The sequence below is a fragment of the Ziziphus jujuba genome, chromosome 6, assembly GCF_031755915.1.
Source record: "Ziziphus jujuba cultivar Dongzao chromosome 6, ASM3175591v1".
NCBI classification, from domain to species: domain Eukaryota; kingdom Viridiplantae; phylum Streptophyta; class Magnoliopsida; order Rosales; family Rhamnaceae; genus Ziziphus; species Ziziphus jujuba.
In genome coordinates, this window is record NC_083384.1 from 14369176 (window position 1) to 14440906 (window position 71731).

The following is a 71731-nucleotide window of genomic DNA, read 5'->3' on the forward strand; positions in this document are numbered from 1 at the left end:
TTTAATGCTCCTAAACAATTCTACATCACAAACAAAGTCAGTTACATTAGATATTGCCACATATATCTACGAATTAAATAGAGTAACCAAATTAATCGATCAACATACCTTAAACATTTTCCATCTATCATCCGAGCAATTATCTGATACAGGTTCAGGATGCCTCAACAAAGTCCCATGTAAACGCAACACTCCATTCAGCACTGAATTGCAATATCTATTAACTGTTTCCCCTGATCTATTGAATCTAGTGATAATTGTACGATTCTTTGTATGATGAGCAATTATATGCAAAAATATGCACACTTACTCTTCCAATATAACAGTACCATCTCTTTTAACATATCCATCTTGGCATAATAACTGACATAAAATACCAAATGTTCTCCTATCCATCCTAAGTTGACTAATACAGTTTACATCATTGTTTAACAAACTAGTTACAAAAGACGAACGCAACTCTGCAGTCCTATTTATTCGATTCCTAACACCTCTATCATTTCTCACTCGCATTGCTACATACATGTACATAAACTCGACAACTATAAAACATGTACAAAAATATTCTAATGCCTTATCATTTGGAAGCATCAACAATGCAGCTAATTTTCTTCGATCCATATTCACTAAAAAAAAAAAAAAAAAAAAAAAAACAAAAACAAACATAACATTTTAATGTACAAAAAAATTATAATGTACAAAAATGTTTCTTGAATGAAAATTAGTAAGACTTCTAATAATTATAGTAAAAGTAATAATCCCGATTACAACTAAATATTCAAATAAATATATTACATTAATCAACATGGCAGATGACATTAATCAAAGAACTAATAAATTTTTTTTAATTTTTGGCTAAAAAAAAAAAATCCCCAATTCAATGCCAAGTGTTATATAATTTATAAAACCACCCAATTACATGTCAGAGGGAGAATGATAAAACTCTATATTGGGTTTGCTTTGTTTGGGCTGTCTTGGACATGGTGGTCTAAGTGATGAGATGCCAAAAATCTGAGTTATTTGATTTGACTTAATATTCACATGTTGAAATGTTTCTTCATTCATTTGTATTACTTATTTATTTATTTTTCATTTCAGATGATGAATTTTGATTGCATTTGACAAAATATGTAAACCAAAAAACCAAGGAAATTTAAATCATCGATAACCCCTGGCAATAACATGTAAATTTGTTTTCCTTAATTGAAAATGCAAGTAAAGAGCAGCAAAGGTATGAAGTACACGTATCAACAAGAATTGAACTTGGATGCTTCTTTTTTATTTGTTTAGGTTTTAGATTGTTAGGGAGAAAGGGCTGATTTTCCATGATGATGAATCAAGATTCATGATGCTGATGAAACTAATGAGATGGGGCATGTATCACATCACGTGTGTAACACCCCGTCCCGAACCATGTCGGAATTTTGCACGTTGACCGAGGTTGACCGTTGACCGTTGACCGAAGGGGTCAAAAGTTGACTTTTTGATCCGGTTGGAATTCTGGGTTGACTGAGGTACCGTTACGAAGTACACGTTGGCACGAGTTCGTAGACTGGTAGCACGTTGAAAACGGAGCTACGGTTTGAAAGTTTTGAGTAAAACAAGTTGAGGTCCAAACTGTCCAAGGGGTGCCGGAGTTGACTTTTTATTCATGCAAGGTTGAGCGTTGACTCATGCATGGTTGTGAAGTGCTCATCGATACGAGTCCGTAGACTAGCGGTACGTCCGATTTGGACATGTGGTTTGAAAGTTATGGATCTGTAAAGTTTTTCAAATACCGTATTATTTTAATATTATTTTTTACACGCATAACGAGGTGCCACGTGTGACTCAATGAAGGTGGCCATGTGTCACCATGGTGAAATGCCACATGTCAACCATGTGAAAAATCAAATTATTTTATTATTTTTGAATAATAATATTATTATTAATATTATTTAATTATTTCTTTTTCTTTTCCTTTTTCTTTTTCTTTTTCTTTTTCTTTTTCTTTTCTTTTCCCCACGTGGGAAAACACCACCACTTCTTTCTTTTTCTTTTTCTTTTTCTTTTTCTTTTTTTCTTTTTTCCTTTCTTCTTCCCCGAAACACCAAGCACGCAACAGTTATTTTTCTTCCCTCCGGCCGTCCCTCTCTCTCTCCCGTGTTTTTGAATTCCGGCCACCTACACAGTACACGCGCCGGCCAGTGACGTGCGGAAGGAGGAGGCGAGCTCGGCCGCCAAGTTTCACGGCCAGCCGCCGCCGGACGCGCGCCGATCGGGCCGGAGAAGCCGCCGGCCGGCCAAGTTTCTCTCTCCTCTTTTCTTGTGTTTTCCGGCCAGCCCACTCCCAATTGAGCCTCCTATCCCCCTATTTTGGGTCCTCTGAATCCAAAACTGGCCTCCAATCCTAGAAATTCGAAGCGGTTTGCGAGATATGCGGAAGTGAACACCGGCCGAAACTTTCCGACCAAATTCCGGCCACCTCCGGCGGAATTGGGGTCAACGGAGACCGGATTGGTGATCCTCGTTCCACGAGCTTCGATTCGGTATATCATTCGACCATTTTGGTTAAAGTTTGTGTTTGACCCCCCGGGTACCGGGTATTATTTACCCGATTAAAATATTAATTTATTTGACTGTCTGTGAATTTTGTTCTAGGAGCACCGGTGAGTCGTAGAATTGATCCCGTAGTGGATCGTGGGTTAATTACGTGCTCCAGGTGAGTGACCTACCTTTAAAAATATTTTTGGGGTAATTAATTGTATTTATGTGGTATTAATTTGATATCTGTAAAATTGTACTCATGTGGTGTATTTTAAATATAATCGGAAAAAATATTATTTTATATATATATTTACTCATTGGTAATAAATGAAAATTTTGGGATCATTAGAAATTCCCGATTAGTATTTTATTATGGTTTAATTTATTATGCATGAGCAAGGTGTATTTTGGTAGTATTTGTACGTGGTTTTTAAAATTTATTTTCCGGGCATAATTGGGTTAAATAGTTTACGAAAATATTTGTTTAAATTTTATAAATTATGCCCGCGGTATTTTTATGGTTGCATCTCGTACTTTGAGAAAATTGTGGTGTGTTGGTTATCAATGTTTCGTACCGGGTTATTAAATAAAAATATATGGGATGGTGTTTTGTGAAAATTTGGTATACTTCCCACGGTGGTTTTTGGAAAAACGGTACGGTTGGTTATTTATGTTTATTTTTAGACGCACTCATACAGTATTGGTGTTCTGGTGTATGGTGTATGGACACGTGGTAGTGCGCGGTTATTATCTGGTTTAGCGCACGGTTATTACTTCACCCGTGAGTTGCCATTGGACCGTGGGCAGGCAAGGTTATTGTTGTGCACAGCCGCCCCCCCTCCTTGGCCGGGTGATGGTTTTTTTAGCAGTCGGTACTGTCGGGACGCCGAAGTGACCACTGCAGGTTTCTCTCTTTAATCTCCCGCCAGTCGGTGCTCGGGACGCTGGGTATCGGAGGGCATCACCGGTATATGGTGTGGTGCGTCAGGTGTAAATTGCAATTAAAGTTTAAAACCCCAAAGGTGTTCTAAAATTTATTTATTATAATTTATTACAGTTTAATTATATATTTGGGGTATTTATTTATTTAATTGTTGTTTGTTAAATTATTTAATCCCTTGATTTTCGGGAAGTACGTATATCGGGTTTTGTGAAAATGTTTTAAAAAGGGGAACTTTTCCAACGGAGTGACTAGTGAGGATTTTGAGAGAAAGTATTACTTCAATTGTTTATTTATTTATTTATTTAATTGTTCGGTATTGCTTAATTAAATTCCCTTATTTTTATATTATTATTATTAAAGGTGTTCAGTAGTTAGGGTCACTCACTGAGATGATTAGCATCTCACACTCTTAAATTCCGTTCCCCTAGGTTCAGGTTGGAGACGTTGATTGTCCGGGGCGAGCCCGACGTCTCAGTTCGTTGCCGAAGGTTCAAGAAGTTTTTCTTCCCTTTTTCCTCTCTATCTTGTATTACATTCTTATCCGTCATTTTATAGATTCCACATTTGTTGTATAATGCTCTGTATACTGTATTGTTGTTCTTATGCACTGGGTTGCTACTGTTGTTTTATTTTGAAGTGCTGCAATTTGTGGAACCAACTTGTAGTTTGTGGGAGGAATAAGGAGATGTTTTTAGAAGTGTGTTTTCAGTGCAGGTAATTTGTGGTAAGTAAATCCCTTAGGGGAGGCTCTGCCGGATTTTCTGTTGGAGGGTTCGGTAGGGTTTCCCTGGGATCAGGGCTATCTAGGGTTCCGGGGAAGGAATTCTGGACGGGTCCTGACAGTTGGTATCAGAGCTCTAGGTTCTAGTATTCCTAAGGGACTGTGCATTGTTGTGCATCCCATCTGTGTCTATTCTCTCGTTTTACCGTCTTAAAGCGTTCCTTCTGTTGTCTTGAAGCAAATTCGTTGTTCGAGTTTGAATAACTCTAATCTTCGGGGGTGTCAAAATATTTTTCCGATCGATTATCAAAATTAAATACTTTTCAAAGTGGTATTTGAAATTAAAGGTGTTTTATTCGAGTATTTTTCATTTATGTTTGTATGTGTATTTGTATGTATATTGTTTGTTATTATACTGCACCATATGGAGGCGGCGAACCATTGTGGTCCATGTAGAGCTAGCCCCATGATCATGTTGCCTACGAGTCCAGGGGATTGGACGGCCAAAATAGGCAACCACCCTGGTTTGTATTGGTAGCAGAGTGTCGGCGACAGTTGGAATCATGGATTACGTAGTATGTAGAAGGTGTCGTACGTACCTCCATTACAACCGTGCATATTTGTTTTATGTTATGGTTTTTTTTCCAAGATCGACTTCGGCGACGTAAGAAATTTCGAGGACGAAATTTTTGTAAGGGGGGAAGGTTGTAACACCCCGTCCCGAACCATGTCGGAATTTTGCACGTTGACCGAGGTTGACCGTTGATCGTTGACCGAAGGGGTCAAAAGTTGACTTTTTGATCCGGTTGGAATTCTGGGTTGACTGAGGTACCGTTACGAAGTACACGTTGGCACGAGTTCGTAGACTGGTAGCACGTTGAAAACGGAGCTACGGTTTGAAAGTTTTGAGTAAAACAAGTTGAGGTCCAAACTGTCCAAGGGGTGCCGGAGTTGACTTTTTATTCATGCAAGGTTGAGCGTTGACTCATGCATGGTTGTGAAGTGCTCATCGATACGAGTCCGTAGACTAGCGGTACGTCCGATTTGGACATGTGGTTTGAAAGTTATGGATCTGTAAAGTTTTTCAAATACCGTATTATTTTAATATTATTTTTTACACGCATAACGAGGTGCCACGTGTGACTCAATGAAGGTGGCCATGTGTCACCATGGTGAAATGCCACATGTCAACCATGTGAAAAATCAAATTATTTTATTATTTTTGAATAATAATATTATTATTAATATTATTTAATTATTTCTTTTTCTTTTCCTTTTTCTTTTTCTTTTTCTTTTTCTTTTTCTTTTCTTTTCCCCACGTGGGAAAACACCACCACTTCTTTCTTTTTCTTTTTCTTTTTCTTTTTCTTTTTTTCTTTTTTCCTTTCTTCTTCCCCGAAACACCAAGCACGCAACAGTTATTTTTCTTCCCTCCGGCCGTCCCTCTCTCTCTCCCGTGTTTTTGAATTCCGGCCACCTACACAGTACACGCGCCGGCCAGTGACGTGCGGAAGGAGGAGGCGAGCTCGGCCGCCAAGTTTCACGGCCAGCCGCCGCCGGACGCGCGCCGATCGGGCCGGAGAAGCCGCCGGCCGGCCAAGTTTCTCTCTCCTCTTTTCTTGTGTTTTCCGGCCAGCCCACTCCCAATTGAGCCTCCTATCCCCCTATTTTGGGTCCTTTGAATCCAAAATTGGCCTCCAATCCTAGAAATTCGAAGCGGTTTGCGAGATATGCGGAAGTGAACACCGGCCGAAACTTTCCGACCAAATTCCGGCCACCTCCGGCGGAATTGGGGTCAACGGAGACCGGATTGGTGATCCTCGTTCCACGAGCTTCGATTCGGTATATCATTCGACCATTTTGGTTAAAGTTTGTGTTTGACCCCCCGGGTACCGGGTATTATTTACCCGATTAAAATATTAATTTATTTGACTGTCTGTGAATTTTGTTCTAGGAGCACCGGTGAGTCGTAGAATTGATCCCGTAGTGGATCGTGGGTTAATTACGTGCTCCAGGTGAGTGACCTACCTTTAAAAATATTTTTGGGGTAATTAATTGTATTTATGTGGTATTAATTTGATATCTGTAAAATTGTACTCATGTGGTGTATTTTAAATATAATCGGAAAAAATATTATTTTATATATATATTTACTCATTGGTAATAAATGAAAATTTTGGGATCATTAGAAATTCCCGATTAGTATTTTATTATGGTTTAATTTATTATGCATGAGCAAGGTGTATTTTGGTAGTATTTGTACGTGGTTTTTAAAATTTATTTTCCGGGCATAATTGGGTTAAATAGTTTACGAAAATATTTGTTTAAATTTTATAAATTATGCCCGCGGTATTTTTATGGTTGCATCTCGTACTTTGAGAAAATTGTGGTGTGTTGGTTATCAATGTTTCGTACCGGGTTATTAAATAAAAATATATGGGATGGTGTTTTGTGAAAATTTGGTATACTTCCCACGGTGGTTTTTGGAAAAACGGTACGGTTGGTTATTTATGTTTATTTTTAGACGCACTCATACAGTATTGGTGTTCTGGTGTATGGTGTATGGACACGTGGTAGTGCGCGGTTATTATCTGGTTTAGCGCACGGTTATTACTTCACCCGTGAGTTGCCATTGGACCGTGGGCAGGCAAGGTTATTGTTGTGCACAGCCGCCCCCCCTCCTTGGCCGGGTGATGGTTTTTTTAGCAGTCGGTACTGTCGGGACGCCGAAGTGACCACTGCAGGTTTCTCTCTTTAATCTCCCGCCAGTCGGTGCTCGGGACGCTGGGTATCGGAGGGCATCACCGGTATATGGTGTGGTGCGTCAGGTGTAAATTGCAATTAAAGTTTAAAACCCCAAAGGTGTTCTAAAATTTATTTATTATAATTTATTACAGTTTAATTATATATTTGGGGTATTTATTTATTTAATTGTTGTTTGTTAAATTATTTAATCCCTTGATTTTCGGGAAGTACGTATATCGGGTTTTGTGAAAATGTTTTAAAAAGGGGAACTTTTCCAACGGAGTGACTAGTGAGGATTTTGAGAGAAAGTATTACTTCAATTGTTTATTTATTTATTTATTTAATTGTTCGGTATTGCTTAATTAAATTCCCTTATTTTTATATTATTATTATTAAAGGTGTTCAGTAGTTAGGGTCACTCACTGAGATGATTAGCATCTCACACTCTTAAATTCCGTTCCCCTAGGTTCAGGTTGGAGACGTTGATTGTTCGGGGCGAGCCCGACGTCTCAGTTCGTTGCCGAAGGTTCAAGAAGTTTTTCTTCCCTTTTTCCTCTCTATCTTGTATTACATTCTTATCCGTCATTTTATAGATTCCACATTTGTTGTATAATGCTCTGTATACTGTATTGTTGTTCTTATGCACTGGGTTGCTACTGTTGTTTTATTTTGAAGTGCTGCAATTTGTGGAACCAACTTGTAGTTTGTGGGAGGAATAAGGAGATGTTTTTAGAAGTGTGTTTTCAGTGCAGGTAATTTGTGGTAAGTAAATCCCTTAGGGGAGGTTCTGCCGGATTTTCTGTTGGAGGGTTCGGTAGGGTTTCCCTGGGATCAGGGCTATCTAGGGTTCCGGGGAAGGAATTCTAGACGGGTCCTGACAACGTGCCCTAGAGTCAAACCCAGCAAGTAAGCCAGCCCAAAGGCCCAACGCCTACCACTCCAAAGCATAAGACCAATATGAAAAACAAGGTATGTATGCTGGAGGGAAGCCAATCTGCTTGTATATTAAGCATCAGATGGTCAAGGTTGTTTACAAGTTCAATAATCAATTAGTGTTGGTTATACTTTGTTCCTATATAGCAAAAAAAGTGTCTCCCAACTCTCAAATCCTATATAGACAAAGCTTTACAAGCATTGTACAAATATCCATCAGAAAACAGAGCTAACAGAGTAATTGTGTTTCAAGAATGGTCTACACTTTTGTTGTTTTTTTCTTTTCTTTTTTTGTTTTTTGTTTTTGGGTCTTTGATGTACATATACGTAAAACAAAGACTATATCCCTAGAAAAAGGAACAAAGTAGATATTCTTAATACTCCACATTCAGCAACTAAATTGTTTCTCCCACAACATATTTTTTGCTTAGAATAGACCAAGGACCTATGATACCAGAAAAAAGTGAAAATCACCCGGTTACTCTTCCAATATATTTGAATGTTAATTACACGACATAAATGTCAAAGACATGTTTATCGTTTGTGTTCTCGGTGCAGTTCTCCTCTACTTTGAAAATCAAATTTTCATCCGAAAATCTAAATTAACCCAACCATGCAAGCAATATAGAGAAATCACGAGTGAAATGGTTTTTCAAAACTGAAATATCAGCTGCATGTATTAAATAACATCACTCGGCGCAGAGAGAAATAGAGAGATCACAAGTGAAATTGATTTTTCAAAATTGGTGTCTTTTGGAGATACCAGAAAACATCACAACATCACCGGTGCAACAACACACAACAACACAACCAAGAAAACCATACTTTCAGAACAAAGAATTCGAACAAAACCCAAAAATAAAAACAGAAAACATTAATTATTTTTTTCTCTTCAATCAATCTGTTCTTTTTTTTTTTCCTTGTATTATTTTTTTTTCTCACATCTCATCTATCTTCTGTGTTTTTTTCTTTTTCCTTTCATAATCTAATACACAGCTTTTTCTCCATCTACGCCACTTCTCCCTCTCTGTCTCTGGTAAGTCTTCTCCATCTTTTGTTTTTCTTTCCTTCAATTAATCTGTTATTTTCATATTCTTTTTTTTTCCTTGTATTAATTTTTTTTCTCAAATCTCATCTATATGCAATCTCTCTTCATCAATTTCATCCCATTTTTTTTTTCTATCTTCAAAAAAACCATCCGATTGATGGTTTTTGTGTTTTTTCTTTTTTTGTTCTCACTCTCATTTTAAATTTCCTTCTTTTGTATTTTCTTCCTTTCTTCATGGGCAGTCGCTAATCTGTATTTCTTTTCCTTTGCCCGACTGGGTTGGTTGCAACCACTATTTTTTTTTCATAACCATAAAAACATAATTAAAAAATGGAAACATTGCTTTATTATTATTTCAGTTGTATTTTATTGTTTCCTATTGTTTTTTGTATCTGTTGGGAAGAAGAAAACCATGTAATATGAGAGTGATAGCAATTTTTTGACATTGCATGTTGTTTGATAAATTGTCTATGACAATTCCATGCTTTGCCAAGTTCTGCCGTGTGTGAGAGTGGTTGTGTATACTTGGCTTTCTGCCATGTGTGTGTGTGTGTGTGTGTGAGAGAGAGAGAGAGAGAAGACTTCACGAGAAGGTACTTGCAATTGCAAAGCATTATGGCCCACTCACTTTAATTCTCATGTGAGCTGGTCATTCGTTTCTTTTAACTATGACATTTTTTTTTTTTTTAATGGAGACCAATTGCCGAAGAAAAGTTTTTGAGATTTAATGGAATGTATAAAAAAATATAATTCCATAATACTGAAGGAAAAAGAATGTTATTAACAATTTTTTTTTTATCTCTTTAAATTCCATGTAACTCTGTATATTTTTTAATAGCAATAATTTATTAAAGCAATAATTTATTAAATAAAAAATAATACAATACAGTATACTGTTGTATAAACACTGTATTATTTTATACAATCCAACACCAAACGCAGCATAGGTATAATATAATACATTTCAGTACAATCTAATATAATACAATTTATACCAATACAATCTAATACTGCATACCAAATGAGCCTTCTATGTATTCTTCTTGACTAAGGAAAAAGGCGGAACACACTTTTCGAGATAGAACACTCAGGTTAGAGAGAGAGTGACTTGTTCTTTAGTAAGAGTGTGTGTGGCTCTCTAGTTAAAAATAAAATTTTGTTATTGAGAAACCGGACGACTGGTTGTGTAAACAAAGGTCTGTTCTTTAGAAACTAGATGATTGGTTGTAACCTTCTCTCCTTTAATAAATTTGACCTCTCCTTTCTCTGGTCCGTGTATGCAGGTTGTTTTTTTGATGACCGAACCGCATTATATCTTGTATTCTTTATCTTATCTTTCTTATCTATTTTCTCATTTGTTTTTGGCAGGTTTGCATATATTTTCTAGCTTATATTTGATGGTGCTTGCTACTGAATTACTTTGATGTATTGCTGGTTTGTTGTTTAAGCAACTTAAAATTAGCTTTTATAAGTATCAGACACTTTGGAAATCCTCTAATATATATATATATATATATATATACATACTGTTTTTTTTTTTTTTTTTTTTTTGCTGAATAAACGTGTTATAAAACCAAAACCCAGCAAAGCATACAAGAGTGCTTGCAAAAGAGAGTTGGAATCACAGCCCCTCTCCTGGGAAACAAAAGAAGAGAAAATCCTAGGACAAGAGTCTAAGGATAAGGTGCCTGAAGTGTTATTTCTGATGCACCAGTTACAGACAAAATGAGCCAGGAAGTTATTCTTCCTGGGAGACCAAAGAAAACTGATTTCAGTGAAATATGTCCCCAGTGATGCCTTCCGTAGACCAGTGTGTGATATGTAAGTCTATGTTGTTTAACGCAAGGATGATATTTCTTGCATCCGATTGGCACCATATGCTGGACCACCCTTCCTCTTGGGCTAATAGCATGCCTTGAAGAATTCCGAAGGCTTCTGCATACTCAACCTTGTCTGAACTAAGAGGACTGCCCTAATTTTCAGCACTTCTCCCTGGTGATCTCTGGCCACTATGCTAACCGTGCTCTTTCCATTTCTAACTGAGGCATCAGTGTTGATTTTAATGAATGGGTGGGGAGGTTTGCTCCAACACAGTTCAGTGTAAATGGGAGGAGGGTTTGACATCTTGAGTAAGGACGCTTTGGCCTCTTTGAATCTGGTATTTAAGTGATCCATTGTGACTTCCAAAGAAAAGGTCTTGTTGTCATGAAGAGCACTACTGGCATATGTCCTCGTGTTATATGCCACTACTGGAAGGCTTAAATGTTGGAGCTTATCCAGAGTAGTGTAAAATTATACTCAATTAATAATTCTCAAAAAAATTAAATTCAATTAAATAGCTAGCCAAATGTAACAATTTTTTAGGTTGATTAAAAAACCTTTTCATATATATCTATATATATATATATATATTTGGTAATATATATATATATATATATATATATATAATTCTAATCCTATAAGTAAAAGGAAAGGTATACAGAAAAATAGCGCGCCAATGTCTTATATATATTATCATAGACAGAGCAATTTTCTTAAACCTAATTAAACTAAAGTTAGACTACTGAAATCGGCTCTGGTATAATCATAGGGCTTGATTTATTAAAAAGGCAGCGATATTTTTAGGGTGTGAATATAATTGATCTAGGCTACATGGAAACTATAAAGGAAGAAAGCTGCATTCCAGTAAGCTTGGTGGAGGATATACTTTCATGGCTGCCTCCAAAATCTCTCGTACGTTTCAGATGCGTCTCTAAGTCATGGAATACTCTAATCCATGACCCATTTTTTGTTTCCAAACATCTCCACAATGCCAACAAGAAGATGATGATCATGAACACCTCCTCTTCCACTCCATTGTGTTTGATCAGTTCCATCATCTTCAGTGGAGCAGTTGTAAAAAAACTCTCCGTCGACGACAGTATCAGTAACCCCATTCATTGTTCTATTAGTGATATGAAATTACCTTTCACTGAAGAAATCCAAAGGCTTTATCTCCGACTGGGGTCTCAATGCAATGGTCTCATTTGTTTCCATGAGTTTGTTTCTGGTACTGTTTATTTATGCAACCCAGCAATCAATGAGTCCAGGATTATTAGTCCTATTTCAAGCTTTCACAATATTTCTGAAATTAAAACAACTTCAGTAGGACTCGGCTATGATTCTGGAGCTAAAGATTACAAGATAATCAGGACTGCACGTATCCCTAGTCGTCCAGCTTTCATAGCAGCTGAATTATACACGTTGAGTAGTAATTCTTGGAAAGAGATCAAATTCGATTATGATAATGACAATGATAGGGAGAAAATTTTGTTCCTAATTGATCGGTTTAATTGTCGTGTATATTGTAAAGGAGTTTATTATTGGTTGGTATTTGTTCGCGAGGTTGGATCTGAACTGAACCAGGGGATCATTTTGTTTGATTTTCATGATGAGCAATTTAGTTTGATTCAACTGCCGCAAGAAAATGGCGTAGAAAAACTTTGGATAAGCATTCAAGTGTGGAATGAACGTGTTGCTGTGTTTTGCGATTGCTGTCCTAGTAGTAGTAGTAGTAGTAGCATTGAGATGTGGGTGATGACGGATGGTTGCTTGGGATGTGGTTGGACTAAACATGCCGTTATTGAGTGGTGGCTTCCAGAGTGTCCAAAAATATTGATGTTTTGGAAGAGTGATGAGCTCCTAGTGGAAATCTCAAGTGGAATGGCATCCTCACGAAAGTTGGTCTCCTACAATGTTCTTACAAGAAAGTTGAGGGAATTTTCCTTTGGAAGTACTGAACCACCATGTCTAAAGACTCTGGTTTCAGTCAAGGTTGGAGGATTTTCCTATGATGGATTTATTTCTTATGTGGAGAGTCTGGTTTCTGTCAAGGGTACTCAAGGAAACAACATCTCTAGGGAAGTTGTTTGTTGACGAATGAAGATTCTTAGGAAACAACATCTCAAATGGTACTCAGAGGATCCTATTGATTTGCTTCTTATGTACCCCAAGAAAATAACATATATAATCTATAATAAAAGTGGGGATTAGTCAAAGTTGTTTGACAATTGTCTTTTGGAGATAAAATGTCTTTTGTCCACACTTAAAGAGGGTAAATTGCACAAATTCTTTCTTTTAGTTTCGAAGTTTTTTCATATACATCTTTTATTTTTTAAACGTTAGGCATACTCCGCTTGTAGTTTTTATTTATTTTTCCATATATATGTACAAATAGTATATACTCCATTTACTTTTAGTCAAACTATGAAATAACAAAAATACCCACAATGTAAAATATTGTATTTCTAGAGTGGAAGTCTGTAAAATTCTTAAAATTTGCTTAGCATGTAACATGAAGTTCAGGAAAAAAAAAAATGGGAATTTCAGATCTAATTACCGAATAGTACTACTAGTAGCAGAATCTACTGCATAAGCATGGCATGTCACATGAATTGGAGCTAGCCTTAGTCCACAAATTTCCTAGAAAATTTCGTGTTTGTGTGAAATTTTCCAAATCCTATAATCAAAATTGATTTGTGGAAATTAAGTTTTGATGCTGGACTTTTGGCTGGTTCAGCTTGCGGGTTGGCCTGTAATGCCATGTTTAAGCAACATTAGAAAGAAAAACTGTAGATCCAATAGCTGATAATCCATTTCTACAAGTGGGTTACTAGAAAATCAGTAAATGGAACAGCTGGTAATCGGTTACAAAACCTGAGTAGTGTACCATAACATGACAGACATTGGAACTCGGATCCTCTGTTTGTCTTTTTGAATTGTTGTTTATGCTTGACTTTTAGCCATTGGTTTCTGACTATTAAAATTCACTTCATTTGCAAATATGCCCTTTTTTTATTTTTTTTTTATTTTTAGGCCATTGGATCAATCAAACCAAAAAAAAAAAAAAAAAAAAAATCCAAAAATCAGTTAGCATTCTAGGTTGTACTATATGTGATTATTAATTTATGAATTTATGTTTCAATCCCCTTGTACTGTGGTTGTGGGTGTCATCCAGTTTTATATATGTACTATATACTACAGGAGATAATGAAGCTTCTCATTTTTTGATATATGAACTCTAAGCTGAAGCATTCTGTCAGGGATGGCAGCCTAAAAATTTTGAGATACATTAATGCTTGACCTTGGAAGCAGGGAAAAAACAGTGGTTTGCATTGCATCCTCAAAAGCTTGTTTCTCTATCTCTTTTGTTGTTTCCATAAATATCTATATTAGGGAATGATGATATTGGCATGGTTCATGATGAGTAAGGCTTGTATATATGCATTAGGAATTAATTCACAAAAGCAATGCGAAAAGAAGTTCCTCAAAGATTGTTCAACATACCTATAATTGATGAAACAGAATCATAGGGAAGGTATATAATATTTTGTATAATCAGGACTAGGAATGTCTATCTGCTTGGGCACTTGGACACTTGTAGCATTGGTTGGTGAAGTTTGAATGCAAGCACAAGTGACATTACTCTAGTACAAGTGTTAGTTACATTTATCAACATTTGCACTGTGCAAGCAACTTTTTTTTTTCTTTTTTTAATTATCAAATTTGATAATAATTGGAAAATATTACAGAGAATAATTAAAGGTGTTGTTTGGTAACAATATATAGTAATAACATGGTTAGTTTCTAGTTTCTATTTTTATTTTTTTCTATCTAATTGTATATAATTTGCTTATATCGAATGTTAGCTAATGTTAATTATATAGCATATTAGATATATTAAACAATCGGAAACTTTAAGGAAGGGAAAAAGAAATAAAAAATAAAAAAACAAAAACCAACACAATTCAAAATTTTATGTTCAATTTGGTGTTTTTTTTTTTTTTTCAATTTTATAGTTAACTTAATTACCTAACAAAGTTTAAATACCACTAATCAACACTTGTTTTGATTCGTACTTATGTATATAGATATATATAACAATAGTGTTCAAAAACAACATTTGTACAATTTAATTTTTATTATTTATAATAATCGTTACCTGGAGGTCTTTTGAAGCAGAGAGTATACTAGGTTAGCATATATGCAAGAGGCTCTAACTTTGTTAGAAGGCAAAGCATTTCGTACAGCAATTTGTTTGGCTTCACTATTTTCTTCTTTCATATTTGTTTGATGTTTATCCAGTCCAATTACATTTTGGTCCTTGAAAAGCAGAAACTCCTAACCTCCTAATTTTAAAGAGTAATCTTAATCTATACATGTCTAATTATATACATACATATATATATATATATAAATATAATATAGTTTTTCTATTTTACATATAAACAACAATTAATTTTTAAATTTATTATCAACAATAAAATCTTTATTATACGAATATTTGCAAAAATAATCAGGACCGTCTGAATAGAGTTGAATGTGGATCTGCAAAAAATAGACGCTAAATGAGAAAAAAATATCAGATTTTCCCTCCAAATAAAAACAAATGCTACATAAAAAAAAAATTAAAAAAAAAAACATCGATTTTGCATTTACTCCTTATCAGTATACAATTCTATCCAAACGATTCTGGTCATACAATCTATCCAAACGATTCTGGTCATACAATCGCTCTATATATATATATATATATATATATATATATATATAATCACAATCTCATGTCAGACAACAAACCTCAAAATAAATTAACTAATTGAAAAGACCAGAGAACCTCACCTACAACCTTACAATTACATTGTTACTAGAGTAGAATGTGAAGTACGAGGTAGCTTGGGAAATATTATAGTAATTACACTTGGTTTGAGGATATTAAAATTTGAGGGTGGACTTTCGAAAACTATTGATCCAACGGCCGGGTAATCCGATTGTAGGAGTGGGTCAATAGAAACGCGAGTAGCATATCAAAGCCCCTCCTTTTGTCCACGATGGCAATTTTATCCTCTCAATCTCGCTCGCATGGAGTAAGCAAACCAGAAACCATTAAACCAAACACAAACACAAACACAAACACAAAGAAAGATAATGGAGCTTGGAATTCCTTGCTATTCTTGCACTTCCGTCTACGGGAAACCGGCACTCAACCGGAAAACTACCACCCCCAAGACTCACACTTATCACTTTAATCCATCCAAATTCCGCCGCAAAACGACGTCGGAGCTCCAAACCACCCCCGTCGAAGTCACCGGTCGAGCCGGTAATTCCTACCCTGCTTCAATTCCGACCCACAAGGTTACTGTTCACGACAGACAAAGGGGAGTCGTCCACGAGTTCGTTGTTCCCGAGGTACAATCATTTCTTTCACACCTTCTGTTTGTTTCCTGAGAAAAAAAAAAAAAAAAATTGCTTTATGTATTTCGATTGCTTTCATTGTGGAGCTGTAAAATTATGTTTGGATTCCCTGAAAATTTAAATGGAAACAAAAAGCTCGACGATTTTTCGAATAATTAACTTGCATTGAACTTGGTTAATTAGTTCTTGATTGATTAAAATTGCAGGACCAGTATATATTGCATACTGCTGAATCTCAGAACATTTCGCTTCCATTTGCTTGCAGGCACGGTATTAATTATTCCCTAATCTGCAATATTAGTAGCAATAATATATACGTATATATTCCCACTAAATGCAGTCATAATGAAATTATTTTGCATGGTAAATGTTTTAGAGGATTTGAAAATTTTGCATAATGTCCACTTACTCTTTAGCCGAGAAAGAGTGGTATTAACCATAGTTTAAGCTTGTCAGTTGCAAAAGGAGTATGAGATTCCATCTCATAGTCATAGAGTGAAACCCTAGTGGAGATCTTGTTCCAAAAATAATGTTCTCTAGGTGAGGAATTTCTAAAATTAGAGAATTAGCTTTGGATGTTGACAAAAACTAGTTATAGATGATCTGGTCAACATGATTAATCAAATGTACAAGTCCAAAAATTAGTTACTATGTGAGCAGGATTTGAGGTTATACAAGGAATATGACTTAGCTGGAGGGGTTGAAATTAACATAGGATTCATTAGGGATGGTTCGTAACTAGAAATGACGTGGTATCTCGTCCTTCTCAAAGGTGGGCTGTGGAGCAAACAATGTTATCTCCCTTAATGTGTTGGCATTGTTCCTGCCCCTGCAACCCCCTTGTACTGCTGAAGAAAACCTCAAGTCATCTAGTGATTCTAGATATGCAATAGTACAGGAAATCATGAAGCTTCTCATTTTCTTTCTATATGAACTCTGCTATCACTTGGAATTTTCTATCTTAAGGGTTGCATTCTCTTAGGGAGGGCAGCCTAAAAATTTTGAAATACATTAATGCCTGACCTTGGAACCAAAAAACAAAACACTGGTTTTGCAACCTCAAGCACATTTATCTTTATCTCTTGTGCTGGACAATAAACTGGTCTGAGGGGAATGATGATCTGGCATCATTCATGATGAGTTAGGCTTGTATGCATTAGGCTTTCATGAATCATGAAAGCAATGTAAAAAGCAGTTCCTCATAGATTGGTTGTTCAACATCTAGGAGCATTTCAACTAGTCTCAGAAATTTGAATGCAAGCCGAAGTGGTAAGTGTTGCTTATGTTTTATTGCGCGGCGTTTGGAAGCAAATTCATTATTTTTCTCTGTATTTTGATGAATTGACACTAGGTTGATCAGCTAAATCAAATGCTGCTTTCTTAGATCTGCTGTTAATGAACCTTTTATCTTAATTTGTTTCTTTTCTTGTCACTTTTTTCCCTCTCTAGGATCAGCTATTGCTATTACTGTAGACTATGCTACTGGTCTCTCTCATCCTTTTTGAGAAGCTGTTTCACTTGACAGGTTGCTGCACCAGCTGTGCCGTGCGCATAAAATCTGGAGAAATTAGGCAGCCTAATGCACTAGGCATATCTGCTGAATTAAAATCAAAGGCATGTATCATAACTTTATATCGCAGTGAAAGTTTGACTTAAAATGCAAAGGCATGAAGAAAAGCCATTTGAAAAGGACATAAACAATTACGCAAATAAACAGTAGAACAAAAGATTAAAAGAAAGTATTTTTCATGAGAACCAAGTCTTGTAACTTAGAGCAGTAACAGTTTTCTGATGTCCATACTTGTAGGCTAATTAGTTCGAAGTGGAAGATCGATCATTTGAGAATAACATTTGCTTAAGTTTGCAAGTATGGGTTGCATAAGGTGGTGGTGGTGTTATAATACTGTGCTTTTTTGATGCAAAACTGGATAGAATACAATTTCAGGAGTGTCCTATGTTTTTACATTTTGTCTAAATTTATATTTTCTGAAGTTTTGAGAAAGAGAAGACATAATAAGAGACAAATGAAAAATGTCATTCCCATATCCAGATTTATTGCAAATATAATTTCTTGGTTTACACAGTTGGGAAGTTTTGGGATCTTAATTCTCCTTTAAAAAATATTAAAAATAAAGTTTCTCTATTTTTCTTCCCCTCTTCTTTCCTATGTTCTTAATATAATTTGTGCATTTATCTTGCTAGCTAGTAGTTCATCATGGAAAATTTTGATGTTGTATGCTAAATTGACAAAATTTATGTCAATTTTCTTCGTGATTCAGGGGTATGCACTTCTTTGTGTTGGTTTCCCCACCTCTGATCTTGAAGTAGAAACACAAGACGAGGATGAGGTAAATACAAACTTGCTATCATTCACGTACAGAGAATGATGTTTAGCAATTTTATGTGTTAAATAGAAAAAAGAAAAACCATTCCATTTAACACTGACTACTTAATTTGGCAACAAATAATCTGTGCCTTCCTTTGCTAAAGAATACTTGCAACATATGTTATAAGAGATTGAGAGTAACTGAGGTACCCACCAAGTAGTCATACTGGTATAGGAGATCTAACCAAGCAATCATGATAGCTGAAAGAAATTTCTTAGGAGTTCTGAAATACATTTGTTTTTGAATTGTCTTTCCCTTCAACTGGTCATGCAACTCTGAACTGCTTTGTAAATACAGGTGTATTGGCTTCAATTTGGAAGATACTTTGCGCGAGGACCAATTGTAAGTTCTGAATCTATAAACTCCCAAAATATTTACTGTGAAGTGGTCAAAATGGAGGAATGGTATTTTCAAGTTCTCTTACTTCTACAATGTGCTTGTACTACAGGATAGAGACGACTACGCATTGGAGTTAGCCATGGGTGACGAATAAGCAAATGTAGGGTTTTGATTTTGGAGTTAGGATCTATGAAATGAAATTTGCAGTTTGTATTTTGCTGCAGTTCCTCCCCTGTATTCTCTCTGATTTATATTGTATTCTCTGGACACTGCACATTCAATGCCATATATGATTGGCCAGCAAATTGGATAGTGTCATTTGTGAATGTATCTTTCCTCATGCTAGTCCATCAATAGATCATATTATTGTGAATAAACTTTAATTGTTACATTATTGCCTACTCGAAAAATCAACACAATTTATATTGTATATATATATATATATAATGGTGATCAGCAATATAAGGAAAAATCTATTGTCCTTTAAGGAGTACGTTCTATAGCCTGTATTACATTGGTGGCAAGGATCCATGTGTTCGGATCCCGTTAATGTGTTAGAGGCGGGATACTCCTTTCGGGAGTAACCCAAATATGTCCACAATACGCCGAAAAGGTCATTTTTTCATGGAGTCCAAAGAGGCCACAGAGCCATTGGCAAAATGTTAGCTTAAGCAAAAATAAAAGTTTTACCTTTTTTTTCTTTTTCTTTTTTTCATTTTTTCGTGGAAAAGGAATAGGTTTTCCTACAAGCCCATAAGCTCACCGGCAAAATTTAACTGTCTAAATTACACAAAATAATTTTTACATATGTCTTAGTGTTTCCATTTCTTTTAACTATGCACCATGTGAAGTTACTCATGGTCATAGATGTCTATGGAAAAAATTTCTCGAGCCTTCCACCATAAGAACTTAAATCACTTTATACAATATGAGTTTTGTATGATTATCAATTATAAATGTTAGGGAACTTCAAATTAAGTTAAATATACAAATCTTTTATATATATATATATATATATATATATATGTATGTATAATATAAAATTCAACAAAATATCTCATATATTCAATTAAGGGCATATTTCACAAATCGTATCCTTTGCACCTCCCTATATGGGTCTTTTAGATATGGTAAAAAAATTTGTACAGGGATAAAAATTTTACATGGCACGATAATTGAATAAAAATCCATAAAATACTATAAATATTCGAGTTTGTCTTACCAATATCAAATCTATAACAATGTTAATATGATAAAAGATATAACAATGTCAAAACGATAAAAAAATATTAATTAATAGATTGTTAATAATGAAACATGATCTGTTAACACGTTTAGAAAAATATTTTGATAATATAAATTATATTTATTAAATATTTATTACTTATCCATATTGTCTTATATGTAATATTTTAATTTTTCGTTTTAATATTTAATTTTGTAAATATAATTATTTTTTTATACTACTAACCATTAGTTAAATATACTTTGGAATTAATTATTTTGATTTTAATATTTTACTATTATTATTCTTATTATTACTTTATTTTATTTATAAGAAAATTTCATATTAAACTTAATATGTTGAATGGATTACTAACGGATTATATGATAAATTAATAAATAGATTTGGGTTTCCTTATTCAAACAAAAACTTATTGGATCAGTATCACGATCATGAAAGAAAACAAACACATTAAAAGCTTTAGGTTTTTGCTTTGCAGTATCTTTTAACATTCATCTACTTAGATCACATTGTCTTTTATTTTGTTTTTTTCAGGTTAAATTACATGCTTTCCCTCCGTTGTCAAATATCCCTACGAAATGAAAATTGTCCCATTATTAAGACTCTCTTGTAAATTAATTTGGTAGATTTTAAAGTACTGAATCTCTTTGTCATATGTACTAGCTTTATGTTCAATAATTATCACTATGAAATTACGTCTTATTCAGATAACTTTGGCATAACTCAATATATCACCATCGCCCATGTGGAGGGTCTAACTGCAGACAAAGAAAAGAAAAAACGAAAAAAAAACAAAACAAAAAAGCTGGGGGCCAAACTTTCTATCTCTATCATATATGTTTCTTAATATACCACCATTTACCATAGATTTCCATGTTTCAAATGCAATAGACCTTCGAATTTAAAGCATTCAATTCTATGCCTCAATTTACAAATTATTTTAAAATTAGACTGATGTGAAACAGTTTATAAATTTTAAATTCTAATATATAATATATCTAAACAACATGATACTAAAATAAAATTAATCCTAGAATATGTAAAATAACTTGATCTTTCCTGCTCTTGTAAGTTTGCTGCAAAACATGGAATATGACTTTGATCAATGCTCATCAAAAATCAAAAAGAAAATAGAAAAAGAACAGGAAAAAATAAAGTATCCAAGAATAGTTGTTTAGTGTTTGCCAGACCACAAAACATTGTTGCATCATTCTTTGATATGATATAAAAATTAAGTGAAACGGTTACCAAATCTTGTCTTGTCTTGTCATCTTTTTTTTTTTTCCCCCCCTCCTTTTCTCAGATTAGGAATCTAAATAATGTTCCTTTTGAATTTTCATGGACAAGTTTGCATGCATAGTACGTTTTTCCATGTCTGTTCTTATATGAACATAAATTCATCAAAGATTTTGTCAAGAATTTTAGTAAAACTTTATTTAATCTGGACAAAGATTTCTGTAGAATTTTTTTTCGGTAATAGATTTCTTTATAATTTGAATGACAAATCTGTGCATTTATATATCTGAGGGTGACAGACAGACTATGTTATATAAAATATTAGACAAGATTTCTGTCTGTAAATGACATCTATATGAATTAATGATACTAATTTCCAAGATGGGTACTGAAAAGCTACTTTTTATAGGCAAACTAGCATTGGGAGAGTCGATGTCTTAACATTAAGACCCTTCAGGGTTTTGGCAGGAGTCTTGCACTGGAAGAGTCAATGTCTTTAAATTAAGACCCTTCAGGGTTTTGGCAGGAGTAGGAAAGCAATCTCTACTAGTACATAGTTGATAGGTGCAACTCATGTATGAATTTCCTGTCCCCATCACCATTAGCTATATAAACTTCAAATACCAACATTAAATTTAAATTCTTAAAGTAACTTACATATTGTTGATAAGTATAAACATAAAAGAATTATCATATTAAAACCATCTTAATGGAAATATACATAGGAATTCTCATATTAAAATAATTATGATAAAAAATCATCAGAATTTGTTTTATCACTTTTTGAATTATTTAACGTTATTTAGAAATATCTTTAAAAATTTTATAAATCTGTATAGAATTTTTTTTTTTTTTAAAAAAAAAAACCTTATATAGGATTCATTAAGTTTTAACCCTTTTAAAATTTTAATATTTTATTCAACTCCTATGAGCTACCAATATATATATATATATATAAACTTCAGGGATTGAAGGAATCAAAGAACTAATAATAAAACCTTTACATTATTACGAAGACAGTTGAGATAGCAATGATATATGATGTGTAACTTTCAAATTCTAGGTTACATAATTTATGTAACTAAATAATCTTATTCTTACTTATAACTTGAGTCACAGCCACTTTAATGTGCTCTCTATCAACCTGGTCTTTACAAATGCCGTTATGATGGGTGGGGCTTAAGAGGGCTCACCACTGACATGGACACATGGTGATCAGGTCACCTTAAGTTGTAGCCAGCAAAAATAATTGGTCCACAGATCCAAATGATGTGTACCTTAATTAGTACAGTAGATTTTCTTGTCTTTCACACTCAGGAAATGGTATCTGCAACATCAATCAATCAGGATATGCCTCTTAGGATATTATTATGTTTCACAAATATTATACACTCTGAGAATGACTTCATGCAATTATGGATGTTGTTTTAAGGAATTTAAGGCTTGAGCTCAAAATGTTTCAGAATCATATATGTATATCTGATTGACTTTACTTTTTTTTTTTTTTTGGTGGTAATTGTATATGAATAACTTGAAAATGGATAAAAATATGAATAGAATTGACTGAAAATTGAATTCCCTAGAAGACTTAGAAAAGCTACTGCATTAAGTTAATTGGAAATTCCCATATAGTTGAACTTGAAGTGGAACACATGAGCTAGTTTCTCATGCATCTATTTTACTTTTTAACACCAAGATTGGTGATGGAGATCACTCTCTTTATTTGTACTTTTCTTATTATTTATTTTTTCTGCAGGCCAAAGCCATAGAGTTGTTACTCCTGAAGCCTGCATGAGCCTCAGTTATGGTAGGAGTACTGTCAGATTTTTTATACAGATCTTGTCTTTTATATAGACTACTTTAGAGGGTTTTTTTATATAGGGAAAATTAAGAAGCATTAAAGTGTCAATTTAGTGAAAATAGAATATGTTTTCTTAGGAATTTAATATTATGTAACCAGATGGGTCGGAAACAATTTCAGTGGGTTTCAATAGCTAATAAAGATGGACTTCACTATTTCAGATATGAGGTTCATTTGTAAGACAAATTGTAAATGAGATTTGTGGAAAGAAATTATGAAGTCAATGCCTATAGGATTATTTGTGACTTAGTTTGGTGGGAAGGAAAAGTGGAAGTTAAAAAATGGAGAGAATGGAGGAAAGCCCGTCGAATTAATATATAATGATGATAAGAAATGATAAAATTATAAATCAGTCATAAGAAATTTTCTTTCCTTTCCATCTTCCAATCAAACAAAGGAAATATATATATTTATAAATACATATCATATTTTCTTTCATTTTTATTGTATCAAACAAAATGGGGATTAAAATATTCATTTTTTCCCCTCCTTTCACTTTTCCATCCCTCATATCCTTAATCCTTTCTTACATTTCCTCCTATCAAACAAAGGCATACATATTTGATGTATAATTCGAATTTCATGGCATGAAATTACTTGTAGGACACCTTTTTGTTGAGCAGAACCTTTTAATGGTTGTAGGTCAAATCTGCTCAAACATCAGGACATAGATAAATGTTAACAGCTTTTTGTTTAGACCAAAAAGAGGCAAGATATTTTTTTTTTGTTTTCATTGAAAGAAAAAATTCTGAATTGACATAAAAGAAAGGCATTTAGCTCAATTTATAAGCAGGGTATTGCTTGGCCAATGTAATGGTTGTGTCACATATCAAAGCATCTCATACTAATTTTTATCCTAGCACAGTAAGGTTCAAATCCACCATATATATATATATATATAGATAGAGAGAGAGAGGGGGGGGGGGGGGGGGGGGGGGGGGGGGGTGGTGTGTGTGTGGAATTAAAAAAATAAGTATATCCAACTTTGACTTAACTATAACTTTGTTTGTCTATATCCAAAGATTCTTTCTGGGTGTTTTCAGTCTTAGAAGTCCTAGTTAGCTTACTGGAATATGGTAGTCAAAATCAAACATTGTTAACCTTATAAATTACTTTCTTTTGAAGAATCCCACACCTCAAGTTTCACTTAATAAAATATCTCCTGGTCCCCCAACATAAAATTATCTTGAATCAATTCATTGGGGTATCATAAAATTGACTGCTAAGCAAATTGCTTGTGTTTTGGACCATTTTAATAATTGAAAAGCGGGGGGGCGGGGTGGAAGGATGTGTGGGGTTGAGGGGTGGTGAGGAATGTAAAAGGTATCTAAAAACTTACAACTTTTCCATGTACTTGAAGCTGTTCATACACACAATTTTTTATAAGTAAATGAACGGAATGTAAAAGGTATCAAAAAACTTACAACTTTTCCATCTACTTGAAGCTGTTCATACACACAATTTTATAAGTAAATGAACATGAAGTTTATCTTATCCGAAAGATTTCCAAAATGCACTCACATTCCAAAAGTCTTCTCTGATACAAATACTTTTCATACACCCAAGCAAGGAAACCAAAAAATACAAAAAGTGAAAAACAAAAGCTATTTATTCATAAAAGGGTCACGCAAGGGAAAAATAACTCTATACATGTGACTCAAGGGCAAATTTTTCTCTGCTTATCATGCATTCATAGTGGAAATTTTAAGATTGCAAAACCAAAGCTACAGCGTCCGTAATAACCAACTTTTTAAGTGTATGGTAATTTTGTTTTAGCTGTTAAACTTCTGTTCAGCCGCGCTTGTTGTGACCTGCATAAGCCAATAAAAACCATATTAACCATCTAAGTAGCTTCATGTTACAGATAAATTGAAAAATGAAGTTGAAAAAAAGCAAATGGAAATGTATAACAGTTCAAGGGGTATACAATAAAATTGATTACTCTAAATAAAGTTCCTATTATAGAATAACAAATCATCAAGATCACTGAGTTTAGGTTCTTAGATTCAAGACCAAAAAGGTGTTATTTTAAGTTTTGGTGTGTAGCAGAATTGTATTGTCCTTCAGTTAGGGTATGAAAACATTCTATGAAGTGTGTTGTGTGGAAGGTTTCATTGACATGCCAACCAGTTTAGGACAAGTTAATGCTATCGATGAAAAACTTACAATGCAGCACAGGCTCACAGTCTATTTTGATTTTTTTTTTTTTTTTTTTTTTTTTTTTTTTTTTTTTTTTTGAAGCCATGCATTGTTATAAAACTTTTGATTATCATCATTAACAGCAATGAGAAAGTAGTATGGCCCTATTGTAAATTTTTTTCCATGCCATGTTAAAATTCGATTTTGATGCATGTTTAAACTACAAAGACAGACAAAGGGACTAGTTTCAGGTAACATGTTCAGAATCAAAAAGAAAAATCCAATACTCACCCCTACTGATGTCACAAAATTGCAAACTGCACATTTCACAGATCTTGCTCCATATTGATACATCAATAGCATCCTGCAGTTCCCACAATTGACATGTGCTACCTGATTCGCTGTAACAATATAGATATAATGCATTTCATGTTTATTTCCAACTACGTTTGCCATTGAGAAAATATATTTCAAAGTTTTCTTTCCAGGCAAGAAATTATTTAGTTAAAGGACGGGTAATAGAAGAACACATTAAAAATATAGATATATATAGATATATATATATATAAAAAGGTGAAATTGTGCTACTAATCTGTACCTTCCAGTGCAAGATTGACAGTGTGACAACAAGAACATTGAACGCTTGTTGCTCCCCGAATATACATGAGTAAGGTATGGCAGCCTCCACAAACCAGTTGAGCCATTTCTGTGCCTGTTTAGAGTTACACAGAAAATGTTAGAGGTGGTATGGTCTAAAAACATACAAAATTTTCGACTCTACTAATCAAATTGAGCTTCAACCAACATAATCTGTTAAAAGAATAATGGAAGGTAAGGAAATCAAAATCAAATGAGAAAGAAGAAATACCAGGAGGTGGCACAGCAGTTACTGCATTGCAAACAGCACAGCAAACCGAGGTTGCTCCCACCGGGTAGACTAAGAGGTTTCGACATCCAGAGCATACAAGCTGGCTTTGTGCACCTGATGATGACCAAATATTAGCATAGTAAACTAGATTAGTGACTAATGTATCATTTTACATATGCATTCAAATGTATGTATGAACATGTTTCATTGCAAAACCAGAATATCCTTTTTTCATTGGATTCAATCTTCCATCGGCATAGTTCCATTTCCCCCAATCAATTTTTTTACAATCAGAAATTAGTAATCACTTTTTTTTGGCTTTCAATTTGCCTAGTTTTCCCCAAACCACTAGATGGTTTTGTTTAAAAAGTAATTAAACTGTATAATAAGATTATCTGATTGCTGAGAAGACAGAGGAGATGGAAGAAAAAAAAAATAAAAAAATAAATCTTATTGCACAATCTTATTATCATTAAGGACATGCAATCTATTTGTCAAAACACCAGAGAGACAATTCACATTGTTCCAAAGCCAATTCTTTATTATAAGCTTACAGATTCGTAAAAAATACCATTTGCAGGTGGTGTATATGGTGCTGGAGGAGATGGATAGGGAGCAAGTGGAACTGGCATTCTAAATCTTACAAAGAGGCACTCTTTCTCTTCCAAAGCTTTTAGAAGCTTGCTGCCTCAGACACAGAGAAAATCACATTCTTACCATATCTGAAACACAGAAAAAAGTGAAAAAGGGTCTCAATGGCACAAACAAGGATTATTCATTTTGCCAAAAGAATTCCAAGAAAATTTCATTAAAAAAAAAAAAAAAAAAAACAGAGCGTGGAGAATCATAAAAGTGTCAGAAAAATAACATTACCCCAGAAAAGAGAAACCAAATACCCAAATTGACAAGCTTTAAAGCAAAGCCAATATTAGAATTATACCTCTGGTTAGTTTTTTAGGTGATTCCCAGAAATATAGAAGAAACCTGAAAGACACTTTTACAAGAGAGCTATGGAGTTAGAGTTGAAAAATGGGAAGTGGGGCAAACACACAACTTTGCAAGTTGTAACAACTAGTGTGGGGATGGATAGAGAGAGAGGATATAATTGAAACATTGATGGCCAAAGTAGAGTGACAAATAGAAAATAAAAAATAAATAAATAAAAAAGAGGGTGGTGTTAAAAATAGATTTGTTACCTTTTTCCCCACCCCGAGTTCATCTTTAAAGGTGCAATGGAACTTTTAAAGTTCTGTTTAGAACAGCTTAATTGGCAACCATCGATAATAATTTTAAATTTTGATTTAAAGTTTGAAAAAAAAAAAAAAACTCATGCATTTATCAGGAACAGTTTAATTAACAAACATCACCAATGCTAATCTTTAAATTTTGATTTGGCAATAAAATCGATCTTCGTAATTTATTAAAAAAATTAGAATTTTCACAACAAATTTTATTATTTTTATTTTATTTTTTTAACTTTTAGATAGGAAAGTATTAAATACTCCTGAAATACGTGTTACCACTATAATACAAAGATGGGTCCACACATAGGGTCCACCTTGTATTAGAGGAAGTATTGTGGGTTCTTTTTTCTTTAGATAGATGTTGGTGATTTAACTTCCATTTTTTCTGTTGGTGGCATATCAAGATCAACTTTGTCAGGAACTCAGGGACCCACAATTCCTCTCTTAACTCATCTTCTACTCTCTTTTTCTCTTTGGTTGGCTTCCCATTGGTGGTCATACATTGCATGCACGTGACTGATGCAAACCAGCCACACGCTTCTCTCTCATGGGGGCTATTCAAGGGCTTTGAGACAGCCACGCCACACAACAGAAAGAAATCAGAACCATCTGTCAGAGAAAAAGAAAAAAAGAAAAAATACATTTTCTCTGGAAAATCTGAATTGCAAAAAGAAAAAGATGTTACCCCTCTTTTCAAAAGCTTTTAGCTGGGATGGAGGTGGTCCTTCTTCTCTGTTTTTTTACATCATGAGTTTTATTTTTATTTTTTTGGCCGTCACAATATTTTCAATCTTTACATGCATTAACGTCATGCAATGTGTGTTTTCCAGATGGGTTTTCTTGTAAATGTGTTTGGCATGCATGAAAATATTGGTGCTTTTCTTGTCTTCCACTGCCATTTTTGGTTCAGGTAGTGTATCTTACTTTCTATTTGAATTCTCTTGTCAGGAAAACACTAGGAAATGGAGTCGAGTTGTTGTATGTCTTAAATGATGTTTAGCATAAGATTATACCAAACCAAATGAATTATTTACTTCAAAGAAATTACCTTGAATGGGATAAGCTAAAAAGTCTAAGGGTCTGTTTAGTATGGTTTACTTTGGAACAATAAGTATTTATTGGTTGTTATAAACTTTATTAACTAAGAAAATGCTTTTCAAAATGAAGAAGTTAAAATTTTTTACTTCTCAAGAATACTCACTTTGAGTTTAAATGGAAAATTCAAAAAGGCATTAAATAAAGTTCAAAAAAACACTTTTTAACTAATAATAAAATATTGAACAGCTTTTTAATAAAAATTCTTCTTATATAAGTTCTGTTCAAAAAAAAAAATTTATAACCAAAAACTTTTTTACATAACCTATAACAAACGAATACAGGGGAAAAAATTAATACAAAGTAATCTGATTATGAATTGTAAAAAAGGGATATATGTTCTTTTCAATCAAACAGAGACTTAATATATACATTTTGATTTTATAATCTAATCAAAACCCACATTGTTTAACACTAAAGATTGCATTTGGTCAAGTAAAAGATCAAGGTTGTTAAGATAAAAATGGGATTTACTTTTTATATCCATACGCTATTATATATATAATCTATATGAATAAATCTTATGCACATATTAATATATTACCTATCTTGTCAAATCACATGTCAATCAACCTAATCTATATGCTTTTATTACACAAATTTATGCAATCAATATCTATCACATGTTCATATGGATTAAGTCGGTCTCTGTAGATAAATGCCTTTTTAGATCTATTAATATATATCTTTGTCTTTCTGAATTATCCAATACTCTTTTAGATTTCTTTCCTTGAATTTAATACTCATAAAAAGTAAAATTACAAACACAATTAAGTTTTATAAAATTTCGGATATCAACTATGAAATGGTACTATCACATGGAAGAAAAGACACATGAAAGAAAAGAAAATTAAGTAGCCAGACACATGGAAGAAAAGAAAATTGGAATACAAACAAATAAACTAGTGACATTACACTTTGTAATTAAGGTCAAATAAGTAAGCTTAATGACTCAATTATTGTTACAAAATAAATTGTTAGATTTTTTTTTTGTTTTTTATTTTTTTTATTTTGGGATAAGGGGCTTTTCAGGCTGGAGTAATTAGTTGATAAACCACAAAGGTATCCTATTGAGGACGTCAAAGTTTTATCCATCTAACTTTTGGATTTTTTTTTTTTTCCCGCTTTATCATCTAACTTTTAGTTTGCTATTCATTTCCTTTTCTATTTTCTTTTTTTTTTCTTTTTCTTTTTTAATTTAGTTCCCCGGTTTTTGACTTTGATTCACATTTAATTTATTTACGAGTCAATTTGTTGTAATGCAGGAATTGGTGGTCAATGAACGTGTCATTTTCTCTTGCAACTTGGATTCCACATAAAAGAAAATTTGCGAGCAACAAGTTTCTTGATTTGGTAATACATGCCTCTATCCTACGTTTGTTTGACAAATTTCACAATAGCATTTTAAATCTGATGGCAATCAAATGTTGTTTGCTGTTGGAAATATCTAGTTTTCATATAATCTCATGAAAATTTTCGCTTCTGTATTTTTTTTTTCCTTTTTTTCGGATACATGGAAATGCATTTTTGAGGCTCAAAATTTTTAAATGCTAAAAATCTTTTCCCAGCCTTAAAAAGCCAATTTCTTACATCATTTTCCTTTAGAGCAGTGACGACAAAAGAACAAGAAACCCAAGCATAATCGAATCCAGGACACAAAAGGTTAAACATCAATAGTCATTATTATCTAAATTATTCCCGAAGGCATCTTTTGTTCCATGATTTTGAATGTCTAAAGTTTCACATATGAGATCCAATCTAAAATTGAATGTTTTATTAAAAAAAAAAACCCAAAAAGAAAAATTTAATTATGAGGCTAAGAAGAGATCAGTCAAGAAAAAGAAAGGAAGTCATATTAAATAAAGAGAAAAGAAATGGTGACAAATGATTGAAGGAAGGACAAAAGGGAGCAGTGAAATGAGTCCATGGGTATGGGCATGGAACCCTAGGAAGCTGTAGGGAACACTACAAAAGACCATTACCGGGTCCATAGATAAGCAAGAAAAAAGAAGAAAGGGACCACTGTCTTTTGCACTTCTGTGCCTTTTCTCTGCACTCTAACTTCATCCCAACTGGATATTCTTCTTATTATTCTAGAAAATACCTCCAATAATTCAGTTTCACTCTATTATGTGCACCAGCTCAGAAAATTCAATTTCCATACAGAACAGACCTCAATAGGTTTCTTGAAATAAATAAATAATATATATATATATAGGATGTAGATGGTCTATTCGCAGATCCACACTAAAATCGATGTTTTTAAAAAAATAAAAAAAAAATTGGTTTTGGTATATCTATATAACAACAAAGGCAATGCTTTTTCTTAAATGCAGACAAGCCGCACCATAGTAACGCTATATATATATATATATTCATTTAGAGCTGAAATGTATAAATTGAATAAACTTTATTCGTATTTTTTAAAAACAGAAAATGTTTTATGTTTCTTTTTTTCTTTTTTTTTTCTTTTTTTTAACTCCTTTCCCTATTACTAATACCAAACATATGATTAGTGTTAACAACGAATGTTTATATATACACACACACACATATATATAGGACGAGTCTACGGTGCGGACCGTCCGCATGCGGATCTGCACCAAAATTGACACTTTTAAAAAAAAAATCGGCTTTGCTATGTCTATGTAACGACAAAGCCGATGCTTTTTTCAAAAAAACATTGGTTTTAATATAGATCAGCATACAGACTGTCCGCACCGTAGTCTTACCCCATATATATATATATATATATATATATATATATATATATATATATGTATATGTAACCAGATTCATATCATATCATATCATGTCAACCTAATAATAAACCTAATAATAGTAAGTCAACCTAATAATAAACCTAATAATTTTACTATTAGAGGCTCCATGTATAGACACGGGTATAAAATTGCAGAAAAACCTTTGCTCAAAACTCTAGGCAGGTAGACAAACAAGCTAAAACGTGGACATGTTTTTCCCATATGGCAGTTTTACTCTTCAAATAGTTCTTTCAACCCATTTCTCAATCAGGCAATGATAGGCCAACATCATTCTGAACCTATCAATTTTCACTTTTAAGAATTTCAATGCCTCTAATTTTGGGCAGTTGGTTCACAAATTTTCTGAAAAAGAACAGCATTCTTTCTTTCATTGAGTTCGGATGTGGGAAATAATATTTTCGAGAATATGAAGCAGGACAGCAATTATCATATACTTGACTCAAGACATGAGAAACATGCTTGAGATGCATTTTGCTTTGCATAATCCAAAGTTCAGGCACCACCATAATTTCTCTTGGGGCCTCCATCACCGACAATGCGTAGCTTGGCTTTCATGTTAGGGACCAAAAATGTTGTTTTGCTCCCATACAAAACCCATACAGCTACCAAAAAATTGAGGAGAGGGCCGGTTGTTTTTTTTGGGGGGGGGGGGTGTGGAGTTGAGCGGGGAGGGGTGGAGGAAAGCACAGTCACAGATTTAGCAAATCTTAGCATCCAGGCCAAATAAAATTTTTTATTCATACTACTTGGCTGGTCCTTGGTGGGGCAATAGATCCAAAGTCTATGATATTGATAGGCTTTCAGGTCCATTCTCAACAAGTTATCAACAAAAATAAAATAAAAGAAAAAGGAAAAGAAAAGGAGAATTATAAGTGTTCTAGTGTAAACCATTTACTAAGTAGAACAAATATTTCTAGTCATTTATCATAATCAATCCACTTGGATGGCTTTAAGAAAATAAAAGGAAAGGTAGGATTTTGGACCTTATGCCCAACCTCATACTCATCTGATAACAGTCCAAGGTCTTTAACTCAAATATGTGGCACAAAGGCCACCATTGACACACAGGCAGCATGCCCAAGACCCTGCTAGAAGATAAGGCATGCATTTTTGCAGCCGAAAATTTGGACTCCAAAACCCAATCTCATCAGAGGTTATCAACGCCAAACCAAATAAACTGCTTTTCTTTTTAGCTGTTTTGACAATTTTTCTACTACAAGTATTTTCCAACTGAAAACAACCCCTTATAATCTTACAACAGAGGCAACAGAGATTGAAATTTTACGCAAGTTAAGCAGCTTAATTTGGACCAGACAAAAAATCAGGACAAAATTTTCTTCCCCTTGTCCAAACAAATAGTCCCATCAAATCTGATACTGACAACTAAATCTGTGGGCTGCCCATAGATCAAAATGCAACCTAAACTTTAAGCTACTCAAAACACCAATGAAATTCTGATGTGCTTGTATAAAAACAAGGGGAAGATTAAAAAAAAAATAAATAAATAAAGTATAAAAAATAAAAATAAAAATAAAATAAATAAAAATGTAGGAAAAAGGGCAGGGGAGAAATTCTATGGATGATAAAGACAAATTTTGACATCAAAAATGATGAGAGCACCTTCAACAGAAATTTCTGATTCGTATAGTCAAGATAGGGACATTCTATAACAGGCAATGACTTCAAACCAAAACAAAAAACAAAATGACTTGAATGTTGTAATATCAAGTAATGCATACATAAACAGTACCAGTTTCTAAATAAATTTATGCCATGCCTAACATTCTTTAATAAGGGCCCGTTGGACTAATTTTAATATGAAGAATCCAACGTCATAACCTTCCACTCATCATTCATGAATTTTCATTTGTTGCCCAAAAACAAAAGGGGCAAAAACCAAAAAAGAAAAAGAAAAGTGGAACTTTCTTTTGATAATAAATCAATTTGTGGCATATGAGATGTTTATTGTCATCTATCAGGATTAATTGTACAAATTTGACTTACATGTAAGTTCCACAAAAGGAAAGATTTTATGTACAGATAGAAATACCCGGAAAGACTTACCTATCGTAAATCATTTTACTCTTTATCACTCTCTGGATCAGGATTCCCATAAACAATGGAAAGATAGCATCCTACTGTCGCCAAAGTGAGGCCTGGAAACCTGTGAGAGCAGCCTGGTCGTGGATCAATTTTAATGAATGGCCAACGCATGAGTTCAGCAGCTTCACATTCCTCCCAGCCATCTCCAATTACACAAAAACGGACATTTGGGCTGTCAAAACGTTCTTTGATCCATTGAAAACATTGGGGTTTCCCCACTTCCCATGAACTATAGACTGAAGAAATTAGAGACAAGTCAGAAATATTTTTCCAACTTCAGAATACATTCTCAGAGCCCATACTACAGGTATTATATTATAATGCATAAATAAGGCATATTATGAGATTGCTACACTCCATAAACAATCCACAACTCTAAGGTCCATCAAGTCCGAATCTTGCACCAATCTAAACAGGGTTCCAAATGTTCTTGTTCTTTCTTTATATGTATAAGCTAGTGTTTAAGCTAGCATGCATATGCCAATGACTAGATAGGAATTTCAACAAGTATTAAGTGAACCCTCTCTCTCTCTCTCTCAGAGACACATACACTGTAAACATATTCCTCTCATATCCAATCATGAGTGAGGATATGTGTGCTAGGGTTACTAGTATCATTTGTTTAAAAAAGTCCATAACAAAACGAAGTTTAAACACAAGAGACAGTAAACTTATACCGATAAAAGTCAAAAAGAATTCCAGTTTGCTTTTTGCAAAATGTCTATATTGTACCCTTAATATGCAATGAGCAAACACATACTTTCTTGGGGCCGATTAAAACATGTAAAACAAAATGTCATTTACCTAGAAGACAAGCTTCATTATTTATTGAAAGAAAAACATAAATAAACTAATAAATTAAAAGTCTGATTACTGACCATTTCCATGTGTTATCAAATTGTCAAATCGAAAAAGCATGCATTTTACAAGGCTGGGGATCAATGAGCCAGATGTCACTAATAGATTAATATGTTGACACTTTGAACCAGCAGAGGCAACAGAACTATCTTCGAGCCCAGAGGAACACTCCTCCAAGAAGGCATGAGCTACATAAAAACAAAGATCATAAAATAAAATATTTCATATTGCTTGCTAAATGAGAGAGTACAAAAAATGCAGGCATGCAGTGTCTCTGCGAAGCACATGATGGAAAGGTATGTGTATATGCTATCATCTAGCAATGCGAGGGATTAAAAATAGAAATCAGATCAATAGATAAATTATGGACGGAAGCAACATACAGCACATATCAACTCCATCCACACTGTTGACTCCTTTCTTGTCTGCCTAAGGTTTTCATAGCAATTGGTTCACCAACAATCATAAATGAAGGACAAAATACACTAGCGCTATGTTATAGAACAAAAGCTAAAAAGGCAGTCACTGGATGGTATGATGAGTTTAGAGGCGCAAGGGGGGGGTTGAGAGATAATGAATAAAGAAGCCAAAATTTTGGGATATGTAACTAAGGAGGGAATCACTGGAACCACTAAATGAAAGGTGCTACCTCCATTGAGAGATAATGAATAAAGAAGCCAAAATTTTGGGATATGTAACTAAGGAGGGAATCACTGGAACCACTAAATGAAAGGTGCTACCTCCAGTTATTTAGTTTATACTTCTTAAGAATCTTGATCGACCAAAAATGACAGAGAAAATAACAACACAATAGCATCAATATAGGATTCAATACCTGAGGACAGCCATCTGTCTGTATATTTATCAGTCATATTATACAACTCATCCCACTGTTTTATCATCTCTTGATCAAAAAATCTATGCAAACCCTGAAATAAAGGTCAAAGTTTGAGATTTTCTGCCAGACAGACATAATACCATATCAACCATACTAACTTTCTTAAGCAGAAATTTCAATGCATCCACAGTTCATTACACGCATAAATGAAAGACAAGAAAAGAAAAGAATCAATAAAATGAAACCCTCCCATACAACCTCGCTTTCTATTAGACAATAATCAATCTCGTTAATGTGCAATTTTCTTCTATTTTTCACTCTCACTAATGAACAATATATCCCTTTACTCATGTACAACATATCAAGTATCCACAAATCAAAAGATGAGTAGTGAACCATCCCTGTAAAACATATAATACCACAATGAAAAAAAAATATATATATATATATATATATATATGAATAAACACTACCAACAAGAATTATGCCAGTTTTTGTGTTTTCAAGGACAGCATCACTTCTACTAACCTCTGAAAGAACACAACATAAGGACTAAAGCTCAGAAAAAGGTTGAGATAATCTGATCAGATAAAGTGTTCCCCATACATGTTAGAATTTTAAACTCAAAAGGCTCAAAGAATCAGATGGCTCTCATATAAAAACATATAGATTCAACGAGCACAGTAGCTAACTGATAGTTATATGGCCAAAACAGTTGCAAATTTCCGTAATTGAAACTTTTTATGGTTAGAGAGTTTCCAGGGTTTTAATAGAGAAAATAAAGTCTGAGAAGGATCTATATTACTTGTTAAGGTTGGTTTAGCATATTTCTTACTTGTCATTTAGATTGTATGCAGCCTATACCCCCTTTTAGAAAAGGGAAAAATTCATCGGCAGTTAATAATATATAGGTTTTAGATTCTCTCTAATATTTGGTCTGTTATTTCTTTCCCTTGTGGATTTAAAGGTCCCTTGCAGATCCAAGGATTCCCCTTCACATCTATAAGAATGGCACTCGTTCAATACTTGATCCCTCTGCTTTGAATCACCATCCACAGGAACAAATAAATAGCCCCTATAACCATGTACACATGATAAATAAAGTTCCTAGTGCCCATTGCAAAAAGCACTAAACATCTTCATTTTCAATGAACTCTTTAGCTGTGCAGTGCAGGAAAATGAAATTTGCAGTTGTACAGAGTACAGCATCTAGAATCTAGAAATACTCATCCTGCATCATCTTTGTGGAACTGGATTTTCCTATCATTTATACAATAATGAAAGACAGGTAATGGCAAGTTGATTGTCCCTAAAAATGTTGTATGCAGAGAATAGTATCTCTCTATTTTCCATTACGATTAAATAGATTTAATGCAGTCTTGAATCCAAAAGAATTTTTATTGAAATATACACAGAAAATATAATAACAGGTTTTAGCAGAGTTTAAGACAAACCTAATTATGAGTTCCAAACTCTAAATAACAGAAACAAAATACTTAAATGTAGACGGAGAAGAATTTGTTGTAATTCGTAATACCAATTTGCTCAAATACCTGTTTGTAGTTGTGGGCAATAACTCTATGCCTATAAGCAAGTTTTGTTTTGCTAGCATCATCATATGGAGGACCAAACCCATCATGGTTGAAATCATATTCAGAAAGATCACGTCCATCATCATACTGGCTTAAGGCACCAAGAAATGGTTTATTGTAGTTTTCAATCTGCATCACCAATACTAAAAATGAAACTTTAAAACTACCATGCAACTCAAGAAAGAATAAGCATTTGACTGTCTGTTTATGCAAGCGAAACTCTAAACTTACCTGTTCATAAAAGAAATGATTGTCGCACAAATCAAGAATATACTTCTCCCACACCTTTCCGATCTCTATTCCCTCTTGTACATCCTTTGAACCATTGAAAGCCTCCGCATACGTCCCATTCAACAAAGACTTGAGAAGTATAAGAGTCTCATCCATATCCCATACATATACATTTACTTTGTGATCCATGTTATTCTTAGTAAAGCCCTTTGTCTTCAGGTCAGCAACACTTGTACTTTCACCCATTATATTTACTATTATGCAATCAATTACAGAGCCTAGAAGCGGGTTCCCAATCTGGAGCATAAAGAGAACCATTTTGGAGAAATTCATCAAAAGATTATGCATTTATGTAAACCTGTTAGAATCTTTTTCTACCTTTTTTTATTTTTTATTTTTTATTTTCCTCTCCTAACCAAACTTGTTGGAAACTTGATATACTCAACAAATTTGAATGATAAATGTGTTTTAAGATTGATTTTAGGCACAAACAGCAAAACTGATTCAGAAATGAAAAAAACAAAAACAAAACCAAAAAAATAAATAAATAAAAAAACCTAAATTGTAAAAGCTGATTCTAAGTAAAACCCAATTAACAAAATGGCATCAAAATCAAGGATACAATACAAGATCAATGAGCAGAAGCAGGAAAGATTGTTTACCTTGGGTCAGCACTCAACAGGAGATTTGCCAGCACGAGACAACCCTTGTGGAACGAAGATCAGTGATGGTACTGCTTAAACGATTGAAGCGCTTGCTTTGTTTGGGCTGATAAAACACAAGCCCAACCCAAATGCTATAACAAGTTGAGCCCAGAATCCGAAAACCAAATCTAAGACCCCAACACAGTTGGCAACTTTTTATTTATTTTTTTATTTTTTCATATTTTTGGGATGAAAACCACGGTTGGTGCCTTGGTGCTTATTATTATTACATTTTAGTATTTTACCCTCAAAATTATAATATATTTTACCTTTTACCTTCCAAATTATATATATAAAAAACTCCATTGCATCCAAGGGATGGAGCCAATTGAAGGAAGTCATAGTCCAATCACCTTATGGATTTGAGATTATGGGTTCGATTTTTAATAAATTTCATTTTTGTTTTATGGTATGTTTTATCTTTTTAAACCATAAATGAGATAAGAACCTACAAAAAGCTTCATAATGTCACCGTTCTAATCCTGACAAGGTTATAAGGCAGGTCAAACAATGGTATATTGAACCAAATAACTACTAGGTCCATTGGAACGTCCATTTTTTATTCACCAAAAATATAAATGAATAAAAAACTCTCATGTTACTTTTTTTTTTTTTTTTAATCAATCTAGTCCAATTGTAAATGTTTAAAAAATAATTCGATAAAATTAGCTATACATAATCTATATAATTTTATTTGGTTTTTGTTTCTATCTCATTTTTATAAATTGTGTATATGGCTAATTTTTTTTCAAAATTTATTGAAAAGAAATTACATGATTGAGCTAAACTAAAAAGAAAACAATAGTTGAAGGAGTGCAATATGAAAATTTTTATTAATTTGAAAGATAAAGTATAAAATGTGTCACAAGAAGTTCATGTATCTAGTAATTTTCGTAAGATCCCAAAGCGTGTCAAACTTCCCTTTTTCAAAAATTCAATTTTTAAGCCGTCATAGTGTGAAAATTATGAAATTAGTTAAAATATTCTTCTATTTCTCACTAAATTTTTCTTAATTCTACATAATTTCATCACTTTTCTCTATATTTTATGCACTATATTTATTTTTAATATTATTTTCATATATTTATAATTTATGCATTAATTTTCTATTTGTATTTGTAAGTTTTACATCTATTACAAGAAGTCTGAATTTTAAACCAACTCCATCTATGAAACCAAATTATGATTCTTTCAATTCCAAACCTTACTAACAAACAATGTTAAAACATAAATGGTAAATAGCAATTTGTTATTATTTAATTTTGAAATTTAATAATTGAGATCCCCAGTTTTAAAATCCACCACATTGATCTTTCTATTTTTGATTTTATGTACATTAATAAAAAAAATTAAAATGTTCAATGGAATGGGTTTTAAAACTTATGACTAAAATTATAAAACTTAAACTAAAAAAATATTAAAATGAAATTAATTTAAACATAAAAAAAAATAATATCATTTAAATAATTGTTCAAGATAAAGAGTCTAAGATCATGTTAGGTATAGCCTTTATATTTTTTTTTTCTTTCTTTGGTAAAGAAGCTTAAGTGGAAAGACAAAAAATTAGAACTGTTATTCCTAATCTAGACAAGATTTAAATATATCTTTATTATATTTGTAAAACAATAAATAAATAAATTTAAATGATTTATCATAAATTAAAAATACATAAATAAATATAAAAGTTGAATTTTTTATTAATTTTGATCAAATTTGAATTTTTTTGAAAAAAAGGTATTTATGAAGGCTAAATTGTGAATCTAATTCAATATTCATACCAAAATATAAATAAGAATGAGTATTCAATTTCTTTGTTTTTATTTTCTTAAATATTTATTTTGACTTTAATAGAAATAATCCTCTAAACCAAATATGCTCTAAGTGTTTGACTGCAGTTAATAAGTAGTTGTTGGCCAAAAATACAACCTTATAAACTATTCTAAAGAAGTCAAAATTTTAAAAGCCCATAGCCTTTTTTTTTTTTTTTTTGGTTAAAAAGGTCTAATTAAAAATCAGAAATATTTTTTGTAAATATACATAATGTTTGCCTACACTTGACAAGTATTTTGATAAAAAAAAAATATTTTTCTTTTTAAAAGAAACCTAAATTTTAAACTTCTCTTAAAAAGGCTTTACTCTTATGTAGAAAATTTTAATGAAACTTTATTACTTATTATAATTATGAGAAAAGAAAAACTTAATTATTTATCATTTTCTCTTTACTGTTTTAATAAAATATCCAATGTATCCTAATTAAACCTATATGAAATTCAATTGCAAAAATTATTTTGGCTTCTCATCTTATTTTCTTTTGTTTCCAAAAAGTTATAATTTTATTTTTTTTATTTTGTATAAATTTGAAAAACTAAATATATAAGCTAATATTCTTTTTAAAAAATAATATAATATAATATGAGGGACCCTATGAAATTTGTTTCCTAAATGCTGCAGGCACAAATTGACTCAAATAATTTATATTAAAAAAAATCGCTTGTCATTGGTTGCGTTGCAGGCTTCCAGCAAGGCTTCACTGTATTTTACTTGTATTCTTTCTCAAGTTTAGAGAGAAAATGTTTTTTTTTTTTTCTAATAATATTTTTATTATTATTATTTTGACAATATTGAATTTCATATATACTTTTTACATTAGTATTGAGTACGATCTCAGCTTTGAGACTCTTTTTCATTATCGACGACATTATACAGGTTAAATACCAATTGCCATTGATTCCAATTTTGTAGGCTAACAGTACAGGGATGAGTTGACAAAAATTATTATTATTATTGTTATTATTATTCATTTATATATATATTTTATAAGAGTGATTTTAATTTCTTTTTCCCATTTACTTGCAAGTTGTAAGTGACAACAACGATATTATAACATCTATGGTTGAATTTCAAATCCATATAAATCTAAATTTATATATTATGATTTTGTTTTATAAAATATTTATCATTTAGGCATTGTACAACCTTAAATTAATTATCTTTTTTTTATTTTAAGATAAGGTCAAAACTTTTCAAAATGGAAAAAATTTCCAATATTGGATCAAACGAAAATAAAATTAAAAAACATACGAAATGCTCTAAAATGAATTAAAAAAATAAACTAATGAAAAAAAAGAAAAAGAAAAAAGAAAAGGACAAAAATATTGGCTTAGTTTTTATATAATAATAGTCTAATCTACTAGGAAGCGAAAAACCAGAGAGCCCATAGACATTTTCAAAACAACACCTTATAAAATATCCTCTCGTTTTGTTGTTCAAACTCCAAGGTTCACAAAAAAAAAAAAAAAAAAAAGGGGGAACACCACCATAGCCATGGCTGTGAAACGAGAAGAGGACCCACCACCACAACCTCTTGCAGTTGCAGAAGCAGTAGGAGAGATCATGATGACCTATAAATCACTCCCACCAAGACCCATCATTGAAGAGGTTGAAGCAGCCATGTCTGTGCTCAAAACAGTCAACACTGAGGAAGAGATGAAACTCGAAGAGATATCAAAGCAAAAGGTTCCTCAAGATGTTCCCGAGGAGCTGTTCTCTGTGCTTCAACAGGTTAGGAAAGCTTCTGTTCAGTTCCATAGCTATGAACAAAAGAAGGAGGCCGTTTACCTTGTTGAACTGGATAAGAAGTTTCAGACCTTCGATGATCTTATCCAGAGAGCTTCTGCTTTGGTTTCTGGGGATGATACCCAGAATCAGAAACTTGTTAATTATGGTGACCCAGTTGAGAAAATTGGGAGAGAGATTGTAATCATCGATGAAAGATTGGGGAAGAACAGAGAAGAGGAAAAACCAGAGACCCATGGTTTAAAGGGTTTGGGAATGAGTGCTTCCATGAAATCTTCTTTCTATTCAGGTTTGCAAGTGATTAGATTGTTTATTACTTTATAGAATTCAGTTGCTTTTGCAAATTTTCAAACCAAAAGATGATTTTTTTTTTCTTTTTTGGGGTAAGTGTTTGAGATAAATATGTATATGTTTGATGTATTTATGTATGCATAGAGAATCTATCTTAAGTCTTATCGAACTGTGAATTATTATATGAAAATTTTTTATGCTTTGATTTTTGTTTTACATCAGAGTCAAAGCTGTAGGTTTTAAGATGTTTTATGCTTTGCTTTGTTTTATCAGAAGTGCTGATTTTCCTCTCTTCTTCATGGAGTAGAAGAATATTTTCCCCTTCTATGATTTCTATAATTTGATCCTAATATCTTGCCCTTTTCTGATTGAAATTGGAAAGGTAAAAAAATCCCAAGTCTTTGTTTGTTACCTTAATCAAGTTGACTTTACATGTTTAATCAGTCTTTGTTGTATGTAAGCAAATAGTTGTTTTCCTTCCAAACTATATATATATATATATATATATAATTAGTTATTAAGCTTGACGAGTTTCCACTGTGTTTTGATGTTATTTTTGACCCTTTTGGATCTCTTAGTGGTTGAAGAAGACTCTGAGAAGTTAAGTCTAATGAAAGTGGCTGCTCTGATTGAAAACACTGCCAAAAGTGGAGCAGTAGTTCTTGATCTTAAAGGGAAATTGAAGGATCAAACGGAATGGCTTCCTCAATCACTAGGGAAATTATCAGATGTCGTTGAATTGGACTTGTCTGAAAACCGAATCATGGCCCTTCCACCTACAATGAGTGGTCTCAAAGCCTTAATGAAGCTTCACATCCATTCAAATCAAGTTATTAATCTGCCTGAATCATTTGGTGAGTTGAGCAATCTCACTGATCTTGACCTCCATGCCAACAGGTTAAGGTCACTCCCACCTTCGTTTGGGAACTTGACGAAACTCATCAATCTCAATCTGAGCTCGAATGAGTTCACCCATTTGCCTGACATAATTGGAAACTTGACAAATTTGAAGAGATTGAATGTGGACACAAATGAACTTGAAGACTTACCTTACACTATTGGAAGTTGCACATCACTATTAGAGCTAAATTTGGATTTTAATCAACTAAAAGCTCTTCCAGAGGCAATTGGAAAGCTTGAATACTTGGAGATTCTCACTCTTCACTATAACAGGATCAAAGGGTTGCCGACGACTATAGGAAATCTTACCCGCTTGAAAGAGCTCGATGTTACCTTCAATGAACTCGAATACATACCAGAGAACCTTTGCTTTGCAACAAGCCTCAAGAAATTGAATGTGGGGAAGAATTTTGCAGATCTAAGAGCCTTGCCACGGTCCATTGGCAATCTCGAGATGCTTGAAGAGGTGGATATAAGTGACAATCAGATTAGAACTTTACCAGAATCTTTCAAGCTCTTGTCAAAATTGAGAATTTTCCGTGCAGACGAGACACCTTTGGAAGTTCCACCAAGGCAAGTCATTAAACTTGGTGCTCAGGTAAAGCTAGATTTAGACCACTTTGGCATTTGCTTGATTTTTTGGCTATTTTTTCCCCTAAAATTACACTGATTCAACTTTTTGGCTTCACCAGGCAGTGGTTCAGTACATGGCCAATCCTGATTCCTTTGCTAATGCGGACACCAAATCTGAGCCTTCAAAAAAGAAGGGTCTCTTCTTATGGTTTTGCCAATTATTTTGCTCCACTGGAAGGAAGTCAACCAGGAACACATAGTTATGAGAAAGGATTGCATAATTCATTTCTTTCTTTTTTTATGATCTATTGTTTGAAAACACCCATTTTACTATACCACAAAATTACCAACTTTTTTCTGTCTTAGTCTGTTTAAATGTATTGCAGATGATTTAGCTTCGGTGCTGAAGTGAAAAAGGAAAAATAGATAAAAATAAGTACTCATTTGGGAGACTTTATCCTTCTCAATATATGTTCATAGATGGTTTTTGGAAAGAAGCGCACTTACATGAATTTGTATTCTCATGTTGGGCATTGTTGATGCGAAAATTTATATACTAAAAAAATGTATGCTTTTATATTTGGGCTATGCAATCAGTTTATTATTGATAATGTTATTTTAATAAGGTTATTAACGAGGTGATTATAGTTGACTTTATTAGTTAGTTTTTCTTTTTCTTTTCTTTAATTTTTTTTAATTTTATTTTAAGAGAGTAGACATCTGTGTTTTTCATTTTTTATTTTCTGAATCTGTGGGCTGAATTCTATACTGGGCACCTTGTCCATTGTACTTCGTACATTTGGTTTAGATTCTGAGTTGAAGTTTCATCCTAGAATCTCATGGGAAAGCGTGTTTATGTGGCACTTTGTCATTTGTTATATGATTTATATATTTACTATTAATATTTTTATTATTAGTTTTTTTTTTCTCAATTTTGTTTTTAATTGCTCTAAACAGTACTCCTTTAGTCCGTTAAAAATTTTTTTGACATAACCTGCACGTGCTAAGCTTGGTTGGGAGGCCATTTAGATGGACAATTTTTTTTTTTCATTTTTTTAATACACCTGCCTTTGTTATAAGAAATAAATTTTTTTTTAAAGCTACATAAATTCTTTACAAATAACATAACAGTAATCTTATAAATACTATCTGCTCTGCTAATATATTTATAAACCAATAAAAAATAATAAATTAATTTTTTTATAAATATATTGCTAGGCTAGATAATAACTGTAGTATTATTATTCATAACACCAGGATTGAGATTAATCTCTTATGTCACTTCCTTCTTCAATTGCCAATATGCTACTATGCTTGTATCAAAGATGAACCCCATAAATCTTCCCACTAAGCTCAAGCAGTTTTGCTCATGATTTTCTGGCTTTTTTTTATTTTTTATTTTTTGTCTTTTTGTTTTTGGCTGAAGGAATTATTTTATAAACCAAAACCCAAAGGCAGGAACCTACCAAGAGGAGTTGGCATCCTAGCCACTCTCTTGCAAAACAAAATTAGAAAAAATGCTAGGAAAATTATTCATCGACAGACTACTATGGTAGAATTCTTTAAGCACTAATTACATATAAAATGAGCTAAGAAATTAATGTCCACAAAAGACCATGAAAAAGAAACTTTCTGAATCAACTTCTTAATATTTAAAATATCAATGAAAACGCCTTTGAAACCAGTCATTAGTATGGAGATTAGCACGGGCAGATTTCCTGGCTTCTTATTCTAATCCATTGGTGTCCTTACTATTTGAATAACTTTGGTAACCAAGAGGTCGGTTGTGGCCACATTTATTTCCATCCAAAGTCAAAAGCAAATTCCTCCAAGAATTTGTAAACTAGAATTGGATATATGATTTATATAAAAATTTTTACCAAAAATAAAATATGATTCATATAAAATATCAATAAACTAGTAAATTGTTGTTTAATATCGCACAGTTTTTGAGACCCCCATTACTTTATGGTCCAATTGAAATCCTTAATCCAGTTTAAAAAAAAAGAAAAAAAAAAAACTTTAGAATTATCAAACCTACTTGTACAGAACTGCTAGTGTTGCCAGATTAGATAAATTCTGGGCCAATTGTATTTCACCAGGGTTTCTCTACTCAGCTAGTTTTCATCATTTTTTCATCACATCAACCTATTTGATCCTCAATCATAGAAATTTTGGCTCCACCATAAACCTCTTATGGCTGTTAGTTTTTGGATGGAAAAATCATCTAAGGACTCATGGAGTACTATTTAAAGCAATTAAAAAAAAAAAAATCAAGTAAGGAAAATTTGGAAATCAAAGTGAGAATTACCTCTAAAGGGCAATAGGGCAATAGTGATAAGAAAAAACATACCCTTTATTATTACTATCGAATATACAATTATAAATCAATGATGTTAGAGTTGTTAAATTTATTTAGTAATTTTGGACATCAAGTGATATTATTTTTTCCTTAAAAAATGATATTATATTGTTTGAGAAAAAAGCCATTGAGCTTTATATTTTTATGATTTAAAATTAAATTAATAAATAATTTTGTATGTTTTAACATTTATATATATGTATCCAAATGGCAAAATCATTATTTTTTTAGACCTGATCCTTAATTAAAAAAATTACATAAATAATACAAAAGTATTTCATAATCTAATTGAGAAAATTTGTGCAAAAATATTATATAATCCAAACTTTTCGAGAAAACAATGAGAGATCAATAAAATTGCGAGACAAAAACAAATAACATAATATTATCAAAATCAAAAAACCTTCCTGTATGCTTTTTTGTAAGTGATAATTATTTTATGTTTAATTTTTTAATAAAATTATTAAACATTTGATATTTAATTACTTTCAAACAATAATATAATAATTTATTTTCACGATAATATAATTATTTTAATTGTTTTTTTATTTGTATATTTCAGGTAGTTCTCGTCCTCCTCCTCCTCCTTAGTAGTAGTTTTTTTTTTTTTTCTTGGTAATCTCATTTAATTTTTAACAACCAAAATTCTTTTTAAAATAATCCATTTTACTATTTAAAAATTTTTCTATAATTTTTTTTAAATATTTCCTTAAAAATATTAAATATTTAATAAATTCTTGCATATTTAAAACGCACACGTTTAGACCCAAACCAACAACAACGCACTCTCTTTTGGCTTAGACATCTTCTTCTTCCTCTTGTCCGTCTCTTATTTTCATCAGACTCAGAACCCAACCGAACGCCAAAGTTTTACCAACTTCTCTGTGAGTCTATTCAAATTTTCGCATTCTGGGTTTTCATTTCAACTACTTTTTTTATTTGTTTTTAATTTCTGTTTTTGATTTTTGTTTTTCATTTTCATACTCTTTTCTTAATCTTTAATTCTTTATATACACCGCAGATACATACATATATATATATATATATATATATATATATACATGGGTTGCACTGTAAGGGAGAAGCATATCCGTACAAATCGGAGACCCCGATCGGTGAAACCAGAAATTGATCCAAGTTCTTTCTTAGACAGAGGATCAATCCCCAAATCCATACTCGAATCGGGTCTCAAACCGTTGAGTCACCATCTGGGTCCTAACGAACCGACCCAGAATCCTAATAATTCCAATCCAAACCCAGTTTCTAATCCCAACCCTAATTCCAATTACGATGATAGCGGTTGGGGTTATTGCACTGAAGAACAGTTGGAGGAGATTCTGTTTAAAAACTTGGAATTCTTGTACAATGAAGCTATATCTAAGCTTGTACAATTGGGTTATGATGAGGATGTTGCGCTTAAAGCTATTTTGAGGAATGGCCATTGCTATGGAGGAATGGATGTTTTAACAAACATATTGCATAACTCTTTGGCATATTTGAATAGTAGTTGTGGTAGTAGTAATGGGAATTCTGATGAGTCTGAGCCCAGTTTCGCTGATTTGAGGCAGTTGGAGGAGTATTCACTTGCGGGTATGGTGTGTTTGTTGCAACAGGTTAGGCCACATTTGAGTAAAGGTGATGCCATGTGGTGTCTGCTAATGAGTGATCTCCATGTGGGTCGTGCTAGTAGTATGGAAATTCCGGTTCTTCCTTCGTTGGGTAATGCCGGTAGTGTATCTAGTCCCGTTGAGAGTGTTAGTAATGGTAACCATTCGGTTGGTGTTGTAACCCCTCCCCTTTGTAGGTTTCATAGTGGCTGGGGTTTTGGAAATGGTGGAGGTTCTGAATTTCCTGTTCCTGGCCTTTTCTCTTATGGTGCTGAGGTTACTTTGCAAAGAGACATTGAGTGTCCAAAGAGGTTTAATCTCTCTCCTTCAATGAAGTCCTTGTTGAAAAGGAATGTTGCGATGTTTGCTGCTGGTTTCCGAGCAAACTCAAAGCAGTTACAGCCACAGGCAGTTCAAGCTTGCCCTAGTACTCTGACGAGTGGGGATGCCTCGGTTGGCGCTGGTGTGGAAGTTTCTGTCGATCAGTGTGAGGAGTCTCAAAGTTCAAAGAACCAGGAGGTTGTTAACTCGGTATTGAACAAATTTCGTGATTTGAATCTTGATGAAAATTTAGAGCTTGTGGCTGAAGATCAGAAGGATGAAGTTATAGTAACTCTCCTTCATCAGATCAAAGATCTGGAGAAACAAGTAAAGGAGCGGAAAGAGTGGGCTCACCAGAAGGCAATGCAAGCTGCAAGAAAGCTTAGTCATGATCTAACAGAGCTTAAAATGCTGAGGATGGAAAGAGAGGAGACTCAAAGGTTGAAGAAAGGAAAACAAACTCTTGAGGATACAACTATGAAGAGACTTTCAGAGATGGAGAATGCTCTAAAAAAGGCCAGTGGTCAGGTGGACAGGGCAAATGCTGCTGTAAGACGCCTTGAGACTGAGAATGCAGAAATCAGAGCAGAGATGGAGGCTTCTAAATTAAGTGCAGCAGAGTCTGTTACAACTTGTTTGGAGGTTGCAAAGAGAGAGAAGAAGTGCCTGAAGAAGCTTTTAGCTTGGGAAAGGCAGAAGAGTAGGTTGCAGGAGGAGATTGCTGAAGAGAAAGAGAAGATTTCAGAGCTGCAACAGAACTTGACTAAGATCAAGCAGGATCAGAAAGAAGCTGAGGTATTTTGGCTTTTATTTATGTTTCTGAACTTACACATATGCAAAATTATACTTTTTCTGTCTTATTACAGGGAGTCATCATATTCCTATGATATGTAAGTAAATTTGATTCGATGGCTGTTAGTTTGAAAATTAAATTGGACATAAGTGCATATAAGTGGCTAAATGCAGATGTAGAGTTGGAATAGATGGTACATATGCATGTATAAATGAGTAACTTGTACAAGTTACTAGTCAAGTGAAGCAATCACTGTGGTCCTTATACAGTTTCAATCTTAAGAATTAAAGATTGGTAATTAAGCCCCCTATCAAGGAAGATGAAGGAGAACACAAACCTTCAAGAGCTGAAAAAAGATGGAAGAAAGAAAATACAAACCTTCAAGAGCTAAAAAAAGATGGAAGAAAGAAAAAATGCAAGAGTAATTATATATTAGTAGTCACACAAATTGACAAACATTCCACCTACTATAAGAGGGACTGCAAATTGAGTTTAGGCGGTAATGGACGATCCAGGTACTCTAGCCAGGTATAATGAGAAGCTTTTTATGATGATACTTGGTATTGTATTAACTAGCTTTAATGTCCAATGTTGCAACCAATTTTTACTGTATGAAGCCTTTGGATGATTGTGTCGTTGCTGGGGCACTTGCTATATATTTCCTTGTAATTTCAATTAGCTTTACTAATTAGGTCCTCAAGCAATCGCTCTAGTTCTTAAAATGCTCCAATCTTAAGGATCACCATTGATAATCCTTGTACTTCTTTCTCTATCTAGTTTAATTAACTTTCTCCATTATGGTTTTATATTGGTGTATCAAATGAATCACAGTGTAATGATCTAGTGTATGATGATTAATGGCCTACGGTAATTCTGTGGGTAATGAAATCATGTGTGCTTCAATTCTTTTCCCTTTTCTTGGTACTGATTCCATTGCCATTGTTTTTATTGGCATCTCAACGCTTGTATTTGTTAGTCTTCAATTGAAATGCCTGAATTTTTCCATTTTATGCTATTAAAGATTGATTATTTTAATCTGATTGCATCCTTTGTACTGTGCATCACGTGCTGCACTGCAGTTAAAGTGGAGACAGGAGGTGAAGGCGAAAGAGCTAGCCCTGACCCAAGTTGAAGAGGAAAGACGTTGCAAGGAAGCAGCTGAGGCTAGTAATAAAAGAAAGCTCGAGACCTTACGCCTAAAGATAGAGATAGATTTTCAGCGCCACAAGGATGATCTCCAAAGGCTTGAACAAGAACTTTCACGTCTAAAAGCATCGACTCAGTTTACTGAATTGCATAATCCACCAAGTACTTTGTCCACTGGAAACTTTGAGGGGGCAAAGCCTCAAGGAGAAACAATTGCGAGGCTGCTTCGAGAATTAGATAATCTGGAGGATTCTTCTGAGAAAGAAGTGAATTCTGATAGGGAATGCATAATATGTATGAAAGACGAAGTCTCGATTGTCTTCTTGCCATGTGCTCATCAAGTTCTGTGTGCGAGCTGCAGTGATGATTTTGGGAAGAAGGGTAGAGCTACATGTCCATGTTGCCGGGTTCCAATTGAACAGAGAATTCGTGTTTATGGTGCAAGTTCGTAAATTGGCTAGAAGTATTATGCAACCAGCCTTTGCTTTTTCTGGCATGCTAAATGATTTTGTTTTCTTATTTGCATAAATCATTCTGAACTTGTTAGAATGTATTGTGGGTACATCAGCAAAATCAGAATGCATGTAAATAAATAAAAAAAAAAAAAAAAAAAGGTTTATGTTTTATGCTTCCAACTTGGAACACAAGTAATATGCTAAGTTGGTTGTGACTTTTGAGACCTTTTTTCTTTTCGGACATAATAAGAGATATATCCTTTTGAGACTTTGAAATATCTTAAGCAGTGGCCGGTGCTATTCATTTCTCGATTACCTTTTTTTTTTTTTTTTTTTTTTTTTTTTTGTTTTTCAAAAAGGCTGTTAATTAAATTTTCTTTCCTATTTTGGTTTTGAAAGTTTTTATTTGTCTAAAAGCATTTTTGCCTTGGTTTGTTATATATTAATTCTTGAAATTACATTACATAAAGCAAAGAAAGTTGAGGGTTTAAACTTCCAAAAGAGAACTCTAATCGATCTTAGATACAGAATTTCATAGATTTTTTTTTTTTTTTTTTTTATTGGTGGGGTGGGGGAGCATTAATTTAGGTGTTTTGGTAACCTGATCGATTTTTAATTTGGTTTTCGTTTGTGGTTAGACTTTGGTTTTTGTTTTTTATATCTAATTATATATAACTTACCTCAAATGTTGTTTTTATGTTAATTATTATTTGTTAAAAAATTCTATATGCTACTATTAACAAACATTTAAAATAAATAATAATAATGAGTTATTAAGTTCTACCTTAATATTAAAAAATAGATGATTCTAACAGGAAAAAGTCAAAAAAATCTACAGAATCAAAAACAGTAAATATTGCCAAAAAAACCGAAAATACCTATTGAACCAAACGCAATAAATAGATTAGGATAAAATAGAGCGGAAAAGAGACATAAAAGGAACATAAAATAAATTAGCAAACAAACAAAAGGAACATAAAATAAATTACTAAACAAACAAAAAGGAAGGGAAGTGATAATACAAAAAACTTTTCTTTGAACTTAGCTCCTATGATTCTTAATAGTAATGGTACAAGGCTACTACAAATTTATTTATGAAATGATAATATATATTAAAATATTATTTATTGATATATTTATATAATTAAAATATAAAAAAATAAAATTTTAAATTAATAAGTGAATTTTTTTTAAAATTAATGTAATGTAGCACATTGTTTATTAAACAAATTTGTTAAACATTTTGATAACTTTATTATCATTGGTTTTTTAAACTCAATTTAAAACTCAAATCTTATTCCAAAGCAAATAGGTAAAAATACTTGCACCAAATAAACCTCCTTGATACTTGCTAATACCTAATAAACTCGGTGATAGTAATTAAATAAAAAATTGGTAATAGAAAAAGAAAACTTGCTTTAAAGATAGAAATGGATAGTCCTAATAAATTGGTAAAAGTAATTAAAGAAAGATGGCTTTAGACTTTGTTCCAAAATACCGATAGACCTTGAGCACCGCAATCGATGACCCCCTAAAAGCTTGTGCAGGAACTTAGAAGACCCCATCAAGTTACAATTAGAAGCTTTATTACTAAAGCTCATAAGCAACAAAATTTAGCAATTTACTAATATTCAACAAAATTTGTCCTCTGTTTTTGCTGAGAAGCTAATCCTCCGAATTAGTAGGCATTTTTCAGGGAGAACATGAACTCTCTGTTTTCAGCTTTTGTTGAATATTAGTAAGTTCCTAAATTTCGTTGCTTATGAACTTTTGTAATAAATCTTCTAATTGTAATTTAATGGGATTTTCAATGATTTTGGACAGCAAAAGTCCCTGCAAAAAGCCTTTTGAAGTTCTCTGTGGTGCTCGTCTATCTTATGGAGCTAAGTTTCAAGCTATCATGATTTGGCACAGTTTTTTCTTTAAAAAAATAAAAATAAAATCAATTTAATGCTATTATAATGCTTTCAATTTATGATTTGGTACAATTTTATGCATTGAATCAATTTGTATATAGATGGAATGAAATGATTAATCTAAATCTAGGTTCTTTAATCTTATAAAAATACAATCTGAACCTTTTCAATCTAGTTGAGACCGCTGTATATTTGATTAACGTAATACTGCAACCATAAAATGTATAAATGCTCCAAAAAACATAATAAAAATAAAAGTAAAATAAATAAATAATAGAAGCCAAAGTCAACAAATTTTTTTTTTGGTAGTTTTTGCAGCATTTGCTGCACTGCCACTCGAACTGGGGCAGGGAGGAAAGTCAACAAATTTCTACGTTAGTAAAACATAAATAAATAATAAAAATGCTAGAATCCTAATCCACTATTTGGATTGTCATGTTCATTTGACCCCTTCTGTTTACAATTTTAATTTTCTCAAACCAACAATGAATATGTAATGGTGGTGATTCCACACCAGGCTCAATAAATAATTGAATTTAGAGCAGAACTGAGAGGTCGGATTCCAAATTTTTCTCTCAAGTACACCCATTACCAAACAGGGACATCACTCTTTGACACATGCGGATAGCCGCCCCACATATATTTTATTTCATTTTTAATAATAAAATATAAATAAAATAGAAATACCATGAATAAAATATTTTTTTTTTTTTTTTAAAAATCTGCATCTTCAAGTAACTTTGATAATGAGATGATAAATTTACCAATTTCATACCTGTTTGATACTACAAATTCATAAAAAATCATTAAATCTATTAAAAAGATTTAAATGATTGAAAAATTTTTGAACTCGAGATTATTATTTGAATAACATTTGAAAGTGAATCATAGGAAGTGAAATTCACTAATAAGCCGTGGTGACTCAAGCGAGTGAGATATAGAGGAAATGGGGCTAGAAAGCAACGATTGCACAGAAAAGTAGAAAAGTAAAATATGAATTGGAGGAAGTGCGCCTAATAGGCAGGTAGGAATGGCAGGGTTGGCAAATTTTATAGTATGACTTCACAAATCATTTATGATTAGTAGTAAAAAGTCAATTGAATTATTTTTCCTTTAAATCCTTTCAATTTTATTTTTCTGTTAATTTTGGATGGAAAACAAAAGAACACATCTCATTTATTTTCTTTCTTTTTCTTTTCTTGCATTTCCCTTTCACCACATCAATCTAATAGAGTAAATCATTGTATCTATCGAAGCCTATATGTTGGTAAATGATAATATCTTTATTTAAGTAACTCACTAAATAATCTGAAAAAAAAAGTGACAAATTTAATCAAAATTAGAATTACTTTTAAACTTTAAAAAATTAAATGGTTGGCTTAAGGACTCTATTTGCGTTTTTTGGATTATTGACCGTGGTCCTTAATTTTTTTTTTTTTTGAACTTTCTTTTTACATCCTTGAAATTCCCATGAAAACACTACATGGCATTTTTTTTTAATGAACTTCAATATATTTTACTACAATGTTAGAGGTTTAGAGCATTAATTTTCAAAGGCAAATACTATTTTACCATTAGAATTTTTAAAATTTGGCATTGGTATGAAAATTTCAATGGTAAATATCGATGCTAAATTTTAATATTGATTCTTCAATAGTACATGTTAAAAATTAAATATTATTAAATAATTATAGAATTCATTTTTACCCAAAAAAAATTATAATAATTTATGTATTAAATAGGGATAGACCTCTCAGACTTTGTTATAATGGGACCTACTATCAAATTTTGCTAATTGCAAATTTGGTGCCGAACCAAAAATGACATAGGCAAAAAAAATGTAACTTGCCGGTGGAGAAGCCAAAATGTGCTTCAATACTTATTTTGGACATGTAATGCTATTGAAAATGCTTTTAATAGTCAATACCAATATTAATAAAGGTTGTTCTATGGAAGGAAAGAAAAATGTTAAAAAAAAATTTGAATTACTAAATTAAACAAAGGTCAATTAGGATAGTAAATCTATTTTAGCAATATCTAAGTCAAAGTAATTTTCTGATACGAAGATTTTGAATAAATTTTTATCTGAAGCAACGCATAAATAACTAAGTATTATTAGGCGTATGAGTAAAAATACATACATAAAATTTTGGTTACATGTTGTCCCAGATAAAAAAAATTGTCAACAATTTTTAGACCAAGAAAAATTAATCTAAGTCATATTAGCTTGATATTTATTATAAACATGATTATTGAAGAGCAATATTTTTAAAAACAATATAGTATATTTATTTTCAAAATTTACATTTCCATCGAAGATTTTTTTACTCTTTACAATGTCAAAACTCTATTTTTGTATTGAAGTTTCTTAGTATAGGAAAAACGGCAAAGCCTTCTTTGGAACCACTTTCAAACGCATGAAACATAATATTTTTTAAAATTATTATTATTATCGTATTTAGTATTTTATTTATTTATTTTTATTTTTTATAACTCATTCTAAAGCCCTAATTAACTCCTTGATTCTTCATCGGCTGCTACCGGTACCGCGTGCTCTTTCTGATTCTGTTTTACATTATTTTGCCTCTCTTCTTTTGGTCTAACGTCACCGGACAATAATACCAACGAAAAAACAGGTTAAGAGCTCTGCTCACAGATTGTGGACTTCTGTTGGACCAAATATCAAAAATAACAAACAAAAGAAAAAGAAGAAACCCGTGGCTTCTTATATTGTGCGGACTCGTAGGCTCTTAAAATTGCTTAAATTCTCACTGCCATGTTTATCATTTTTTTTTTTAAATAATATTTACAGTCTAGCTGCTTGTAGGGTTTGTGAGCAACTCCAATGTTATTAGTTGCTTGTTATATATATATATATATATAATTGTTATTATGGGCATGCTATTCCATCACATAAATTGTACAGATCTGATAATGATGATTGCCTCCCATATGATGCCCCATTTCATCTATACTGACAATCCTATGTATGTATATATATATTTATGTATTTATATATATACATATATTAATTGATCATTGATTACCTTTACTATTCCTCTGTAGGTTTTAGACTTCAGAGATGCCTTCAAAGCCAAGGAAACCAAAGACTCTCCATCAAAGGCCACAAATTCTGGATTTTATGTACTGCCTAGAAAAATCTTCTAGAAAATATCCTGCACTGATTGGAAAATCCGCTTTCCACAGTGAAGTCTGTGATGACGATGATGGTGAATTTGATTCTAAAGGACGTACAATTTGGATTTCTGAGCCTTCCATGGTCGCATCTTCCTTCTCTCGGGTTCAATCCTATGAATTTTTTTTATTTTTTTTTATTTTTTTAATTTTTACCATTTCACCGTTTAATACAAGGTTTTTAGTTTTGCCATCTTCATTAGTATTGTATTTGTAGTAGGATATTTTCTAGTATTTTGGTTTTCTATTGGAATATTAACCTGCTTATAATTGATTTTCTTATGAATTATATACTTGCTTACCCGCATATCAACGTAGTCATTAAATACAGATGACCAAAACGAGATTAATTAAATCAACAAACCAAATACTAATAATTCATAAAACTCTCATATGGCACATATTAGGTTTTTCAGTAATTTTGCACCTACTAAATTTGTTTATCAAAATTTTGATAAACAATGATGTAATATTATGTAATTGATTTTTTATCTTATGATTATAGGGCATAAATAATTTATTAACCACTCATATATTGTCACATTATTGTTTACTAAAATTTTGATAAATAACTTTGATAAGTGTAGCATTGCTATAGTTTTTTATATTAATTTCTGTAGATAACAGTAAAAAATCCAAATTGCAGGCTAAAAGATTAATTTTGATGCACCACACATACTGCTTCTTTTTTTCTTTTTTCTTTTTTTTTTTAACGATTAATTTGGTGCATTAATGAAGGTTTTGAACATATGGCTGTTTGTTATTTGTGTTTTTGTTCTGCTTTTTATGTATTTTCCATTCCTTCCTCTTTTCATCTGCTATTTATATATGTATATATATATATATATATATTTTTTTTTTTTTTTCTTTCTTTCTTTCTTTCTTTTAACCCTCCAAATTCTTGCACTACCTTTTATGTCTCTTGGAGGTTATTTGTGTACGTGTTACATCTTGTCTTCCTTCTCCCTCTCTCTCTCTCTCTCTCTCTCGATCTTTCTTGTATTAATCTCATCGACAGGTTTCATTGCCTTCGCGGGATGGTAGATTTTCACAAATCCTTCCTGTCAGCTCGTTAGCAGATGAATGTACTAGGAATTTTGGAATGGATCCAGGTGACCAATTGACATTGATGAAGCTGGAAACTACATTGCTCTGCAAGAATTTTTCCTTCCAATAAGGTGGATTTTGCAACCCATGTTACTTTCACCGTGTATTTCTAATATTTAGAACTAATTCTCACATAGCAATCACATCAAAAGATGATAACGTTAACTTCGATGCAATAAAATGTTTTGTTTTAATATATGTTGTCTTTTTTCCAGGTTGCAAAGAATCGAGTAAAATAGTCTGCTAACATTTTAAACACAATACTCTGTACGAAATGAATATGTATTGCTAGCTGGTCTTGTAAGTAAATGTGAGGAACCAGATAGCTCCATGGTTAATCATCTCTTGGTATATGAATGCAATGAATTAGTTTTAGAGCTGGTTCATTCTACGAATTCACTAGCAAGAAGCTGAACTTCCATGAACATTTCTTCAGAGAAGTCTTATGAACATACGGAAAATGAGGTGCTTGCATCCCCAGGACACCATTGAATCAGTCAAATTCTAGTTTTTCAACTGTTTGTCAGTTTTAACTTCATCTGCACGTGGAGACTCTAGAGTCAATCCAACTAATTCAAATGACTTATCTGTTGATCCTTTTGATATTAGGGTATGAAGTTTCTAGAAGGCTTCTGCAGACATGTGCTACTGCTTGGCTGCATTCTTGTTGTTTACTTAAATGGAAACATCGTGACGATTCCCATACTTTCACAGACTTACAGTTTCAAAGTAAATGGTGCTAGAACATTGTTGGCCAATGGTTCTCACCATATGAGGCTTTTTCTTTAAAACATGAAACAGAAGTATGCCTATGTTTTACTATCGAAAAGACAAGGTTCCGCTTGTGTAGACATTGATTATAGCAATGCTAAAAGCTAATACAGAAGATAACATTTCAAATTTTGGTGGTCTTTGGAAAGAATATGAAATTTTGAAGGAAATTATAGTTTCCTCATCATCAAACACTTTGTCAAAGTATGTAATATAAGCACCAATATCATGGTTTCCTCATTATTTGTGCTTGTATAGTCTATTTATGGTTTCTAGATCAAGTGTTGGCATTTGATGTAACCATGTTAGATTTGGTGTCCGACCTATAAAGGGAGTGCTTCTTCATGGACCACCAGGCACTGGAAAGACTTCTTTGGCTTGATTATGCGTCCATGATGCCAGTTTTAAACTTTTCTCTGTAAATTATGAAGAGAGTGAGCTATCTTTGCATGCAGTGTTTGATTCAGCTTGCCAAGCTGCACCTGCTGTGGTGAGACTTATTCCTTTTAAAATTATTTGCCTTCTACTGTAATATAGAGTATTATCATTTTGTGTTTACTAGTGAATGCATGCTTTGTAAAGCTGCTCAATATCTCCTCCAATGGCCTACATTTATCTGGTAAGCCTAGAGGGATAATAATGATAATAATTTTATTATTTATTTATTTCAATTAAATGGCTAATTGATAGGTATAAATTAACAGGTTTTTTATTGATGACTTGGATGCCATAGCACCTGCAAGGAAAGATGGTGTTGATGAGCTATCTTTGAAAATGGTTATTACATTATTGATTTTGATGGATAGGATTAATAGAACTGAGGAAGTCCTTGTGATTGCTGCCACCAGCAGGCCTGATACAATTGAGCCTGCGCTCAGACCACCTAGGTGACTTGACAGAGAAATCGAAATAGGCAATATGAAATTTCTTTGTGGTGCTGAATTTTCATTTAATCTTTTCTAAAGTTTCTCTGCTTGAGATTTCTCATGGTAGATAGTCCTTTGGGCATGATCTTTTTCCAGGATACAATGTTTTCAATTTGTTGCTATCCCACCTCAGAACTAACATTCACTTGAGAGAACTTACAAATATGTTTCTATCTTATAGGGCCCATTTGTTGCATTGGACTAAACTGGATTGAACTAGACTATTTGAAGTTTTGTCCAATCAAACTATACATAAAAATGATCAAGTACGATCCAGTCTAGTCCTTTTAACACAAACGATTTGTAAAAGTATTCTTTTTCCATTATTGTATTTTTGAGAAATTGTTTCTAACCCCCTTTAAAACTAACCTTTTACTTGAGAGAACTTAGTTTATTTTGGATAAATATGAATTTCTAGATCCCAAATCTTTAGCTAGGTATAATTAAACAATGAGGACTGGTCAAAAAACTTAACACATAAGCTCAAATTTTGAGCAAACAGATATTCAAGGATTAAAAAAAAAAACACTTATATGATAGTCACCGAACATCTCAATTTTATCCAAGTAAAGCTTTCTTCTAACCCCTTAACCAAATCATACATATATATCATATCAAAACAATATAAAAGATACATGCACCAACTCATATATACCTATGCTGAGTGATAACTAGGTGTTTGATTGTGGGCATTACATGCGCAAAGCAGGAAAAATTGCTGAAACAAAACAAAGGCATCATTCGTCACACAAACAAAACACTCAGGGTATCGTATGTAAGCCAAAAAGTCCCACATTGAAAACATCTTTATTTTGAGTACATTTTATATAATGACAACTAAGGGCCGCCTGCCGCTGGTTAGGTTAAAATACTGGCCAGTGCAAAGAAGGTTCGGGCCAAATCTAATGCCATCGAGTGTTGTAGGGGGAATGTGATCCAATATCCGTAAAAAGAAGGGGTTAACGATATTTTCAAAAAGCATTCAATCGCTGCACCTCTACTGTTTTTTTTTTTTTCTTTTTTTCCCCTTCTTCTTCCAGCAAAATCCACACACAATCCTATTGAAAAAAAAAAAAACAATCCTGCTCCACCTGTGTTTTCCATTTATTTTCAATTTCTATTTTATATTTTTTTATCTATGCATAAAAAAAAAAAAAACAAAAACAAAAAAAGGGCATGAATACCCATCGAAGAAGAGTCCCTTGTAACTCTCAATATCTCTCAATATTACAGTAGCAATAATGAAGGACATTAACATCAACACCAAAACACCAACCATAACCCATATTCCAAATCCCATTCCAAACCCAAACTCACGCTTTCCTCTTCTTCTTCTTCTGCATGGCCTCCTCCTTCTTCATCTTCATATTCATCTTGTTTCTTCTTCCTACTCTCACCCCCTCGCATGCTCTCTTCTCCGACTGTATCCCTCTAATCTGTGGAAGATTCGGTTTGTGCAATCCCAGACCCATGTTTGCTATCTTCTGTGTTTTTGTGTTTTTCAGAGAATTTATGGGTTAAGGGTATAATTAGTATATTGAAAAAGAGGTGGGTAGATAAAAAAATTTGAGAGTAGAGGGCAGATTTCATTAGAGTCGTTTAAATAGGGATATTGGGCTAAATTTCCCAGGTATGGGTTAGATAATATAAACGTGGGCTCAACGAGCCCAATGAGACCAGCATCTGTAAACAGTGTTGAGTAATGTGCTAGTTGGAGGGGCCCCCGTTCAGGAAAATGTGGTCTGGCCCTACGTCACAGCCTCCGCGCTGCTGACTCACGACTCTACAGCATAGGGTCTCAATGCCTTAGCTGCCCATTAAAACCGCCCACCAATTTTTTTTTTTTCTTATTTTAAATGAATTTGATTGTGGAAAACAATAATAAGTGCTTTACATTTTATTTCTCTATCCTTTATTTAATTGAAAAACCGAAACCAAAAACTTCAAATAAATTACAAATAAATACTATAATAAATTACATTATTATGACCACCCCCATCCACTTTTTCCATATAAATCAAAAGTTTACCTGTGCTTCCTGGTTATTTTATTTTGCTCTTGTTGTTCACAACCAAATAGACTTGAAAATTTTAAAAATAAATAAATAAGAGCTAAGAAACTTTTGAGAAATGCAAAGTAATTATATAGTATTTACAATGAAACCGGAGAATCAGAACCTTGACCAACATGACTTATGAGAAGAAATCTCCTACTCAGTTTGGAGCTTCTAACATCAAACCAAGAACAAAGAAAGTACCAAATCACAAAAAAAGCAACATAAATAAATCTTTTATACAGTGCTAATTTTTAACATTGTCATGGAACACATACAAAGGTTCATAGTTAAAACTAACAAAAAATGCAGAGCCAAGTACTCTGTAAAACAGGGGGGCGAGAGTGAGAGAACCTTTTCAAGAAAATATTTATATTCGAAGTCTAATATACGATTGAGATCCTTAGCAGCAGCTTCCTACCGACCAAGCATTCTAAATATTTTTTATTTTAATTTTTTAAGATACCCCTTGTTCTATCAAGTATAATCATTTATATGCTCTTCCTAAATTTTTGTTGAACTTTTGACTTTAATCTAAATTCTAAAGTTTATGGAAATTTTAAAATGATGTTTCAGCTTTTTCTTGTTGATGGTGATTACTGTTGGAATCTATTCTTGTGATTTTGGAACAGATTTGTTAATATCATGACAATCATATATGTTACCTTGACGTAAGTTGTGAAGGATATTAATGCATTGGTAACCCTTTTATAGTTCAGTTTATCATGTTTTGTATGTCTAATTGAACTGTGTATAGTTTATTAAGACAGCTATCCGTTAATGGTAGCAAAGCAAAAATGATGTGTGGCGTGTTAACACGCATTGACATATATATTTTTGAGAATTAATTTACTTTTAACCTTACGCTTGTGGATTCTAAGTTGTAAAGGGTTGTTTTAGTGCGGTAATGTTAATTTTCTTCTTTCCACTCTTTTTCCATTCTCATAATCATGGAATTGCTTATGATAGATTCTTTTCCTTATTATCTAAATTGTTATAGAAAAGGTTGATTCTCTTTCTTACTATCATTTTATATCATTAAAAATTTTAAAACGCATAGTTTTGAAAAGTATTATAGTACTGTAAAATTTTTTTAATGTAATATAAGATTTTTAAATTACATCTTCTCAAATTTTAATAGTCTTTTTTACTATATGTTTTCTTATTGGAAAGCTTAAATTTTCATTTTTTCAAAATTTATTTTATTTTTTTTATTTTTTTGGTGAATATCCTTTACTTTGAGCCATGTCGCAAATTAATTCATAAACATTTTTTAAGAGATATTTTGTATTTCCCTTTGGAGTTTTGTGGGTTAGAAAGAAGGGTAATATTAAAGGGAGGGGGGGAATAAGAAGTCAATTTTATCCAAGTAAGCCTCCTTCTAACCCCTTAACCAAATCATAATTATATATAAGTACATCATATCAAAACGATATAAAAGATACATGCACCAACTCATATATATATATATATATATATATATATTATATCTATGCTAATTGATAACTGGGTGTGTGATTGTGGGCATTACATGTGCAAAGCAGGAAATATTGCTGAAACAAAACGAAGGCCATCATTGGCAGGGTATGCTGTGTAAACCCCAGCGTCCCACATCGAAAAACGTGGTCGTTGGAATATACTTTATATAATGACAAGCGAGTGCGATCGCTCGCCTGGTCAGGTGAGGATTCTGACCAGTGCACAGAGTGTTAGGGGTTGATAATGGGCTTCTCTAATACCATCGAGAGTCGTGTGGATTAGATAGTATATTTGTGGGCTCAGCGAGCCTATATGGCCCAATATGTGAAGAGCCTTTAAAGAGGGTTTAGTAATGTGCTAGTTGAAAGGGTGTTCAGGAAAATCAAATGGAATGATTAAAGTCTCGCCCTGCATCACAGCCTCCACAACTAACTCATGACTCTACACATAGTGGGCCCAATGCCTCAGCGGCCCATTACAACCGCCCAGCCAATTTTTTTTCATTTTATTTTATTTGTAATCTATAATTAGGAAAAATAATTGATTGTTAACGGCGATTTGAATATACCAGTCACCTAATTTTTTTTTCTTTCATAAATCTAAAAAAAAAAGTTTAATATATTAATCTTAATCAGATTAAATTTGTAAATAATTAATAAATCCACAATTAAATGACAGTGTCTATAGAATAATTTTTTTTCGCGGCGACTGATTTTCTAAATAATTGTTTTGTTTGTAGTTGAAAAATTCTTTACGTGTCATTTAATAGTTTATTTTTGAAATTGTAATGAAAATGTTAGATTCTGAGTTTGTAAGGTGTAATATTTTATTATTAAGTTCCATTTCGAAAGATTTAAATATAAAAGAAATTGATTTCTAAAATATAATTTTTTTGATCTAAATAAGGTAAGTGATTTTACATGAAGAAGATTTAGCAAAGTATATTCTATTTAATAGGTATAGGAGAAGAGCTAGAATTGATCTTCTTAAAAAACAAATAGAAAAATCATACCCAAACCAAGATAATATGTATAAACTCCTTGTAATGCCAAATATCTTACAGTTACTAAACTTTTCCATTTCCATTTCGTTGGGAATCAATAAGTGATAAGAAAATTATAACTTATAAACAGTTAAATTAATTTATTTTATATAATAAATTTTAAATAAATTTGTATTTTTAAACAAATTTAATAGGAGTTTTATAGAAAATCTAAAATCACATTTTCCCAAATAAAAATAATTTTCCTACATGCTATTCATATAGGTGGAAATTAATTGCCCACATTTTCTCATTTCCGAATAAATATCAAATACTATTCATATTGTCTTTGCTTTTGATATAAAACCAAGCAAAAACATTCAAAGAGAAAGTAAAAGAGAGAGAGAGAGAGAATGTCTGGGAATGAGAAGACTGTTCCATGAGGTTGGCTGCACACTACAGACCGAAAAAGTGCCTGTGATCGGCAACCATGGCTGATGGCTTTCGCTGTATTTCCTCTGCTATTTTTTTCTCGAAAGTCTTTCGTCTCTGATTACTTCCCAAAAAAAAAACCCAGAAGAAGTCAAGGCTCTCAGCTTTTTCTTTTAAAGCCCATCACAACAAAATAAAATAAAATAAATAAAATTCTGGACCCAACCTAATAGAAATCCACTCTGACCAGCCCCACTAAAGATCATCACATGATTTTTTTTTTTTTAACCCCATTTTCAAAAAAATAAATAAACAAATATTATGAGTTGGGGTTGAATATTTTTTAAATTTATGACCGTGCTAATTGGACTATCACTTTCTTTTCTTTTCTTTTTTTTTTTTTTTTTTTTTTGGTTTTCATGCAACATTTTGAATTTGCATTTTTTTTTTTAACTTTTACAAGTAATTATTTATTCATAGTTTAAAAATCTTTTCTGTCATATAGAGTTTATCAGAAAATTGCAAACATTGTTTGGTTTAAAAATCTTTTCTGTAAGATTATGGGTTTTTAAGGTTACTACTTTGGTATTAATTTAAAGCTTTTTTTTTTTCTTGACATTGTTTAGTCCTTTATTTTTTAAATAGAAAGAGTCATGTTTGTCTTTTGGTCAAGAAAAGAATCGTGTTAGATTATGAGTTTTTTAATTTTATTTTTTTCAAGTTTTATAATTTTTTTAATAAAAAAATTAACAGATTTCAGTTAGTTCAAAATATTTTATGTAACATTAGTTAATGGCTTGTTTTTGATATAGCAAAAATATTGTTAGATTATGGGTTTTTATAGTTTTAACAGTTTTGAAAGAGTTAAAAAATAGTTACAGAAATTAGTTGATTTAATAATTTATTATTTTTTTTAACTTGCCATAATTTTTCCAAACCAAAACTTGATTTTCAATTATGAAAAAGGGAATACATCTTCACATAAAAGCTTTCTAAAATTAGAAAGATAAGAAAACTTCCAATACAAAGAGAGAGACCTATTTAAAATGTTCTTGACTATCCAATCAGCTATTTTATTAACTACAAGAAACAAAAAAGAAAATACATAAATCAAAGGAAGATTGCAAAAAATAGCAAAACTTTAGACTAAATTGTGATGCTTCATATAATGTGGAAAATAGAGATTGCAAAATGGGAACTATTGCTAGAGATTCAGCTGGATCTATTCGTTTACACCGTCTTGTTCATTCGGCTAACTCATCTTTTCAAGCTGAATATTTGGCTGTCCTTTATAGTTCTATATTCAGCTGCTTCTCTTGGCCTCCGGAAAATCATAATTGATAACTGCTTATATTATTATTATTATTATTATTAATTTTTTTTTGGGGCAATCTTCCTTTGATTTATGTGAGCTAATACATAATATAACTCACTTTCAAGTGCTGAGTTTATCTGGATCAAATAGATTTCCTGTAGGAAAAAAATTTACAACTCTGCATACACACAAAGATTTCATTTCTCAATTTCTAAACACGTTATTTTATTTTATTTTTAATATTCCACTTATGAAATGCATTGTAGTACAACTTATCCTTATGAAATGCATCTAAATATATTTCTCAAATTGTTCCTCGTGTACATAAGAAGTTCATTGCTGAGTCTTTTCACCATTACAGCTGCAACAAGCAATATTTCTATTGCAAATAATCTTGGAAAGGTGTAGATTTGGAGCAGTTAATTACAAGGTAAATTACTAGCAAATCAACATCGATTTTCTGTGACAACAGCAAGCAAAAATAGATAAAAGTGAACTTAATTTATATCTTTGTATAGTTTCACATCAAAGTTTTATCTCAGTTGCAAATATACATATATATATATATATATATATAAATATATTTTGTTTGCAAATTCTTGCTAAAGTCCTATCATAACAAAAGAGCTCCAAGTGACTATTAATTCTCTAATCCTCAAACCACATCTCACTATTTGTTAGTGACATGTTGTCCCAGATAATAAGAAATTGGATCAAAATCTTAATGTAATTCAGAAAAAAAGAAAGTAGTAACTGGGAAGAAAAAAATCATTATAAATAGTGAAAAATACCAAGAGAGGCTGAGAAGAAATTTAGACAGAGAACAACTTTGTCGTCGTTACTTATTTACTTTGTGGGTGAGATAAAGCACAAAACTAACTGCAAAATTAAAGTGTAAATTAACTTCTAACATGGAAATATTTAAGTTCAAGTAATTATCCTTACTTGAAAATATGCATTGTACAAAATCAGAAAGTTCAAAGTTGGATTTGTTTTAAGCTCTGCTTCTTAAACAAAGATTGTAGCTATTTTACCTCAAAATATTGCTATATGATGCCCCCTTTTTTTTTTTTTTTTAATGCAATAAAAGAAAGGAAGAAAGAAAATCTCACTTCCATTATAAATAGGGAGTATGTATAAACTAGAGAGAAAACACGAGAACCAAAACTCAATGATATTTTAAGAAACTGAAGATGGACTGAATTATAACCATTAGCAAACTAAATTGTTACGAAAACAGATTGCAATGTCAAAAAAATAAAAAAATTCAGTTAAAAATTAAACATTTGATACTTACTATTTAGAAAGAAAGCAGTAACATGTTGAGAGCACAAAATAAGAGCAGCATTGGAAAATTGGTGAAGGCTGCAATGGCAATTAGTACTGTTGTTGAGACTGTCAGCAGTGGACCCGCCAATGTCATGTTGTGAAATAATGCGGTTAAAATGAAATTTCAAGCAAATAATTAAAAATAACCGAACCAAATTTCAACAATTTGTAGAAAAATAATAATAACAATAATAATAAGCACTAACTTAATATTAACTTATTACATCCGTTTTAAGTGTTTTGGCCACTCTGTCAAAAAACCAATACCCCAGCATAAACACTGTCAGTGGTAAGGCAACAGAAACGGTTATGATAACTACGGAGATGACAGGACTTGGTGATACCAATGACAAAGAAAATGTATAGCACTGGGAGAATAGATAGACTGGAATGAATAGCAGTTTGCTAAAACGGCCATCAATGAGGAAGAAAAAAGCAACTTGGGTAGTCCAAAGGGTTATGGAGTTCAAGATCCAGAAGAAGAGAAAAGACATATAACTCATGATAACTTTACCTGCCTGGTGAACTTGTGCTGTTAATGAGTTGCTGTCCTGCCAAACTCCTCCTGGTGGGGTGAGTGAACCTTGACAAGTGACTGTTGCTATCAACACGGTGATCACCAGCAATGCATTGCGTGTATCGTGTGGTATATCTCTTTTGAAATGAATGATAGATGTTATCAAACGCTCCTTGAAAGAGGGTATACGCTTCAAACTATCAGCTGTGAAATGTATGGAATAGTCAAGTTGGAAGCTTTCAATGCTCCAGCAGCATTAAGCATTTTTCTGACTTGTGGATTGTCTGCTTGCATATCATCTAAAATATCTAGAGTAGTCAAATTCTCTGTATTCTTTGAATTTATATCAACTCCACAATCAAATAGCAGTTCGACCACCTGAGAAGTCGATAAAAATTCACCAAATTGCTTGATCAGTAAACTACTCAATGGAAAATAAATGGTTGGAATGCATAGCTTGTTAAGTGAAAAGAGAGCTTACCTTTGAAATGTCTTTTGCATTGCAATGTGTAAGATAGTGTTGCCTTCATAGTCCTTCTGGTTCAAGATCTGTTTCTTGTGTTGAAGAACCCTCATGCTGGACTCGTTGAAGGTATCCAACAAGGAAGTAAAAAGCGTCCAGCTTGCCATTCTTCAAAGTAACATGAAGAACCGTCTCTCTTCTTGTTGTCATATCTTGGAATGATTTCGGAGAAGCTTTTAAGAACATTTTCAGGAGATCGATGTTCCCTTCTTGAGCCAAATAATGTAGGAAAACGATTCTTTTCCTTCCCATACAAGGAGTTAGATCGTGGTCCACTTCTAAAAGTCGAAGTGCCAAATCATTTCTCCCATTTTGCCAAGCAACAAGCAAAGGCATAACCCTTCTGGGTTTAACTTGGTGAGGAAGGAAGGTTTGAAGCTCACCATCTCCATGGCAAAAGGGGTATGGCCATGTTTAGTTGCTATGTGCAAAGGCTTATTAATGTATGGCACACGATCAAATCTTTCTACGATATATGGATCGTCCCCAATTAATTTGGCCATATCTTTATCTCTTCCTTCCTCAGCTGCAACCTTCATTTCTTTCATTTTTCTATCGTTGATATCTTCCATGCTTTTATATTCTCTTTGAGCAGTGTTACAATAATGCCTACGTTGGACTTGCTGTCAGCTGACCAAGTCACTAGAATATTTGTTATGCTGTTAACTGACCAAGTCTTTAGGATATTTCATATGATTTATGCTGTTATGCTGTATTATTTGTTATGCTGGTTTCTTTGTGGCTAGAAATTAGGAAGCTGTTAGTCATGCCTTGTGTTTAGGAAATATTTTTGTTTTTTTGTTAAATGTTAGCTCTATATAAAGAGCACTGTAGTGAATAAAAAAAATATATTATGGTCTTCAATTTTCTAGTGTCTTATAACAACAAATTGGTATCAGAGCTCTTTTTCTTGAGGGATCTGTGAGCTGAACCATCTTCTTGAGAGATCTGTGAGCTGAGTGAATCTAAACACAAACCCAGAAACACAGAAACCCAAAGCTAGAACTTAAAAGACCAGAAATACAAACCAAAAACACAAAAACCTTCAAAAATGGAAGCTGAAACAACATTCTCTCATGTTGTTCCACCAGTTTTTGATGGTGATAACTGTCAAGCTGGGGCTATTAAAATGATAGTTCATCTTGAGGCATTAGATCTTTAGGAGGCTATAGAGAAGGATGATGATGTTCCACCATTACCAGCAAATCCAACAATGTCACAACTGAAGGCTCACAAAGAGAGGAAGACAAAGAAGTCGAAAACTAAAGCATGTCTATTCTCTGCTGTTTCAAGCACCATATTTACAAGAATTATGAATCTACAGTCAGCAAAGGCTATTTGGGACTATCTCAAGAATGAATACCAAGGCAATGAAAGAACAAAAAACATGCAGGTGCTTAACTTGATCAGGGAGTTTGAAATGCTAAAAATGGAGACAGAAACCATCAAAGACTATTCTAACAAGTTGTTGGGCATAGTAAACAAGGTGAGGTTGCTGGGTAAGGATTTTTCTGATGAGCGAATTGTACAAAAAATTCTTGTGACTTTGCCTGAAAAGTATTGAGTATAAAATTTCTTCATTAGAAGAATCTAAGGATTTGTCAAGTATATCCTTGGCAGAATTAATAAATGCTTTGCAGGCCTAAGAGCAAAGGAGAATGATGAGAAAAGACGCATTTGTAGAGGATGCTTTTTAAGCAAAGGCACAAAATTCAAGAGGAGGCAAAGACAAGAAGGACAACAAGAAGAAGAACAGCAAGAAAACTGAAAACTATGCCAAAAAGAATGAGGTAACATATCCACCTTGCCCATATTGTAAAAAGACTAACCATCCACAAATGAAGTGTTGGTGGAGACCAGATGTTAAGTGCAGGAAATGTGGTCAGATTGGTCACATGGAGAGAATCTGTAAGTCACAACAACATGAAGGAAAAGAAAATATTGTTGTTGAGCAACATCAAGAGGAGCAGCTTTTGCAGCCAGCAATAGCTCTAGTGATTCTTGGCTGATTGATAGTGGTTGCACACATCACATGACTAACGATCTAGAGCTTTTCAAGGAACTCGACAAACTGAAATTTCCAAAGTAAAAATTGGAAATGGGGAATATATCTCAGTCAAAGGCAAATGAACTGTGGCTCTAGAAAGCTTATCAGGTTTGAAGTACATTACTGATGTTTTATATGTGTCTGAAATTGACCAAAACTTGCTTAGTGTTGGAAAGCTGGTTGAGAAGGGCTTTAAAGTTATATTTGAAAACAAATGGTGCAGGATTAAAGAAGTAAAAAGAAGAGATGCTTTTAAGATGAAAATGATAGCAAAAAGCTTTGCTCTAAATCTGATAGAGGGTGAGCAGATAGCCTTTTCAAGCAGTGCAAACAATGTGGAAGTGTGGCACAGAATGCTCAGGCATTTTCACCATGCTGGACTTCTATACATGCAGGATCATAATATGGTAAAAGGAGTACCATTACTGGAAGACAAACTTTCTAATTGTGTGGCTTGTCAATATGGAAAGCAAGTTAGAAGGTTCTTTCCTCAAACTACATGGAGAGCAACATGCAAACTTCAACTGGTACATACAGATGTTGGAGGACCTCTAAAAACATCTTCCTTAAATGGCAGTAAATATTATATTATATTTATTGATGATTATACTAGATTTTGTTAGATTTATTTTCTTAAATTTAAATCCGAAGTTGCTAATGTTTTTTGAAAATATAAAACTTGGGTGGAGAATCAAAGTGGTTACAGGTTGTAAACAATCAGATCACACAATGGCAAGGAATACACTTGTGATAGTTTCAAAAATTTATGTGATGAAGCCGGCATTGAGCACTAATTTACAGCACCATAGACTCCGTAACAGAATGGTGTAAGTGAAAGAAAAAATAGAAGTATTATGGAAATAATAAGGTGTTTGCTGCATGAAAAGGAACTGCTAAAGAACCTGTGGGCGAAGGCTGTAAATACTGCAGTTTATCTGCTAAATCGATTGCCAACTAAAGTTCTACAAAAAAGAACTTCATTTGAAGCTTGGTCTGGTTACAAACCAGACCTGCAATATTTAAAAACTTTTGGTTGTCTTTGTTTTGCTCATGTGCCACAGGTGAAAAGAGATAAACTCGATAAAAAGGTGGAATCGAAAGTCTTTATTGGATATAATAAAGCATCCAAGGCTTACAAAATTTTTCAACCACAAAATGGAAAAATTCTTGTAAGTAGAGATGTCACATTCATGGAAGACAGACAATGGAACTGGGAGGAGTCAGTAAAGGAGCAGCATGCTGAAATTCAACAAAATATGGATGATAACATAGATGATGAACGAATTAAAGGTATAAGGTTATTATCTGATATTCATGAAAGATGTAATATTGCTGTGTTTGAGCCTACAGAGTTTAAAGAAGTAGAGAAGGATGGCAAATGGGTTGAAGTAACGAAAGAAGAGCTTAAGATGATTGAGAAGAATGGCACATGGGAGTTGGTGGATAGACTTCAACATAGAAGGGTCAATGGAGTCAAATGGGTTTACAGAATCAAATTTAATGCAGATGGTTCTGTAACTAAACATAAAGCCATATTAGTTGTGAAAGGGTACAGTCAAGTGTTTGGGGTAGATTTTTCAAAAACCTTTGCTCCAGTAGCACACTTGGATACAATCAGAGTGTTACTTGCTTTGGCTGCACAAAAAGGATGGAAGATTTACCAGTTGAATGTAAAATCTACTTTTTTAAATGGTTATCTTCAAGACAAAATTTATCTAGAGCAGCCTGAAGGATTTCAAGTCAAGGGACAGGAGGAGAAGGTCTACTTATTGAAGAAGAAATTATACGGTCTTAAACAGGCTCCTAGGGCCTGGTATAGTAGGATCGATGAATATCTTCAAAGCCTTGGTTTTGTTAAAAGTCCAAGTGAAGCTACGCTATATATATAAAAAAAAAGATGCTAACTTAATTATAGTTTTTGTTTATGTTGATGATCTTCTTGTAACAGGAAGCAATGAGATGCTGGTGAAAGAATTTAAGCTAAAAAGCTAGAAGCATTTGAGATGACAGACCTCGGCTTAATGTCCTATTTTCTAGGAATGGAGGTGAAGCAAGACCATCATGGAGTCTTCATAAGCTAAAAAAAGTATGCAAAGGGAATACTCAAGAAATTTCACATTTTGCAAAAGCACTGGCACACCCATGAATTAAAAGGAGAAATTTAGCAAAGAGGATGGAGCTGAAAAAGTTGATGAAAGCTTATATATGAGTCTGATTGGTTACTTGATGTATCTTACAGCTATCAGATCCGATATACTGTTTGTAGTAAGTTTGCACTCAAGATTTATGCATTGTGCTAGTGAAATGCATTTTCAGGCTGCCAAACGAATTGTAAGATATATCAAAGGCACAACAAATTATGGCATTCAATATTCTAGCTGTCAATCTTTTAAGCTTCATGGTTATTTTGATAGTGACTGGGCAGGTTCCATACATGACATGAGAAGCACAACAGGTTTTTGTTTCAGTTTTGGATCAGGAATTTTTTCATGGAGCTCAAAAAACCAAGATGTGATAGCTCAAAGTACAGTAGAGGCAGAGTATGTGACAGCAAATGCTACAGCTGATAAGAAAGAGACTTGCAGATTTACACATGAAACAAATTGAGCCAACAGAAATTTATGTAGATAACTAAGCTGCCATTGCAATTTCAAATGATCCTATTTTTCATGGAAGGACAAAGCATTTCAAGATCAAGCTATATCATTTTTGAGAAGAATAGAAGGCTGGTGAAATTAAACTGGTTTATTATAAGACTGAGAACCAAATTGCAGACGTGTTTACCAAGGCTCTTCCAAAAGCAAGATTTGAAGTTCTGAGAAACAAACTAAGTCTATGCAGCTATTAGGCAAGGAGGAGAAATTGTTACAATAATGCTTAAGTTGCTACATATGGAGTTGCTGTCAGCTGACGGAGTTGCTGTCAGCTGACCAAGTCACTAGAATATTTGTTATGCTGTTAGCTGACCAAGTCTTTAGGATATTTGTTATGATTTATGCTGTTATGCTGGTTTCTTTGTGGTTAGAAATTAGGAAGCTGTTAGTCATGCCTTGTATTTAGGAAATATTTTTGTTTTTCTGTTAAATGTTAGCTCTATATAAAGAGCAATGCAGTGAATAAAAAAAATATATTTTGGTTTTCAATTTTCAGGTGTCTTATAACAACAAGCAGCTTCAGCATTATTCAATGTACCTTCCATTCTGATTAAAATAATAAAATTTTTTTTTTTTAAAAAATGTCAATTAGTAAAGGAGAACCACTAAATGTATAAAAATAGTAGATTATCATTATAAATTGATCAACTAAGTGGCATTACAAACTAAGGTAATTGTAGTCAATATATTGTATACCTCCTCTTTCTCTCCTTTGCGTATAAACTTCTGAACCTGAAGCTGGTATGTCTCATAACTTATATGCCTAGATAAGATTGAGTTTTGTACAT

At 32.8% G+C, this 71731-nt stretch overlaps 6 protein-coding genes, 1 long non-coding RNA gene and 1 pseudogene across 8 annotated transcripts; 6 read left to right on the forward strand and 2 right to left on the reverse strand.

Moving 5' to 3' along the window:
- The first annotated feature begins 1881 nt into the window (after positions 1-1881).
- On the forward strand, positions 1882-4098 carry LOC132804315 (uncharacterized). The gene is made up of 3 exons (XR_009639452.1): positions 1882-2528; positions 2641-2701; positions 3898-4098. It is a non-coding gene; the product is annotated as an uncharacterized LOC132804315 (long non-coding RNA).
- Positions 4099-11568: 7470 nt separating this feature from the next.
- On the forward strand, positions 11569-12831 carry LOC112489572 (F-box/kelch-repeat protein At3g23880). Its single transcript, XM_025068300.3, has one exon. It carries the CDS (start codon positions 11569-11571, stop codon positions 12829-12831), a length of 1263 nt encoding a protein of 420 aa, XP_024924068.3.
- Positions 12832-15822: 2991 nt separating this feature from the next.
- Positions 15823-19264, forward strand: LOC107403595 (ferredoxin C 2, chloroplastic). The gene is made up of 6 exons (XM_016010506.4): positions 15823-16143; positions 16356-16419; positions 17675-17763; positions 18429-18497; positions 18834-18878; positions 18985-19264. Exons 1-6 carry the CDS (start codon positions 15883-15885, stop codon positions 19027-19029), a joined length of 573 nt encoding a protein of 190 aa, XP_015865992.2. The 5' UTR covers positions 15823-15882; the 3' UTR covers positions 19030-19264.
- A 5356-nt stretch (positions 19265-24620) lies between these two features.
- On the reverse strand, positions 24621-27346 carry LOC107403596 (protein LOL1). 2 transcript variants are annotated; one of them, XM_016010508.4, is made up of 6 exons: positions 27099-27346; positions 26797-26947; positions 26226-26339; positions 25956-26069; positions 25649-25758; positions 24621-25029 (listed from the first exon to the last, which is right to left on the reverse strand). In XM_016010508.4, exons 2-6 carry the CDS (start codon positions 26855-26857, stop codon positions 24991-24993), a joined length of 438 nt encoding a protein of 145 aa, XP_015865994.2. In that variant the 5' UTR covers positions 26858-26947; positions 27099-27346; the 3' UTR covers positions 24621-24990. The 2 variants fall into 2 exon arrangements, with proteins under 2 accessions (XP_015865994.2, XP_015865993.2); XM_016010507.4 differs by having other exon boundaries at positions 27166-27345.
- Positions 27347-33251: 5905 nt separating this feature from the next.
- Positions 33252-37751, reverse strand: LOC107403600 (eyes absent homolog). Its single transcript, XM_016010515.4, has 6 exons — positions 37632-37751; positions 36970-37266; positions 36700-36867; positions 35144-35237; positions 34329-34496; positions 33252-33686 (listed from the first exon to the last, which is right to left on the reverse strand). The coding sequence occupies exons 2-6, from the start codon at positions 37213-37215 to the stop codon at positions 33427-33429; spliced, it is 936 nt and encodes a 311-aa protein (XP_015866001.3). The 5' UTR covers positions 37216-37266; positions 37632-37751; the 3' UTR covers positions 33252-33426.
- A 3137-nt stretch (positions 37752-40888) lies between these two features.
- LOC107403599 (plant intracellular Ras-group-related LRR protein 5) lies at positions 40889-43624 on the forward strand. Its single transcript, XM_016010514.4, has 3 exons — positions 40889-41538; positions 42119-43038; positions 43133-43624. Exons 1-3 carry the CDS (start codon positions 40998-41000, stop codon positions 43271-43273), a joined length of 1602 nt encoding a protein of 533 aa, XP_015866000.3. The 5' UTR covers positions 40889-40997; the 3' UTR covers positions 43274-43624.
- A 2508-nt stretch (positions 43625-46132) lies between these two features.
- LOC107416397 (MND1-interacting protein 1) lies at positions 46133-49973 on the forward strand. Its single transcript, XM_016024889.4, has 3 exons — positions 46133-46259; positions 46397-48098; positions 49176-49973. The coding sequence occupies exons 2-3, from the start codon at positions 46437-46439 to the stop codon at positions 49692-49694; spliced, it is 2181 nt and encodes a 726-aa protein (XP_015880375.3). The 5' UTR covers positions 46133-46259; positions 46397-46436; the 3' UTR covers positions 49695-49973.
- Positions 49974-54695: 4722 nt separating this feature from the next.
- LOC132804014 (calmodulin-interacting protein 111-like) lies at positions 54696-57649 on the forward strand (annotated as a pseudogene).
- Positions 57650-71731: the final 14082 nt, after the last annotated feature.

Bases quoted from the DNA above. Each gene is read 5' to 3' on its own strand.
- LOC107403600 (XM_016010515.4), bottom strand. From the start codon at position 37,215: ATGGGTGAAAGTACAAGTGTTGCTGACCTGAAGACAAAGGGCTTTACT. The intron at 35,238-36,699 runs GTATTTGAGCAA...CCTTTATTTCAG, and splicing joins TTGCCCACAACTACAAACAG to GGTTTGCATAGATTTTTTGA. The intron at 34,497-35,143 runs GTATTGAATCCT...GTTTTTATGTAG, and splicing joins AGACAGATGGCTGTCCTCAG to CTCATGCCTTCTTGGAGGAG.
- LOC107403596 (XM_016010508.4), bottom strand. From the start codon at position 26,857: ATGCCAGTTCCACTTGCTCCCTATCCATCTCCTCCAGCACCATATACA. The intron at 26,070-26,225 runs GTATTTCTTCTT...AACTCTAAACAG, and splicing joins AACTGCTGTGCCACCTCCTG to GCACAGAAATGGCTCAACTG. The intron at 25,030-25,648 runs GTGAGTATTGGA...TGGCTTATGCAG, and splicing joins ATTTTGTGACATCAGTAGGG to GTCACAACAAGCGCGGCTGA.
- LOC112489572 (XM_025068300.3), top strand. From the start codon at position 11,569: ATGGAAACTATAAAGGAAGAAAGCTGCATTCCAGTAAGCTTGGTGGAG.
- LOC107403599 (XM_016010514.4), top strand. From the start codon at position 40,998: ATGGCTGTGAAACGAGAAGAGGACCCACCACCACAACCTCTTGCAGTT. The intron at 41,539-42,118 runs GTTTGCAAGTGA...TGGATCTCTTAG, and splicing joins GAAATCTTCTTTCTATTCAG to TGGTTGAAGAAGACTCTGAG. The intron at 43,039-43,132 runs GTAAAGCTAGAT...TGGCTTCACCAG, and splicing joins TCATTAAACTTGGTGCTCAG to GCAGTGGTTCAGTACATGGC.
- LOC107403595 (XM_016010506.4), top strand. From the start codon at position 15,883: ATGGAGCTTGGAATTCCTTGCTATTCTTGCACTTCCGTCTACGGGAAA. The intron at 16,420-17,674 runs GTATTAATTATT...TTCACTTGACAG, and splicing joins TCCATTTGCTTGCAGGCACG to GTTGCTGCACCAGCTGTGCC. The intron at 17,764-18,428 runs GCATGTATCATA...TTCGTGATTCAG, and splicing joins CTGCTGAATTAAAATCAAAG to GGGTATGCACTTCTTTGTGT.
- LOC107416397 (XM_016024889.4), top strand. From the start codon at position 46,437: ATGGGTTGCACTGTAAGGGAGAAGCATATCCGTACAAATCGGAGACCC. The intron at 48,099-49,175 runs GTATTTTGGCTT...GCTGCACTGCAG, and splicing joins AGGATCAGAAAGAAGCTGAG to TTAAAGTGGAGACAGGAGGT.